Genomic DNA, 72089 nt, shown 5'->3' with positions numbered 1-72089 from the left:
CGGACACACCAGGAACCGCGGTGTTGGCCGTCGAATGGCGCTAGCTGCGCAACATTTGTGCACCACCGCCGTCAGTGTCAGCCAGTTTGCCATGGCATACGGAGCTCCATCGCAGTCTTTAACACTGGTAGCATGCCGCGACAGCGTGGACGTGAACCGTATGTGCAGTTGACGGACTTTGAGCGAGGGCGTATAGTGGGCATGCGGGAGGCCGGGTGGACGTACCGCCGAATTGCTCAACGCGTGGGGCGTGAGGTCTCCACAGTACATCGATGTTGTCGCCAGTGGTCGGCGGAAGGTGCACGTGCCCATCGACCTGGGACCGGACCTCAGCGACGCACGGATGCACGCCAAGACCGTAGGATCCTACGCAGTGCCGTAGGAGACCGCACCGCCACTTCCCAGCAAATTAGGGACACTGTTGCTCCTGGGGTATCGGCGAGGACCATTCGCAACCGTCTCCATGAAGCTGGGCTACGGTCCCGCACACCGTTAGGCCGTCTTCCGCTCACGCCCCAACATCGTGCAGCCCGCCTCCAGTGGTGTCGCGACAGGCGTGAATGGAGGGACGAATGGAGACGTGTCGTCTTCAGCGATGAGAGTCGCTTCTGCCTTGGTGCCAATGATGGTCGTATGCGTGTTTGGCGCCGTGCAGATGAGCACCACAATCAGGACTGCATACGACTGAGGCACACAGGGCCAACACCCGGCATCATGGTGTGGGGAGCAATCTCCTACACTGGCCGTACACCACTGGTGATCGTCGAGGGGACACTGAATAGTGCACGGTACATCCAAACCGTCATCGAACCCATCGTTCTACCATTCCTGGACCGGCAAGGGAACTTGCTGTTCCAACAGGACAATGCACGTCCGCATGTATCCCGTGCCACCCAACGTGCTCTAGAAGGTGTAAGTCAACTACCCTGGCCAGCAAGATCTCCGGATCTGTCCCCCATTGAGCATGTTTGGGACTGGATGAAGCGTCGTCTCACGCGGTCTGCACGTCCAGCACGAACGCTGGTCCAACTGAGGCGCCAGGTGGAAATGGCATGGCAAGCCATTCCACAGGACTACATCCAGCATCTCTACGATCGTCTCCGTGGGAGAATAGCAGCCTGCATTGCTGCGAAAGGTGGATATACACTGTACTAGTGCCGACATTGTGCATGATCTGTTGCCTGTGTCTATGTGCCTGTGGTTCTGTCAGTGTGATCATGTGATGTATCTGACCCCAGGAATGTGTCAATAAAGTTTCCCCTTCCTGGGACAATGAATTCACGGTGTTCTTATTTCAATTTCCAGGAGTGTAGATGTACTCGTATTAAGATTTCTTCATCTCAAAAACCAACTACATTCTGCCCTGGTCTACAGTATTCGACTCCAATCAGTATAATGCCTGGCTTGTTGCTGGAGGGTATATGGTACTGACAGGCACTTTAATGACTTTATATTCTGGGCCCATTGTGGGAAAAATGTGTAGATTGTATGAATCAATCTATCATTGAAATATGAATTATATGCAATATTACACTTTACACAAATTGTGCTAACTATTAGTGTATCCACCAGTTGTACCAATTTGTAAAATTTATCAGAATTGTTCTCCAAAACATGAGTCCTTGGGAAACCTAATAGTGCCCCTCTCGAATTTTCAAATTGAAAGTCTATTTTCTTTATAATTCAAATCTTTCTACAAATGGTTTTATAAATGTGTTTAAATTGTCAGTATTGTATGAGCCAGGGGGTATTTCCACATCTTTAGCATTTCCTAGCTGTAGTTCACTGTCCACATTATTGATATTAGGTATGCTTCCAGTCCAATGAATGTAATGCACGTAACAATGCAGTACTTCACGTGGGCTCCAAATGAGTCAAAGTAGTAGATATCCTGCATACACACCACAAAATCTGGGTATGTCTAATTTTTTGACGAATTTAAGCAGACCTGTATTTGATAGTGGTCTGCCAAGTAGTATAGTTAGTCTGTCCAGAATTACTGTAGGACTGACACTTCAGCAGGAGCACATGGAGACACTGAACAGAGTTGCCATGTCCCACATGAAACACATATGTAACCTTACATTTCATTCAACTTGCTCAGACAGATAGACAGACTGTTTACTTTATAAATAGAATATTGCATCAATGTGATCTGTACGAGTTACACTACATTTTGATTTGTTTTATGTAGGCAATAATTATTAAGACAATATATGAGCAGTATATAATAATGCATTTTCTCATGATGTTACCAAATTTTTGGCTCGAGGAAAACTTTTTTGTTACTGAAGTCAGGGGAATACGTGGCCGGCCCAGTTAGCTGTGTGGTCTAATGCACTGCTTTCCGGGCAGGGAGGTATGCCAGTCCCCGGCATGAATCCGCCTGGCAGATTAGTGTCAAGGTCCAGTGTGCCGGCTAATCTATGGATGGTTTTTAAGGCAGTTTTCCATCTGCCTCGGCAAATGCGGGCTGCTTCTCCTTATTCCACCTCAGTTACACTATGTTGGCTATTACTGCACACACACTTTCTCCACTTATGTACACCATAATTAATATGCCATGCAAACATTGGGGTTACACTCATCTAGTGTGAGATGTTCCCAGGAGGGGGGGGGGGGGGGTCAACTGGGGGCCGAACCGCAATATAACCCTGGGTTCGGTGTGGGGCGGTGGTGGGGTGTGTGGACTGCTGTAGCCTGTTTTGGGGTTATGAACCACTGAGGGCTATGGTTGGGACAAAGCCTCTCCATCATTTCTGGGTCCTCAATACAATACAATACAATACAATACAATACGATAAGGGAATACATTATGTGAATGAAATCTTGAGAGTGAATTTTATTTTCATATGTTCAAAAGCAGAACTCTGTCATAGAACTCTAATGTTAGACAGTTTGAGTTAAATATGTTGCACAGTGACCTGCTTGCAAGTGAACTACTGATCAGGTTCCTGCAGAGTTTTGACATGAGAAACGGACAACTATAGGTTTGTAACAACACTGTTAATAATTTTTGTGGTCAGCCTGCTTAATTCTAACACAACAAAACCAAGGTTAAGCATGTTTATGATGAAGGATAAATGTATCATAAACATGCCAACCTTCGTTGTTTGGAAAAAAGAAAAGTGATATAAATAACAGGGTCTTTACATTACAGTAGTTGTATTTTAAAAACAGTAATAATTATTTTGTATGATACAGACTGAATCCCTGAGATGAACTTCCTTTGACTTTAGTTTCCACTGAGACCTTATTAAAATTTGAAAACTTAAGAGGATATAATTTTGTTATATAGGTACTTACATCTGTAAGCTGATTAACCCAACATGTAGCTGAATCCACCTGCTCTCCATTTCTATGGGGATAATGGAGAAACTCCACTGATATCACTCTAATTGCTATGACATATTCTTGAAGTTTCACTGTCACTGTTGTTATTTAATGAAATTATAATCTCCTCCACAGAATTTTCCAAGAGTTTCATTCTGCCATGCTCTTTCCATATATTTGATGGCTTTCTTACAATCTTCAAAGCTAATGTTGCTGGCAGCTTCTCTTATGAGGGCTTCAACTGCAGAGAGGAAATTTATTTTCATTCCTGTCAATGTAACCTTAAATTTGGGCCCAGATTAACTCTATTGAGTTTAAATGGCAGTGATAAGGTGGTAGCCTAACAGTTGTATGACTAGGTTTTTTTGCTACTTCATCAATTTCATATAGGGAGAACTATGGCTAATAGAGAGATATTGTATCCATATGCTCCACCTTTTCAAGATCATTACCTAGTGACGTTTGATGCTGAAGCCAGTCAATCCTTTCCTCCTCCTGGTTTGCCATCGTAGGTGCCTTGTCAACAATAACTTTATCTAGAACAATTGTTGATGATTTTTCAAGGTTAGCCATCAGTGAATCCTTGAACTACTATGTAAATGTAATGTTTTTCATTTATTCATGACAGACTCCTGTTTTCTTTGATTCAAAACCAGGAGGCTGTTTGGTAGGAACTCTTGTGTGGTGCCTGTGTGAAGAAGAATAAGTTTGCCCCCTCTTGTCAGAAGGCACTGCCATTGTTCCTTCAGCTGTGTTGTCTGTCCAGCCCTGCTTGACAACATGATCAGAACTGACCAAACCACACCACTTCATAAAGATTTATGGTATTGATGTCCCCTAAAAATTGACATTGGCATACAGCTATATCCTCCCTTTCCATCAAGAGCTTAAGCCCACAGGAACATCCATAGTGAAAGCCTAGGTTGTGTAAAACTGTGAACAAGCATGTGCAACTGCCTTAAAGTCCTGATTTTTTAAATGTAACCAGTATCTTCCGGAGTGTCAGATGTTCCTTCCTGCAATAATAATCATATACATGATGATGAACTGCTGCAAATGAATCGATATTGATAATCTACTTACCGATACGATTTTTTTTTCCAGGGATGTTAAGTTACATTGGTTCTTTGTTGAACATATCCTTCACAATCCTCACAACAGTATATATATATAACATTCCACATGGGAAAAATATATCTAAAAACACAGATGATGTGACTTACCGAACGAAAGTGCTGGCAGGTCGATAGACACTCAAACAAACACAAACATACACACGAAATTCAAGCTTTCGCAACAAACTGTTGCCTCATTAGGAAAGAGGGAAGGAGAGGGAAAGACGAAAAGCGGTGTGAAAAAAGGCGAAAAGGTGTTGGTGGGCTATGTTGATCCTGTGGTGAACTAGGGTTGGTAGACAACGATGTGCACAAAGGTTATGTGGTTGTGTTGCCGCCAAAACACGTTAAAGGGTGGAGCAATTCGGGAAAATTTCGAAAAAACTGCGTGTAAATGTATTAAAAGGAGTGGTTTTGTGGTGGTAGATGGTGAAAATGAGGCTAACAATTGTCTGACGGAGAAATAATGACGTTAAAACCTGTGGGAAGCCGCTAAAAAAGATCAGTGATGTGGGAAAAACGGAAATGGAAAAAAGCGAAAGTTACTGGAACTAGCCGAAATGGCTGTTTAATAGCTGAAAGGAACGGTTTGTGAACTGGAAACGGTGGATTTTGTAGCAGCAGTATTCTTGAAAGCGGAAAAAATTTTTGGTTACGGTTTGGAAGTGGGTTACGTATTATTGGGTATAGGAAGGATAAAATTGTATGGTAGATTCGGTAAAGAGGAGAAGGTAAATACAAAGTGAAACTACTTGCAAAAACAGAAAGAGAAAATAAGATGACAGGAAAGATTTCGAGATGCAACAGTGACAATAACAAACGTAATTGTTGGGTTCAAATTAATGATATGAATATAATAGAGGGAAACATTCCACGTGGGAAAAATATATCTAAAAACACAGATGATGTGACTTACCGAACGAAAGTGCTGGCAGGTCGATAGACACACAAACAAACACAAACATACACACAAAATTCTAGCTTTCGCAACCAACGGTTGCCTCGTCAGGAAAGAGGGAAGGAGAGGGAAAGACGAAAGGATTTGGGTTTTAAGGGAGAGGGTAAGGAGTCATTCCAATCCTGGGAGTGGAAAGACTTACCTTAGGGGAAAAAAAAGGACGGGTATACACTCGCGCGCGCGCGCGCACACACACACACACACACACACACACACACACACACACACACACACACATATACAGACACAAGCAGACATATACAGAGGCAAAGAGTTTGCCTCATGAGGTGTACACGATCAGATTCACCTGGTCCTACTCCAAATCCCATGCCACTTTCCTTGACGTTGACCTCCACCTGTCCAATGGCCAGCTTCACACGTCCGTCCACATCAAACCCACCAACAAGCAACAGTACCTCCATTATGACAGCTGCCACCCATTCCACATCAAACAGTCCCTTCCCTACAGCCTAAGTCTTCATGGCAAACGAATCTACTCCAGTCCGGAATCCCTGAACCATTACACCAACAACCTGACAACAGGTTTCACATCTCGCAACTACCCTCCCGACATGGTACAGAAGCGAATAACCAGAGCCACTTCCTCAAACCCAGAACCCCCCACAGAAGAACCACAAAAGTGCCCCACTTGTGACAGGATACTTTCCGGGACTGGACCAGACTCTGAATGTGGCTCTCCAGCAGGGATACGACTTCCTCAAATCCTGCCCTGAAATGAGATCCATCCTTCATGAAATCCTCCCCACTCCACCAAGAGTGTCTTTCCGCTGTCCACCTAACCTTCGTAACCTGTTAGTTCATCCCTATGAAATCCCCAAACCACCTTCCCTACCTTCTGGCTCCTACCCTTGTAACCGCCCCCAGTGTAAAACCTGTCCCATGCACCCTCCCACCACCACCTACTCCAGTCCTGTAACCCGGAAGGTGTACACAATCAAAGGCAGAGCCACATGTGAAAGCACCCACGTGATTTACCAACTGACCTGCCTACACTGTGATGCATTCTATGTAGGAATGACCAGCAACAAACTGTCCATTCGCATGAATGGACACAGGCAGACAGTGTTTGTTGGTAATGAGGATCACCCTGTGGCTAAACATGCCTTGGTGCACGGCCAGCACATCTTGGCACAGTGTTACACCGTTTGGGTTATCTGGATACTTCCCACCAACACCAACCTATCCGAACTCCGGAGATGGGAACTTGCTCTTCAATATATCCTCTCTTCCCGTTATCCACCAGGCCTCAATCTCCACTAATTTCAAGTTGCCGCCACTCATACCTCACCTGTCATTCAACATCATCTTTGCCTCTTCACTTCTGCCTCGACTGACATCTCTGCCCAAACTCTTTGTCTTTAAATATGGTCTGCTTGTGTCTGTATATGTGTGGATGGATATGTGTGTGTGTGCGAGTGTTTACCCGTCCTTTTTTTTCCCCCTAAGGTAAGTCTTTCCGCTCCCGGGATTGGAATGACTCCTTACCCTCTCCCTTAAAACCCACATCCTTTCGTCTTTCCCTCTCCTTCCCTCTTTCCTGATGAGGCAACAGTTTGTTGCGAAAGCTTGAATTTTGTGTGTATGTTTGTGTTTGTTTGTGTGTCTGTCGACCTGCCAGCACTTTCATTTGGTAAGTCACATCATCTTTGTTTTTGGATATATATATATATATATATATATATATATATATATATATATATATATATATAACCATTTCTCTCAACTATCCTCATATGGAAATCTCCTGGCCAAGGCAATGACATCACTTTTCGATGTATAAATTTCAACAAATCCCTGCTGACATTGAGAGCCACACAGTGAAAAATAGTTACAATGAATAACAATAACAAAGACCAATAACAACAATGAATACCAGAAACAGTGCACCTGCATGAAAATATTTTGTATGTAGGTTTTGGAGTTCCTGAACCACTATCTCCATAGTATTATTCAGTTACTGTCTTTCTTGAAGCTCTAAAATCACTGATAATATTTCATTCATCTGAGCTGTATTTGCTGTGGTAGCTAACGCCATGAGCAGTTGTACCCTTTCTATTATTTCATTGAGTTTGCTGTAATATATATGGTATATTAGAGAGCTGCATTGTTTATTCCTTTGTGATGAAGGTCAATACCTTTTTCAGCACTATGCCTATCAGCTAACCCAGGTTTAATATTATTTCTGCGTTTGCTACTGTTTGAGATTTTTATTCATTCATTTGGCAATTTTTTTTCCTTGCTTTGTAAATTAGCAATACTTATCATTTCACAATATGTTTGTATTTCATTTGGAAAATACTTGTCAAGTTTTGAAGTTTTTAAGAATAATAGATCCAGTGGAGAGAGAGTGTGTGTGTGTGTGTGTGTGTGTGTGTGTGTGTGTGTGTGTGTGTGTGTGTGTGTGTGTGTGAGCATTTTTGAATTTCCAAATCTTTTTCATTTATGTGAGCCATGATGACTATATTATTACTGTTTTCTTGAACATTTACAGCCTCAAGTCTGTCCATGATCAATGTAACCAACCTAGAATAGTAGTGCATTGTTTATTTCAATTCCCATATTATGATGTTTAAGAATTTCATCCAGAGTTTCAGTACTGCCACTCAGCAAAGCAATTCTCACAGAATGGGGTTTCAGAAATTTGTTCATGGTTTGCATTTCCATGGCAATGATGTTTAAGAATTTCATTGATTTCATTGATAGGTTCAGTTTTTCCATCAATGTATAAATGGATGTTTGTCCCATGCATTATCATCCCCTCAGAATGGATGCATCACATACATGCAAATTTCTGCATAGTATGCATTATAATACACAGTTACATATTGTTACACTATCTATTAGAAAGGAACTCTTGGAAGTTTTGTCAATATCACCCATCATTCAGTTTTCTTCTTCTATCATAGCCCAAAATGCTTACAGTATGAGTCCAGCAGTCTCCACATATGATTATAAGTTCATTGAATGTGAGGTCAGTTCCTACATGTGCTTCAAAGGTATAATACACTTTGAATCATGCATTACCAACTACTGTGGAACCCTGATATGTTTGGATCAAATAAGATATCAGTCCCCCATATGATGACTGAAACCAAAATATTTCTGCACTTGATCCTGGTTTTCCATGGCTACATCGCAAAATAAGAGTGTTTTCGGTTTGATGCAATATCACTGTCTTTGCTAAATGTCATGTATGTTACACCATCTCCTACAATAGCTAGTATTTGGGCTGAATTAATGTTTTTGAAAATGCTTACACATACTGAATGTGAATCTCATCAGGATGTGTTATCAATAGCAAAATAACATTAATCTGCCGCAATCTGATGGGCCAACAGTTATCACTCACATCAACTGCAAGACCAGTCAGTTACTTTGATGTCATTGTGACAAGAGTGTTTTGCCCCCTTAGCCATGGTAATGACTGTATACTTACATTAGCTTACAAATGATTTTACAGGGGAAAAAACACATACATGTGGCTCTCAACTTCTTTTGTTTATTAACATCTACATATAGTTAGCTATATGTACATGCTTAAATAAGAAAGTAGTTCAGCAGCTATATAAGGTATGGCTTGTTCATTTATATTTCTACATATTGATGCACAGCATGTCATAAATTTGAGCAGTGATTTCTTCCAACGGATGCAGAATATGGAGTGCCAACTCCTTCAGATTGGATTATATTTTCTAGTGGAATCTGCACACATATGGCTGAAAGGTTACTCACTTGTCAGAAGCTATTCTGAGTCACAAAACCAGCATACATAAAATTTCTTAACTTCCGCATTTGCAGACGAGTGCTCTCTCTTTCATTAAAAAGTTTAACCATTTGCGGGAAGTCACTTGCAGTGACTGTATGATCACAGAGTATCACTCAGAATTTGAGCCCTGTTGCTGAACTTAATAGAAAGTTGTATTGAATCCACTTATCCAAGGATAAAATGACATTTGCATAGTTATATTTAGAATTTTCAAAAGCCACCACTGGAAAGAACTCACAATCTGACATCATTGCCACAGTAACGTGTTTGCTATCGCGGCTGTTTAAACTGCATGTTGAATTAAACTGGATTATTTTCATGCGAGGTGATTCTGATGGGTTTACCTCACCTGCACAAAAAGAAAGAAAGAATAAGAAAATGTTGATAATGAGTTACACACGTAATATAACTACATTCTACCACCACTATCACTCCTGGTACTTGACTGGTGCATTGAATAAGGGAGCTACATTGTTGCCACACATTTCAACATGTTCACCCTAAAAGTTCTTAAGTGACTGGAAAACTACTTTTTTAGCAGCTCTTAATATACAATATTCCCAGAAGTGTCTGCAATTTAAAACACAAAAATGTGTACATATGCTTTCAGATATAAAAAAAACACACAGTGGGCTCTATAGCTAGTTAAAAGCTATTGCTCTTGGTGACAACATAAACACTGTTGAAACAATAAAGTTACAATATTCAACAGTAAATGTGGTACATGCTAAGTGATAGTATTAAGTATTAATTTAAGTGACGTTAACAATTTCAACATGTTCACCCTAAGAGTTCTTAAGTGACTGGAAAACTACTTTTTTAGCAGCTTTTAATATACAATATTCCCAGAAGTGTCTGCAATTTAAAACACAAAAATGTGTACATATGCTTTCAGATATAAAAAACACACACAGTGGGCTCTATAGCTAGTTAAAAGCTATTGCTCTTGGTGACAACATAAACACTGTTGAAACACTAAAGTTACAATATTCAACAGTAAATGTGGTACATGCTAAGTGATAGTATTAAGTATTAATTTAAGTGACATTAACAATTTCAACATGTTCACCCTAAGAGTTCTTAAGTGACTGGAAAACTACTTTTTTAGCAGCTCTTAATATACAATATTCCCAGAAGTGTCTGCAATTTAAAACACAAAAATGTGTACATATGCTTTCAGATATAAAAAACACACACAGTGGGCTCTATAGCTAGTTAAAAGCTATTGCTCTTGGTGACAACATAAACACTGTTGAAACAATAAAGTTACAATATTCAACAGTAAATGTGGTACATGCTAAGTGATAGTATTAAGTATTAATTTAAGTGACATTAACAATTGTGTACTAAAAGTTATGCACACTAAAGCATCTTTCACTGCTCTGAACGCATCCATTAAATCATTGCTAAAAGAAAATGATTGCAGGATGTTGGTGTTTTCCACAAATGTACTACACCCAGTCATCCTATATATTCTGGTAAAAATTATTCTTAAATATGTTATGATGCCACGGCAAGAGGACTATAACTCCAATGAAAATGAGGAGGAGTGTGTTAATGCTTAAATCATCTTTGAGTGGCTTAAATCTAAAAACGTGTGACAGCTGTCCCTTGAAATTTGTAAAAGAACTTACAGAAGAGTGCCATAACTTTAATGCAACTGACAATTATTTGTTTCCTAAACAACTCATGCCCTTTATATGTAATATTTCACACAGATTTCGTTATTTACCTCAAGTGTTTCAGAGTGATGCATTTACTTCTAAGTATGATTATTGTGATAATCATTTTAATGTGGCTGAAGACTGTCCAACTCATGAACCTCCTCCTATTAAACATCACAGTGATGGTTGTAAAGGGAACAAATAAAATATTTCCAGCTTATCCAGTTGGGGGATGATACAATGGGACTACACCATTTTTAGTGCTATTACCTTAACGAGGAGCAACAATGACTGCACATCAATCATGGATGGTCTACATAGGTTGATGTTTTTTCTTCCAACTACTCATTACTGAACATGTATATCATTCTACTTGCAGTCTGGGTTTTGGTGAAATGAAATAGAGTTTAGAGAATAAACATTTATTAAATTTCATTTTTTGGAATTTCAGCTAACATTGTAGAATATACAAGTACATACTAACAAACACATAATTCTCTAGCAGTGGTAGGTAGTGAATATGCAAATTCATATTGTGTATGTGCTACAATTGATGCCAGCTCCCTCTGTATGAATATCCCCTATGTCCATGGTCTTTATGCTGTTGAATATTTTCTCTGTCAGATCCCACTTAATTCCAAATGTACAACATCCTTCCTGCTTACCTTAATCAAATTTATACTTACCAACAACTACTTCACCTTTGAGGGGCAGATATACAAGCAGATCTGGGGTACGGCCATGGAAACTGGGCTGGCCCCTTCCTATGCCAATCTTTTCATGGGTCACTTGGAGGGGGATTTCCTGGAATCCATAAGCCTTCAGCCTCTGGTTTGGTTTAGACACATTGACAATGTCTTTGCCATATGGCCTCATTGTGAGAATGAGCTGTTGAAGTTCCTGGAACCTCTAAAGACCTTCTCCCAATTAAATTTCACGTGGTCCTATTCAAAATCCCATGGCACTTTCCTTGATGTTGATCACATCTCCACCAAAGAACACCTACACACTTCCGCCCACATTAAACCTACTAACAAACAACAGTACTTACATGAAACTTCCTGGCAGATTAAAACTGTGCCAGACCGAGACTCAAATTCGGGACCTTTGCCTTTCGTGGGCAAGTGCTCTGCCAACTGAGCTACCCAAACACGACTCACACCCCATCCTCACAGCTTTACATCTGCCCGTGCTTGGGTAGCTCAGTTGGTAGCACACTTGCCTGTGGAAGGCAAAGGTCCCGAGTCTCGGTCTGGTACACAGTTTTAATCTGCCTGGAAGTTTCATGTCAGTGCACACTCCACTGCAGAGTGAAAATCTCATTCTGGAAACAGTATTTATATTTTGACAGTTGCCATCCTTTCTGTCAGACTTTCCTCCCATGCAGCCTTGGAGTTCGAGGCAAATGTATTTGTTCTGATGCACTCTCTTCTTCCTTGATGTTTACAGCAATACACCATCATTCTTATCTCCACCTTCACTGGACATGATTACTCCACCAGCCTAGCTTGAAAGCAGATTTCCCGGGTCATCACATCCAATTCTGGTACTGCTGATCCCTCCAAAAAACAACTTCGGAGTACACCACTTGTCATTCAGAGTTATCCTGGTCTTGAATGTATTAATCAGCTACTTTGATAAGACCATGACTTCCTGAAATCAAGCCCTGAAAAGAGATCCATTCTGACTGAGATTTTGCCCACCACACCTAGAATACCTTTTTGTTGCCCTCTCAATCTTTGCAGTATCTTTGTAAGACCCTATGCTGCTCCTGCACATATCTCCCTACCCTATGGCTTCTATGACTGTGACCACCCCCACTGCAAGACTTGCCCTATGCTCCTCCTATCACCACATATACCAGTCCTGTAACTGGCAAAACATACCCTGTCAAAGGGAGAGCCAACACGTCAAGAGAACCACACATCCTATACCAGCTGTTATGTAAACACTGTTCAGCCTTATACATCGGCATGACTGCCACCAAGTTGTCAGTGATGAGTGGGCATTGGCAGGTGATGTATTCCACCGACACACAATATCTTGTTGCAGAGCATGCTCTACAACATGAGTCGTGACCTTGGTGCCTGTTTCACCATAGGCACCATGTGGATTCTTCCCCCAGACAACAGTTTCACAGAACCCCACAGGTGGGAACTAGGACCATGACTTGTCTTTGGTTCTCCTACCCACTGGCCTTAATTTATATTAATTTGTTCTGTCTCGGCATTTTTTTCACAGTAAGTACTTCTTTCTTCACTCCATTTTAGTTTCCTACATCTTTCATTTTCTGACCTATCTGTGTTTTGCCATCCCCTCCCACCTGTGTTATATACAATGCACTTATTGTTTCACTCTTATTAACTCATGCTTGATGTTTAAGCACAAATATCTGTTTGCATATTACCCTGTCTTCTACCTTTAAGCTCTCAGATTTTCAAATCTCTTCCAGTGCAGTCCCCAGCAATCAGTTTTTTTTCTTCTCATCACTTCCTGTAAGTCTCCCCTGAGCCAGTGTTCTGGGAGACTTTCCCAAACTCTACCAATTTCATTAAATTCTTTAGTCCTTTTCATCACCCCTCTTCCTTCCCCTCCAACCCTTCTGCTGGAGGAAGGAGCCACTGGCTCTGAAACCTTGCATAAGTAAAACCATATTTTTGTGTGTGTTCCCATGCTGCCACTTGGTGAGTAGATTTTTTGTTTATCCAATTACATTACATCCTCAACAATTGATTATTTCCATAGTTATGTTGTATATATGGATTGAAATTAGTAGGAAAGACTTCCTCTGAAGTGTTCTGATGGATAAGCTTTGTTAAGCACATGCCATACATTTGCTAAAATACCATGTATATACTCCCACCCGAAAGACACTCATACACTGCCCAGTGGATGACTGAGCTAGCACACGTCAAGATTCTGAATGCAGATTTCTCAAAGTGAGCTGCATGGTTTTCTCATTGTTGCACATTTTAACTGTTCATGGGGCAGTCCAGTAACACTACAGGCATGTGAGTGTCGAACATAGCAGTTATTTGTGCTGAATTTTTACATAATTCATATGATTCATTGTGTGAAAGCATTACTTTCATGCCACTAAACTGATGATTTTCAAATATTACCATTAAGATTAACTCATGATCGAAGTATATGCCATCAACCAGACATTTACTATCACTAACGTTCAGCTTCTGTGTTACAGAGGACATCATCAGTTTCATAGGCAAAACATATCATGTTAGTGGGTCAGCAAGCAGTGCTGACATTGGTGGTAGTGGAAACTCAAAATCTGTGAACAGTTGTTGTATGTCCAACTGCTATGATATATTAGGTAGGCTGTCAGTGTGCTGCTGTGGTTTTAAAGTATTGCAGAGCTAAAAACTTGAATGCCTGCATGTCCTGCTCTGATAAATTGGATAACCAGCTCCTGAGCTGCTCAAGCAATGGTTGCATAGACAAAGAAAACTCAGATTGATTCTGTTTGTCCTGCACATATATATTCACAATGGATAATAGTGAACAATGAAAGGGTAAATAATACTTACATTCAAATATGTGAGTCAAATTTTTCTTTGGTGGCTTATCTCTGTGGTACTTGACGACGACGACGACGACGACGATCGACTTGTACAAAGGACAGATGCCAAATTCATTTCATGATGGCTAACATACCTGGATGAATGGTAAGGGTAGACAATTGCAGAATCAAGGACATTGTAGCAACTATTTTTTTTTGAACTTGTGGTGGGAGCAAAATCTTGGGTAGCCGTATTGGATCATAAATTATAAGCATTAAGATAAGGATATCTTCAAAAAGCATGTAGGAGCCATTTTGAGAGTAATAAACTATGGTAAGGTATAGGAAGAGCATAGTAATAAAGGTAAGGGTGGTAGAAATATACAGAGGCAGCCAAGTTTTGATTGCTGGGGTCCTTTTGGGCTGCAAACAATAGTAATTAATAGAAGGTAGGTTATAAATGGTAGCCATTAAGATAACTGGTACTCATGCAGGCTGTTCTACTATGCCTCAGTTAATAGGATAAAATTTCCCACCATTTATACATCACCCTATTGGCCTGGAGGAATAGGGGAGGGTGATCTTCAAAAGTGAATGGGGGATGGTTAAAGGGGAAAATTGATCTTGGAAGTGACAGGTGGTGTTTGTTTACAAAAGGGTCATAAATCATTGCACCTGAATGCATTTTGTGCTTCTGCTAGACATTACAACTGATTTATATAATTCCTCCCTTCAACAAGTGCTATTATACTCATCAATTTGTTTTTCAAACACTCTTAGTAATTTGTATAGTTGATCTTTCCAACATAAGGATGGCTTGGAATGTTTTTGCCAACCAATAAAAGAATCTTGGATATACAGAATAATTTTGAACAGTTGGAAGCTGTTTGTGGTACTGATTTGCACAAAGACAGATGGTTGGTCATGGTAGAGGGAAGGCTTTCTTGGGAGTATCACATTAAAGATGTTGTGCGAAAACTGAATGCTGCTACCTTCACTACAAGAACTATCTCCACTGTCTCTGACAAATATAAAGGCTTGTTTGCTTACTTTCACTATGTTATCTCATATGGTGTTATGTTTTGGGCAACTCTATGAACTCACCAAGAATACTCTTAGCACAGAAAAGACAGTCAGACTCATATGTGGTCTCTGTTCATGTTGTTGACAATACTGACTTATTCAGAAGAATCTGTAACATTAATGCTGTGAGCAGTAGATGGAAAAATATATACATGGATTACACTTCCTAAGCATTATGCAGGAAGTTCCATGCCATTAGATAGGTTTTATTTTCAGTAGACCTCCAGCAGAACTGAAAAGCTGACTGATAAACCGCAAGTAATCAAATCCAAGTTAAAAGGTTTCCCCACAGCACACTGCTGTTCTGAATGGAAGCTACTCAAAGTACTTGAAAACTTTTCTCTATAGTGTGTTTATTTATTCAGTTCTGTTTCTTCATGTTTTATTAATTCTTTGTTTATAAGTTCCTTAATCAGCTTCTGTAAACTATTTACTGATTTGTTCCCAGACCAATTAGCTTTGGCTCAAATGGTCCCACAGACCATATACAGATACAAAAAGGATACACCGTGTTCTCAGGGGACCAACAGGCACTGCTCTGGCTACAACAGCTATTGGTAGAGGTATTCTGATTTTTGTAATTGCCTGTGTCTACAGATGGAAGCTTGTTCTTCCACAATGCATCAGTTTGACATGATCAGATTTTAAAGTAATTAACATTATACAGTACACATGATTAAACTGTTATTCACTTAAATTATAACATTTTGCTGTTGTTAATAAGTTTCATTTAGCACCTACTTTCAGAGCAATGTTTCTCAGCTAATTCCCTAATTATTACAATAACATCACTATATGTGATTGCAGTCTTTCTTGGCATATTCCACTGATGAATTCTTCTTGGGTTATTAGCCAAGTGGTGGTGTCATCTTGTCGCAATGTTTCAATGTTTCATACCCATCATCTTCTGGCAAAGTGTCGGAATGCTGTTCTGCATATCTGTATAGCTGCTTGGCCATCGTCCGCTACTGTAGGCCGGCCAATGTGGGATGAAATTTCAGGCAGACACAACGATGTATCAAGTGCTGTACTGAACCCATCAGGAACGTACAACTAGGACAGACAAAAAACTCTGCGGTAGCATAACATAGCATTATCAAGGAACACACCTTCGAATTAGGAAAAAACAAAGAAGCTGTGCAGCGCCAACAGTTTCTGGGACTCAACCTTCAAAGAGGCAGTGGAGATATGTCTGCACAACAATTTAGTAAACAGGGATAGCGGTTTTTAGCTCAGTGCTGCGTGGAATCCCAATACATCAGGAACGCTCCAATCTGAAGGTAGTGGCGTCTGCAGACAGATAGCCATCGGGTCTTGCCAAGTGTATAGATATGCAGAACACAGCATCCCAACACTTCGCCAGAAGACGATTGGTACGAATCTCATTGAAACGTTGGGACAAGACAATGCCACCACTTGGCTGATAACCCGAGAATAATTCTTCAGTAACATCACTTACAGTACCAGTTACACACACCTGCAGAGTACCTTTACTAATGAATAAAGTATTTGTTTCCCATTGCTAACTTCTTAGTTATATTAATCTACATATGTTAACATTAACAATCATTACTGCATCATGTATAAACTATTTAAAATTTAATAATAATAATAATAATAATAATAATAATACCCGTGGAGGCCCGGGAAAAGAATAGGCCTCCGGTATGTTCTGCCAGTCGTAAAAGGCGACGAAAAGAACAAACCACTAATAGGGCTAACCCCCCTTTAGTGTGATTAGTTGGTTCAGGACAGAACTAAAGAAGCCTCGGACAAGCGCCGTCATGGTCGGGGACGACGCTTGAACCCTATGCCCGCCCACAATGGTAACGACACTGCTAGCCAACTGGAAAATGATTTAAATCCAAATAGAGGTGTTTTGCAGGATATGCTTCCTGCAACCACCCTAGAAGGAAAACAAAGACAGAGGATGAGATGGTCAGATGAAGTTAATCGACACCTCATGTTCTGTTATTACCAAGCAACTAACCTAGGAACCAACACAACTGGATACAGATCACAAGTATACACAACATTTATTACCAGATACCCAGAATTAAAATTTTTAACAGAACAACGACTAGCTGATCAGATCCGTGTAATAATCAAAAATAACAGGATACCCCAGTCAGAATTAGAAAACATCAAACAACAAGTACAACAAATACTGGAACAAAATGATGTGCAATCAGAAGAAGAAGAAAATACAGTAATGGACTCAAACATCCCAGAACAAACAAACAAAGAACAACACGCACCAATTAAACAATCAGAGGAAAACGAAATCTTAAGACAGCCACCAGAACAAGCACAAATAGAACACGAAGTGACACAGATGCTAGATATAGAAGAAAAATTTCAGCTAACATATATAGAATACAAAGACACAAATACAGACATAAGACCATTCTTGCATAGACCACCAAATAACCCACAAGTCGAAACAACAATAAAAACTATCAACACAATCATACACAACAAAATAAATGAAAACACAACTATGGAAGAGTTACAACTACTGGTTTATATAGGAGCACTCACTACACTAAATATACACACTAGACAGAGATCAGAACCAACCAACACACAGAAGAAACCCACAAAACCAGCATGGCAACACAGGCTACAGATCAGAATAGAAAAACTGAGAAAAGACATCGGACAGCTAACACAATTTATAAGAAATGAAATCTCGAAAAAAAAAAACGTAAAAGGTTAGGTAAAATCTCACAACAAGAAGCGACAGAGCAATTAGACGAAAAGAAGCAGAAATTACAAGCATTAGCCAAACGTCTCAGAAGATACAAAAAAAGTGAAAATAGAAGGAAACAAAACCAAACATTCAACACAAACCAAAAGAAATTTTACCAGACAATAGATAACACACACATTAAAATAAACAATCCACCAAACATAACAGACATGGAACACTTCTGGAGCAACATATGGTCAAACCCGGTACAACATAACAGGCATGCACGGTGGATACAAGCAGAAACAGACACATACAAGATGATACCACAAATGCCTGAAGTGATAATTTTGCAACATGAAGTCACCCAAGCAATTAATTCAACTCACAATTTGAAAGCCCCTGGAAATGATAAAATAGCAAATTTCTGGTTAAAGAAGTTCACCTCAACACATTCACATCTAACTAAATTATTTAACAGTTACATTGCAGACCCATACACATTCCCCGATACACTTACACATGGAATAACTTATCTGAAACCTAAAGATCAAGCAGACACAGCGAACCCAGCTAAATATCGCCCCATAACATGCCTACCAACAATATACAAAATATTAACTTCAATCATTAAACAGAAATTAATGACACATACAACACAGAACAAAATTATAAATGAAGAACAAAAAGGCTGTTGCAAAGGAGCACGAGGATGTAAAGAGCAACTGATAATAGATGCAGAGGTGACATATCAAGCTAAAACTAAACAAAGGTCGCTACACTACGCATACATTGATTACCAAAAAGCTTTTGATAGTGTACCCCACTCATGGTTACTACAAATATTGGAAATATACAAAGTAGATCCTAAATTGATACAGTTCCTAAACATAGTAATGAAAAATTGGAAAACTACACTTAATATCCAAACAAATTCAAATAATATCACATCACAGCCAATACAGATTAAGCGTGGAATATACCAAGGAGACTCATTAAGTCCTTTCTGGTTCTGCCTTGCTCTGAACCCACTATCCAACATGCTAAATAATACAAATTATGGATACAATATTACTGGAACATACCCACACAAAATCACACATTTGCTATACATGGATGATCTAAAACTACTGGCAGCAACAAATCAACAACTCAACCAATTACTAAAGATAACAGAAGTATTCAGCAATGATATAAGTATGGCTTTTGGAACAGATAAATGTAAGAAAAATAGCATAGTCAAGGGAAAACACACTAAACAAGATGATTACATATTGGATAACCACAGCGACTGCATAGAAGCGATGGAAAAAACGGATGCCTATAAATATCTAGGATACAGACAAAAAATAGGAATAGATAATACAAATATTAAAGAAGAACTAAAAGAAAAATATAGACAAAGACTAACAAAAATACTGAAAACAGAATTGACAGCAAGAAACAAGACCAAAGCTATAAATACTTATGCCATACCAATATTGACCTACTCATTTGGAGTAGTGAAATGGAGTAACACAGACCTAGAAGCACTCAATACACTTACACGATCACAATGCCACAAATATAGAATACATCACATACATTCAGCAACAGAAAGATTCACATTAAGCAGAAAGGAAGGAGGAAGGGGATTTATCGATATAAAAAACCTACATTATGGACAGGTAGACAATTTAAGAAAATTCTTTATAGAACGAGCAGAAACTAGCAAAATACACAAAGCAATCACTCATATAAATACATTGGCTACACCACTACAATTTCATAACCACCTCTACAACCCTTTAGACCACATAACATCAACAGATACGAAGAAAGTAAATTGGAAAAAGAAAACACTTCATGGCAAGCACCCGTATCATCTAACACAGCCACACATCGATCAAGACGCATCCAACACATGGCTAAGAAAAGGCAATATATACAGTGAGACAGAAGGATTCATGATTGCAATACAGGATCAAACAATAAACACCAGGTATTACAGCAAGCATATTATTAAAGATCCCAATACCACAACAGATAAATGCAGACTTTGTAAACAACAAATAGAAACAGTAGATCACATCACAAGCGGATGTACAATACTAGCAAATACAGAATACCCCAGAAGACATGACAATGTCGCAAAAATAATACATCAACAGCTTGCCTTACAACATAAACTCTTAAAACAACAAGTCCCTACATACAAGTATGCACCACAAAATGTACTGGAGAATGATGAATACAAATTATACTGGAACAGAACCATTATAACAGATAAAACAACGCCACATAACAAACCTGACATCATACTCACCAATAAAAAGAAGAAATTGACACAACTAATCGAAATATCCATACCCAATACAACAAATATACAAAAGAAAACAGGAGAAAAAATTGAAAAATACATCCAACTGGCTGAGGAAGTCAAAGACATGTGGCATCAGGATAAAGTTGACATCATACCAATTATAGTATCAACTACAGGAGTCATACCACACAATATCCACCAGTACATCAATGCAATACAGCTACATCCAAACACATATATACAACTACAGAAATCCGTAATTATTGATACATGTTCAATTACCCGAAAGTTCCTAAATGCAATATAACACATACCGTACAGTTAATAGGAAGTGACGCTTGATCAAGGTCCGCGTCACATTCCATTCTCAACCAGACTTAACGTCTGAGAAAGTAAAGAAATAATAATAATATTTATTCAACATCAAATAATCAAATACAATCCCTAGAAATAATACAGTTTCACGACATCATACAGATTATTCTTCGGAATATGTCAGTTTATAATTTACAAACTAAAGATTTGTTTGTATTAATAAATTTTACATTTTGATGCATTTTACATGTGGTAGAATACAATCACAATATTGTTATCAACATTATATTAGTTGTAGGTCACTTAAAACTATGAGCTTGACATAATGACGAAGCACTTTTCATATAGATATAGTACTCATCAAGGGAATAAAAAGGGTTTTCAATTAGAATTCTTTTTAGCTGATCTTTTAATTTGTTAGAAGGAAGGGCTGTGAGACTTTTTGGTAGGGCATTGGCTAGCTGATCCCAGCATAAAGTGCATTTTTTCATATAAAGCTGTTCTGTGGCTATTTACATGGTATCTTAACTTTTGTCTTGTATCATACTGGTGCAGGTCACAGTTTAAATTTGGATGTATTGTTTTCACGAGCAATATAACTTTCAATATGTATACACCTATAATGGTAAGCACACCCAATTTTGGGAACAGATTCTGACATGATTCTCTAGGTTTGGCACCACAAATAATTCTGATAACTTTTCTTCTGTAGTATTAATAATGTGCTTAGGTTGGCTTGAGTTGTTGCACTCCATATTTCTATGGCATAGTTTAAATCTGATGAGAATAGGGCATGATAATCAGTTTATAGTACACCCATATCCTTACAATATTTGCCAATCGTATTTATAGAAAACACATTCTTCAACAGCTTACAGGCTAAGGAATCGATATTCATGTCCCATTTGAGGCTTTAATTTGAGGATTGTAATTTCCAAGAACTTAGTCCATTTTTTCCTTTTTCTGCAATGTCACATCCTATGGATAATTTCATGCCAAATTCTGTTTGATTCCGTGTGTTAAATTCCATCATTGCAGTCTTTGAAGCACTTACATTTAAATGGCTTTCATTAAAATACTTGACTATTTCATTAGTTACACTGTTGCACAGCACCTTCAGACTGTCATAGTCTTTGTGTTTACACACAATTGATGTATCATCTGCATACAATATTTTTTTACAGTTAGGAGAACAATACTGTATATCATTAACACAAATCAAGAAAAGAAGGGGTCCCAAGACAGTACCTTGAGGCACTCCATATTTGATATCAGTAATTTTATCCACATGGGATTAGCCGAGCGGTCTGAGGAGCTGCAGTCTTGGATTGTGCAGCAGGTCCCGGCGGAGGTTCGAGTCCTCCGTCGGGCATGGGTGTGTGTGTTTGTCCTTAGGATAATTTAGGTTAAGTAGTGTGTAAGCTTAGGGACTTATGAACTTAGCAGTTGAGTCCCATAAGATTTAACACACTTTTGAACAACAGTAATTTTAGATTTGAAAGACCCACTGTTTGTTTTAAGCAAGACAAATTGTTTTCTGTTGTTCATATACAATTTTACTAGCTCATACCAAGTTTCTCTAATACCCAGATTCCATAGCTTGTCAAGTAATATGGTGATGTCAACACAATCAAAAGCTTTTTCTAGATTGAGGAATACCCCAGTTACATACTCCATGTTCTCTATGGCAGTTATTATTTTGTCTATTAATTGTGCTGTGGCTACTAAAGTTGACTTGTTTTTCATAAAGCCATTCTTATTTTCAAATATTAAATTGTGTTGACTCAGGAATGTCATTAGTATGGTATAAATAATTTTCTCAACTACCTTAGAAAATGCAGGTAAGATTGAGGTGGGGCAGTAGTTTTCAATTTACATTTATCACCTTTCTTGTAAATCGGAGTTACTTGCCCTATCTTTAGACTATCTGGGAAACAACCTGATGCAATTACATCATTTACTGCTGTGGCCTTGGCATCAGGTATGTTGTCTATGCATCTCTTCAGTGTACTGATAGACAATCCATCATAGCCTGCTGATTTTGTATTTTTTAATGACCTTACTATGTTTTTGGTTTCCTTGCTATTGGTTGGGGCCAAGTATATGCTTTGTTTGATTGGAATGCCCTCATGTCTATACTGAAGATTCTTAAAATGGTCATTGACAGATTTTCCAACAGAAGAAAAGTACTCCTTAAAAACATTTTCAATCTGACACTGACATTTCATGATATGCCCTTTATAGTTTATAGTAAAATCACTAGTTGATCTGTCCTTACAATCTCTAAAGCTATTTATTACTTTCCAAACAGCTAAACCAGTGTTAGTCGAATTTCTTAACATTGTGGCTGCATAATTACTTTTAGTTTCTAGCAGCAGAGCTTTATAATGATCATGATAGGTCTTAAATTCTACCTTTAGTCTATTATTATTGTTGTTATTATTTACCATTGCATAATGGAAAAGTCTAAGTTTATCTCTCTCGCTATTTTTACTTCATGATTTATAAAGTTATTTTTGTATCTTTTTGCAGTCATTTACTGTAAAGATCATTTCTGGGCCTGAGACACTGAAGCAATAATAAAAATCTGATGAAAAATTCACTGAAAGTAATGCTGTTTTTTTTCACTTGATTGTAAGCTTTTCAGCAAACTGTTGAGATCTTTAACATTGTCATCATTGGTGATTCTTTTGTCACATATTGTTTCTCTTTTCTATTGACATGAAGATTTTCAGCTTCTATCAATACCTGTATTGCATGGTGGTCAGAAATGGCAAGCTCCAGAACTGATGCACTGCATGTAAAATGGGACATGTTAGTTATAATGTTGTCAATGCATGATTTTATACTATGGACCTCTCTAGTGGACTCATTTATCACAAATGTTAAATTAAATTGAGCTAATATTAGCATTAATTTTTTAGATATAGAGTCATTTGACAGCAAGTCAATGTTCATATCTCCAGTTAGTATTATGTTAACCCAGCCATTTTTATTGCAGTGATTACTGTCAATGTTAATAAGCAGGTCATTAAGAACATCAAAGAAAATATCTAGGGTACCAGATGGAGGTCTGTATAGGCCTATAATAATAAAGTTCTCTATCCCCCACTTATAATTAATTGCTGCTAGTTCTATTGCACCCTCAATTCTGAAAGCACTTACATCTATTACACTATAATTACTACCACTGGCTGCAAAGATAGCTCCCCCACCACCATGTTTCTCTTTTCTACTGAAGGCAGAGCAAAAGATCATGGTGAGTGGCTTACATACACTAATTAGCTGATCTGTGTACCAGTGTTCACTTGTAACTAAAACATCAGGGTTATCAATTGCTGCAATGGTATCCAACTCATTGTGCTTATTGCTAAGATTTTGAAAGTTCTGCTGAATTAATTTGAACGTGAGTTTGGATTGTTGAACACTTGATGGACATGTCACCCTACCAGACTGATTGTTTTTAAGATTACTAGGGTTCTGCTGTATGATCTTAGGGCTGAGTTTCTCCTGCTGGACCATACAGGGAGATTTAGAGCTACCAGGCTGTCCAGCAGGGTTTACAAGTTTCCCTGGCTTGTCAGCAGTAGCCGTTTGTGTGGCAGGTCCTGTTTGGGTGGGTTGTGCCATTCCATAGCAATGCACTTATTTACATTGCTTTGTGTAATGTTTTGTCTGATTTCATCAATAATTAATTTACTTACAATCTTTTTACCTCTCTTATTCATGCGCATACCATGAGTTGCGTGCAGGTCTCTATCTAGGTTACTGACATTTACCAAAGGCACATTGCAAAATCTATTACATATTGTTTTAAGCCTATCATTTGTTTCATGCACTTCAAAGTTCACAATAGATTGGTCCATTAGATCATGTCTGTGTGGCATGTTAATAACAATTACTTTAATGCCAGTCAACTTACTGAGTGTTACTTTCATGTGCCTGATAGCATCATTTGCTTGATTTTTAGTCACATCATTTGTACCACCGATGATAATCACATAATCAGTTTATAACTTCACTGTACTTCAAAATAGATATTGCCAGATTTTGCAGCCTCTGGCACTAGTAGAGTGCTCCAGCAATCCAGAGAACCTTGACCAATCTAAAGAGTTCAAATCTGGTAATTTCTACATTTCCTTAGAAGTTTCCATTGATCTGCAATGATATTACCTTCCTTCATATACTCACAGCCCCACCATCGGTGCCATACATCCTCAGACTCTGAAGTCACTTCTGTGACCTCAGGAAGGACAAACATTGTGCCACAGCATGCCTCCAAATTTGTTGTGTGCTTTGGTCATTTTACTGCAAGAAATCAATATCTACTGATACTGGAAATTTTCTAGTGTGAAACTGATTCTAAAGTACACAACTACAAATACACATTATACTTTGTAAGATTATTGTCTTATAACAAACTATGGTGATAAAATAAGGCTTCAACTTAGTACATAGGCATGCATCAAAATTTTAAGAATGAATCTGTAGCTCCATAGAGCTTAGCATTTTATTTTTATATAGCTTTTTGTTGGTCTTTCTATGTTTAATGATGATGTTTTGTTGAGGATGACCAAGACTTAAAAATTATGTGTATATAACTCAGGAGGTTTATAATGGCCACTAAAGAAGTACAAAGCTACTAAAAATCTGGTGGTGACATTCTATAATTTATAGGAATGAATGGGCAGCATTATCAAATGGAAAGACATTTTACTTCCAAAACAGTAAAGATGTGTTCGCATTAAACAGACTCTGTTGCTTTTAGGATGTTCACAAAGAGACTGGAATCAGTGATCATGATGCAGCTGTAGCAAGAATGGACAATGTAGACAGATTTAAAAAAAAAATAAGCCAAAAAGTCCCCATGTATAGCAAACTGGGAAACAAGACAATTTCATTTCTCATACTGGAGCTGACAATGAAAATTGAAGGATTTTGTGGCTCAAGTTCACAATAGTCAACCAAGCTCTACACCAAAATGTAATAATTAAAATGGTAGTGTTCCCTCTTGGTAGATAAATGGTATAACAAAAGCTTCTTATGGAACAACACCTGCTCCACAATTGATACAAAACAAGGCATAACAGTTCAGTGTGTCTCAAGAGCATGGTGCAAGTCCTTTAATTGGTTGCCACTTTGGTGACTTGTGTGTCACTAACTTGCCCCAAAAATGCTGCTGGATAAAGGGGACCTACAGTTTTACTTGGAATCTGACCCAAATGCAACTCACAAATGAGTGAAAGCTAGCTTGAAGGCAGACTGAAAATTTTGTCATCCAACTGAGATCAAGCCTGTGACCTGGTTTCCAGGTAAGAAATTTATCATTAAATCATCGGCCCAAGGAAAAGCATAAACAAACCATAAATCCAAAGATCAGATGATATTAAGTGAAACACATTTTGTTGTCAGAAGGACAACGCCAACCTTTAATAATTACCATAGCAAAACATTATTGCAGGACCTGTTTTAGAACCTTAGGAAGTTTTGTGTCTGTGGCACAAGTATCAATAAACAGTGAAACAAATCAGATATATTGAACTTTCCTTCAAATGTTCCTTCACAAAAGAAAAACCAAGGAATGTTGTCATCATTAAATAGCCATACTGCAGCTGAGTGACACTGTGTTGAAAAGGTGCTAAAATCACTGAAATTCAATGTCCCAAGGGACCCAGGGTATCATGGAGTTACTTTTTAGGTCTATACAGAATACATGAGATACACTTAGCAGAGATATGTTACCTCATGATTATAAATGATCTCTGGCCACACTTATTTACAAAAACAGAAATGGAACTGATCCACAGATCTACCATCCTCACCTCAAACATTGCAACCTATTTTGAACAAAATGACTGACTCTCTCCCAGGAAATCAGCATGAGTTCTGAAAATCTGGTAAACCTCAACTAACACTGTGCCCAAGGTATATTCAGTGATAAGGACAGAGGAAACCACATTGATCTGATGTTAGACTTTTGAACAGCTTTTTATTCAGTATCACATTGAAATTGCTACTGACTATCTTAACTTGGTTCACAAATGAGTCTAAAATTTCTAGAAAGGGAGGCCACAGCACATTACCCTACATGGAAAGTCATCTACAGGAACAGAAATATGTGTTACATCCTAGTGAATATTCATGCTATACATTAATGGCTTAGTGGATAGCATAAGTTCCAGTCTAGGGCTTCTTGCAGACAAAGCAATTATCTGTGAGGAAATTCTATATAGTGGAAATTGGAGTGTTATCCTATTAGAGCTTGGTAAAATATCAGTCTGGTATAAAAACAGCCAAATTGCTCTTACTGTAGAGGAGTAAAAAGTTGTGCAAGTCACTAAACATAAAAACATATTTTCTTTTGGCAAAACTGGAGTCAACCACATTATACAAATATTTTGGAGTAACAATGTGTAGAGGTATGAAGTCAGTAAGGCCCGACTGTGGGTAAACCAAATGGAAGGTTGAGTTTTTTTAGTAGGATACTGAGAAATTGCAATTTTGTTTTGAAAAGAGATTGCATACCAAACTTTTCTAAATCCAATATTTAGATACTGTTCAAGTGTGAGATACATATCAGGTTGGTTGTACACCACACCAAGCATGGTTGTGCAGTGGTATGGCACAAAACTTTCATTTGGGAGGAATGTGGTTGAAATCCCTCCTGGCTGTCTATGTTTCTGTATTCTGAGTTTCCCTAAATTAAGGTAAATGCTGGAATGGTTCCTCTAAAATAAACATGGCTCATTTCTTCCCCTCACCCTTCCTCAGTTTGAGCTTAAACTCCATCTCTAATGACCTTGTAGGGGACACCTTATGAAGGAACTCAGACACACTTTCTTCAGTGAAATTTTCTGTGTGCACTTGTAAAAGCATCTATGGAGTTCATGTAGCTGAGAGTTGTGAAGCTGAAATATTTTTTTAAACTGATTCAGCTTCTTTACCACCTGTTCAGTAGCAGTTCACAACAATGGTAAATTCTGAAACAGTGTGTTGGAAGTTCTTTGTATCCCATGTCTGATAACTGTTGGAGTGCTCAGGTTATGTCTGCAATACCAATTGAAGGTCACCTGTATAAGATTGCCATTACTATGAGACTTTAACTTTTCCTGGTGAATTGAATGTTCACAAAACTTACGGGTTTGTTGCCGGGTGACATCGTCGACAACCACCGATATTTTGACAGGAGCAGACCCTGCCATTCTCAAGGCACAACTGCAAGGAGGAAGCAATGCGCAAGGGTATGTAATACCTCAGTTCACAGAGGAGAAACAAGGAAGATACCATACACAGAACAAATAACCGCAGAGTCAACACGCAACCAAAGATAACCAACATCAGAAATATCGATAGTGACTATTAATCAACAGGTAAGGTAGCACTAATTCTGTCCCCCTGTTTTTTGATGAGAGACAGAGCCAGATTCCAAGCAGCATTTAAACAAAATCCACCATCTCTGTTTATGAGGTTGTTTGATAACACTATCCCAATAGCTGGACGTGCAATCCAGAATCTCCATGAGACTTTAACTTTTTCTGGCTGATTGAATGTCTTACATTGTTTACCTCTATGGGGAGGAAATGTATTGTTGCTTGCAGAGGATGGATAAACTTAGCAGCAGTAGAGTAAGGTTGGAATGTGCATTATCATTTTTATTGAAGTGTTGAAATCATAGTGTGGTTCCAATGCTTGCTAAGGTTGTGCATCATATTAATTCTCCTGCCACCAATTGCATTAAGCAACATGCTGGTTTAGCTCTTGTTCATGAAAGGATCCACTATACATTCCATCAATTAGATGGAGTGTTTACTCTCAGATTTGGTGTATCGCAGAATCAGTGCTGACTCTTCTAAGAGTGTTGAGAGACTATCAAGAGTCTTAATTCTTACTGCGCTGTATCACCTAGATTATATGGCCTCCCTAGTGTCCATAAAGATGCTGTCCTATTGAGGCCTATTGTTTCTAATATTGGTGCTCCAACATATCATGTAGCTAAACATCTTGCTAATTTGTTGAGCCCACTAGTGGGTAGGTCTGGACACCACATTAAGAACTCTGCAGATTTCTTACAGCAATTGCAGGGATTGCATTTGAATGACTCTGATATTTTAGTAAGTTTTAATGTGGTTTCTCTTTTCACTCGTGTTCCTCTCTCTGATTCATTGCAGATAATTGAAGTTAAGTTTGGTGTTGAATTAACAAATTTGTTTCGACATGTGCTGACTTCCACTTACTTTTTATTCAATGGTCAGTACTATGAACAGACTGATGGAGTTGCAATGGGAAGCCCATTATCACCTACTGTGGACAATTTGTTTATGGAGGATTTTGAGGAACGTGCATTGGAGTCAGTGACCTTGAAACCTGCATGTTTTTTCAGGTATGTAGACAATACTTTTGTTGTTTGGCCTCATGGTAGTGAGAATTTAAACTGGTTTTTGGAACACCTGAATTCAATCCACCCGAATATTCAGTTCACTATGGAGGTAGAAGAGAATGGATGCCTTCCCTTCCTTGATGTGTTGGTCAGAAGGAAGACTGATGGTACATTGGGACATTCAGTTTATAGGAATCCCACCCACACTGACTTGTATCTGCGAGCTGATAGTTGTCACCATCCAGCTCAGTGTGAAGGAGTACTTCGCACCTTGGTTCACAGGGCCCACGTTATCTCAGACCCTGAAAGTTTGGCAGCTGAGCTATCACATCTCGAAGTCACCTTTTGTCAGAATGGTTATAGTGAGAGACAGATCAAACGTGCATTGCGCTATCAACCTTCTGTGCAATGGGTGAGTGACGATAGCAATGAAGTGGCACCTAAGTGTACGGCCTTTTTGCCTTACACAGGAAGCATTTCCAACAGGATTGGCTGTATTTTGCGGAAATATGATGTGTGTCATATATTGGTCAGACAATCAGGACTGTGGAAGACCGGCGTATTGAACATAAGTGTCACACATGCTTACAACAGCCGAGCAAATCTGCTATTGCAGAACATTGCCTTGACACCAGTCATCCTATGGAATACAACAACATGGAGATTCTGGCTTGCATGTCCAACTATTGGGATAGTGTTATTAAGGAAGCTGTTGAAATCAAACTATTGAGCAACCTTATAAACAGAGATGGTGGATTTTGTTTAAATGCTGCTTGGAATCTGGCTCTGTCTCTCATCAAAAAACAGGGGGACAGAATTAGTGCTACCTTACCTGTTGATTAATAGTCACTATCGATATTTCTGATGTTGGTTATCTTTCGTTGTGTATTGACTCTGCGGTTACTTGTTCTGTGTGTGGTATCTTCCTTGTTTCTCCTCTGTGAACCAAGGTATTAAATTTCCTTGCACATTGCTTCCTCCTTGCAGTTGTTCCTTGAGAATGAAAGGTAGATTTCACTGATAAATAGTTGTTATGAAAGTTAATTAGCATTGAAGTTAGCCAACAGGCCGTTGCACGCGCTAATGGCAGGGTGTGCTCCTGTTGAAATATTGGCAGTGCTCGATGACATCACCCGGCAGCAAACCCGTAAGTTTTTTGAACTTTGCCATTACTGTTGAGACTTACAGTAAGTTAAATTTGTCAGCTGAAACACATTCTGTGGCAAGGGGTGTTTTGCATTATGTGGGATTATTCAAGTGTTAAATAATGGCATCAATTTAGCTAAAGCAGTTACCACCAATTGACTACAGAAGTAAATTACTACATGCCCTAAATACTATCACTGATGTTGAGGTAAGACACACCACAGGTTAAATGAATTAGAATATCGCCACAAAAACTGGGATAAATTCTCCCTGGCCTAAAGTTGATGCCAATACAATCACTATCTATCCTGAATTTCCAGAGATGCATACTAAGAGATGAAAATCATTTCATCTACATCTACATGATTACTCTGCAATTCACATTTAAGTGCTTGGCAGAGGGTTCATCGAACCACAATCATACTATCTCTCTACCATTCCACTCCCAAACAGCACGCGGGAAAAACGAACACCTAAACCTTTCTGTTCGAGCTCTGATTTCTCTTATTTTATTTTGATGATCATTCCTACCTATGTAGGTTAGGCTCAACAAAATATTTTTGCATTCGGAAGAGAAAGTTGGTGGTTGAAATAAATAGATCTCACCGCGACAAAAAAAGTCTTTGCTTTAATGACTTCCATCCCAACTCGCGTACCATATCTGCCACACTCTCTCCCCTATTACGTGATAATACAAAATGCGCTGCCCATTTTTGCACCCTTTCGATGTCCTCCGTCAATCCCACCTGGTAAGGATCCCAAACCGCGCAGCAATATTCTAACAGAGGATGAATGGGTGTAGTGTAAGCTGTCTCTTTAGTGGACTTGTTGCATCTTCTAAGTGTCCTGCCAATGAAATGCAACCCTTGGCTCACCGTCCCCACAATATTATCTGTGTGGTCTTTCCAGCTGAAGTTGATCATAATTTTAACACCCAGGTACTTAGTTGAATTGACAGCCTTGAGAATTGTACTATTTATCGAGTAATCGAATTCCAACGGATTTCTTTTGGGACTCCTGTGGATCGCCTCACACTTGTCGTTATTTAGGGTCAACTGCCATCTGCCACCTGCCACACCGTACGGCAATCTTTTCTAAATCGCTTTGCAACTGATACTGGTCTTCGGATGACCTTATTAGATGGCAAATTACAGCATCATCTGCAAACAACCTAAGAGAACTGCTCAGATTATCACCCAAGTCATTTTATATAGATCAGGAACAGCAGAGCTCCCAGGACGCTTCCCTGGGGAACACCCGATATCACTTCAGCTTTACTCGATGATTTGCCATCTATTACTACGAACTGCGACATTCCTGACAGGAAATCACGAATCCAGTCGCACAACTGAGACGATACCCCATAGGCCCACAGCTTGATTAGAAGTCGCTTGTGAGGAATGGTGTCAAAAGCTTTCCGGAAATCTAGAAATACGGAATCAACTTGAGATCCCCTGTCGATAGCGGCCATTACTTCGTGCGAATAAAGAGCTAGCTGCGTTGCACAAGAACGATGTTTTCTGAAACCATGCTGATTACGTATCAATAGATTGTTCCCTTTGAGGTGATTCATAATGTTTGAATACAGTATATGCTCCAAAACCCTACTGCAAACAGACATCAATGATATAGGTCTGTAGTTCGATGGATTACTCCTACTACCCTTCTTAATCTCATGAAGCCAGGAATGGAGTGTACATTCAGAAGAGTCATTAGAGATAAATGTATTTTATGTTATTATTGGCAGTCTAATGTAACTTAAAAACACAATATGAAACACACAGTTTTCGATAAAACATTTGGGTTTTATGGAAATACTCAGACACATGATGATTAGGTCACTGAAAGTGCCATTGCAGAATTGGAATCAAGTACCTTATTATATGCTAGCTGTTGCACAACTCATTGTACTTTACATGTGAATATGACATCTTCTACTCCATGAAAGCATCATGATGCTAGTATTCTTTGTCAGTATATTTAACCTCTGCATGCTCATTCAGGAGTCATCTGACTTGATAGTTCTTTCAAACCCCCAGTGGGAAACTGAAGACTTAGTTGATGACTTTTCTTTTCTTATCCTTTTTTAAGAATTTTTATTGTAACAGTATTATACAGGGTGTATCACAATAACTATTACTGTAGTTGGAGTCATGAATGATGGAGGTCAAACATAGGCCTGTTCTGCACATCTACATCATGCATTATCTGACAACCAATGATATTCAGTAGTGTTCTTAGTGCTCTGCTGCCAAGTATGTAGCCAATGTGACCATTAAACATGATGGTAGCAAGTTATTCAGTGAATAAAGTTGTGAATTGTCATGGCTGATGGTGGTGGTAAGCAGCAAATTCTGCACAGGCAAGCGAGAGTCATAATTTGAAGCGTACACTCTTTCTTCAAGCACACAGCAGGGGTATGTACTTACTGCAACGGTCACTTGGAACCGGCAACAATGCTACCCCCATCCATGTCTGCATGAACTGCCATTATTCAGGGATCGAACTATAGTTTACTGAAATAACAGACAGATTGAAATTAAACTTTTTTTCAATTAAGCAATGTCGAATTGTTTGTCATTTGGAACTTGCACTGGGCTGAAAAAAGTTGTATAGTTTAATGGAAGTGTTGGGTGGATCTAAGGGCAAAGCAAGTGTGAAATTTAGAACATGATCTTAGCAAGGGCATATCACACAGATGTGCTACTGTTTTATTTCTGCAAAATTATTATAATTAAATGAAAAATGCAAGTATATCTATAAATGTTACTTACATTTGTAGTTACCACAACCTACACTAATTCTGATTGAAAATGTGTGTGAAAAGCAGAAATGTGAATGCAGAAAATGATCTCAAAAGAAAGTTATTTACTGCAGACAGCAAATTTAACTTTGTGTTCGTTCTGTAATTAGGCATCCATTCTTTCCATGCTTTCATAGAAAAATGTTACATATTTTAATACTCACAACTAAGTAAACAAATTTCACAGAAGATATTCTGTGACTTACAATAACAAACTAACTTCAATATTTTGTTCCTTCCATGGTAAGAATAACAACTGAAACAAAAAACCTAAATGATCAGCTGTGGCTTTTGTATAGAAAATAAAGCATTTTCAAACACTGTATTTGAGGGGCAAATTATTTAGTGTCACCTGATTATTTCGGTAGTTAGGTTTCTAAGTATCTGCGTATTACTAGACACAGTTTGTGCATTTTCATTAAGGTTCTACAGTACATTTCCACAGTGCGAGTTGATAGTCATTTGTTTGCTTGTTTTGAAAACTAGTGTGACCACTTGTTGATGTTAGTCAGCCAGTCAGGCAGCAGTAGCCGACCATGACAGACACAGCAACAGATAAGTAACCGCATTTGTCATTTATGAGTTCCTAACCAGGAGTGAATTTTATTGTATCTTCTGTGTGCTTTAATAGGTTAGTTTCTTGAGTTTCTGCGTGTAAATTTAACATCTAATAGCCTCAGTTCTCACGTTTTCATTTGCGTCAGAAAGTAAACCGATTTTGTGACATATTACATAGTTCCAAATCTGGGTCAAATTATTTAGTTTCATCTGAGTGCTTCGGTATTTAGGTTTTTGAATATCTGCATATTACTAGACACAGTTCGTGCATTTTCATCAGGTTCTACAGTAGAGTTGTGCAGCATGTTCTGATAGTCCGTTTATCTGCGTAGTTTAGTTTTCCACGGTCTTTGGTATGGACAGGGACTGCGATTGTTGTGTGCGGATGCGAGCCGAGTTGGTGACACTTCACTCTCAGCTTCAGGCTATGATGACTTTGGTTACACAGCTTGAGGCTGCAGTGGATGGGCACCACTGTTGTAGGCTGGCTGTGGGGATCCAACGGATGTCCAGCACATCAGAGTCCTCTGATCGGTCCTCACTGGTGGCCAACCCAGTTACTGCTCGCACTGAGGCTGACTCCTCACCTGTGGTTGAGTGGGAGGTCACCACAGGGTGAAGCAGGTGGCAAAAGACTTCCCAGGTGCTGTCTGTGGCTGATACTGTCGCTGAGCCAGATGCTGTCACCTGTCCTGTTTCAGAGGAAACAACTCACCCTGCAAGATCCAGGCAATCGCAGAGGGTGGGATTATTGGTAGTTGGGAGCTCCAACATTAGGCACGTTATGGGGCCCCATAGGGACTTGGCTGACCAGAAGGGTAAGAAATCCAATGTGCACTCCGTGTGCATACTGGGTGGAGTCATTCCACATGTGGAAACGGTCCTCCTGGATGCCATGAAGAGCAAAGGGTGCATCCGACTGCAGGTGGTGGCTCACATTGGTACCAGTGATGTGTCACTTTGGATCAGAAGAGATTCTCTCAGGTTTTGAGCGGCTAACAGACATGGTAAAGGCTGCCAGTCTTGCTTGTAAGATGAAAGCAGAGCTGACCATTTGCAGCATAGTTTACAGGACCGATTGCGGACCTCTGGTACAGAGCCGAGCGGAGGGTCTGAATCAGAGGCTCAGACTGTTCTGTGACCATGTAGGCTGCAGATTCCTTGACTTGCACCAAATGGGAGTTGGGTTTTGGGTTCCGCTGAATAGGTCAGGTGTACACTATACACAGGAGGTGACTACTTGGGTAGCAGGGGCTGTGTGGCGTGGACTGTGTGGTTTTTTAGGTTACAGGGTCTTGGGAAAACACAAGAAGGGCTTCAGTCACAAAGGGTGCAGGCTGAACACAGGAGGAACGTAGGTACAGGAACCATTGGTATAACAGTTGCAAATTGTCATAGCTGTGTTGGAAAAGTACCAGAGCTGCAAGCGCTAATAGAAAGCACTGATGCTCAAATCGTTATAGGCACTGAAAGCTGGCTAAAGCCAGATATAATCACAGCCAAAATTTTTGTGAAGAACCTAATGGGGTTCCGAAAGGATAGGCTAAACACGGTTCGTGGAGGCATGTTTGTTGCTGTCAGAAGTATTTAATTTGTCGCAAAATTGAAGTAGATACTTCCTGTGAGTTAGTATGGGCAGAGGTCATTGTTGCCAACCGGAATAAAATAATAATTGGATCCTTTTACTGACCTCCCAATTCAGATGATACAGTTGCTGAAAGGTTCAAAGAAAACTTGAGTTTGACTTCAAACACGTACCCGAATCATACGATAATAGTTGGTGGTGATTTTAATTTACCCTCAATATTTTGGCAAAAATACATGTTTAATTCAGGAGGTACACATAGAATATCATCCAAAATTGTGCTTAAACACATTCTCTGAAAATTATCTCACGCAATCAGCTCATGAGCCCACGCGAATAATAAACAGTTTTAAAAACACACAAGCAACAAATAATCCTGAGTTAATAACGAGCATCAAAACTGATTCAGGGATTAGTGAACACAGGGACAGCGTAGCAAGATTGAATATTGTAATCCCCAAATCCTCAAAAAATAAGCGAAAAATATACCTATTCAAAAGACAGATAAAAATTCACTTGACGCTTTCCTGAGAGACAATCTCCACTCATTCCAGATTAATAATATAAGTGTAGACCAGATGTAGCTGAAATTCAAAGCAATTGAAAAGTTTATACCAAATAAACTAACAAATGATGGAGATAATCCTCCTTGGTACACAAAACGGGTTTGAACACTGTTGCAGAAACACCGAAACAAACATGCCACATTTAAACAGATGCAAAATCCCCAAGATTGGCGATCCTTTACAGAAGCTCAAAATTTAGCACAGACTTCAATGTGAGATGCTTATAACAGTTTCCAAAGCGAAACTTTGTCTCAAAACCTGGCAGAAAATCCAAAGCTATTCTGGTCGTATGTGAAGTATGTTAGTGGCAAGAAACAATCAATGCCTTCTCTGCACGATAGCATTGGAGATACTATCGAAGACAGTGCTGCCAAAGCAGAGTTGCTAAATGCAGCCTTCCGAAATGCCGTTACAAAAGAAGATGAAGTAAATATTCCAGAATTTGAATCGAGAACAGCTGCCAACATGAGTAACGTAGAAGTAAATATCCTCAGAGTAGTGAAGCAACTTAAATCACTTAATAAAAGCAAGTCTTCTGGTCCAGACTGTATACCAAATAGGTTCCTTTTGGAGTATGCTGATACATTAGCTCCATACTTAACAATCATACACAACTGTTCGCTCGATGGAAGATCCGTACCCAAAGACAGGAAAGTTGCACAGGTCACACCAATATTCAAGAAAGGTGGTAGGAGTAATCCACTAAATTACAGGCCCATATAATTAATGTCGATATGCAGAAGTATTTAATTACCTTGAAGAAAATGGTCTATTGACAAACAGTCAACATGGGTTTAGAAAACATTGTTCTTGTGAAACACAACTAGCTCTTTATTCACATGAAGTGCTGAGTGCTATTGACAAGGGATTTCAGATCAATTCCATATTTCTGGATTTCTGGAAGGCTTTTGACACTGTACCACACAAGTGGCTCGTAGTGAAATTGCGTGCTTATGGAATATCGTCTGTTATGTGACTGGATCTGTGATTTCCTGTCAGAGGGGTCACAATTCATAGTAATTGATGGAAAGTCATGGAGTAAAACAGAAGTGATTTCAGTCATTCCCCAAGGTAGTGTTATAGGCCCTTTGTTGTTCCTTATCTATATAAATGATTTGGGAGACAATCTGAGCAGCCGTCTTTGGTTGTTTGCAGATGACGCTGTCATTTGTCAACTAATAGTCATCAGATCAAAACAAACTGCAAAACAATTTAGAAGAAATATCGAAATGGTGCATAAAGTGGCAGATGACCTTAAATAAGAAAAGTGTGAGGTCATCTACATGAGTGCTAAAAAGAACGCGTTAAACTTCGGTTACACAATAAATCAGTCTAATCTAAAAACCATAAAGTCAACTAAATATCTTGGAATTACAATTACAAACAATTTAAATTGGAAGGAACACATAGAAAATATTATGGGGAAGGCTAAACAAAGACCGCGTTCCATTGGCAGGACACTTAGAAAATGTAACAGACCTACTAAGGAGACTGCCTACATTACGCTTGTCCGTCCTCTTTAAAATACTGTTGTGCGGTGTGGGATCCTTACTGGGTGGGACTGACTGAGTGCATCAAAAAAGTTCAAAGAAAGGCAGCACATTTTGTATTATCACGAAATATTGGAGGATTTGGGATAGACGTCATTCTTCTTCTTCTTCTGCTTTTACGGCCTCATTGGACCACTTCAGTCAATCATTTCTGGTCCTCTTCTTTGGTATTTTCCCCTTCCGAGTGGCCCAGTATCTCTTCATTCGTTCCGATGCTTTTCGTCGTTCCTCATCTGTAAATACCCTTTTCATTGTATGTCGTTTGTCAATTTTTGGTTTAAATCTTATTTCTGTGTCCCTCAACTTCTTTAAATTTGGCGTTTTGTTCTGCAAATCATCCAGGGTTATTTCCAGTTCTTCCATATCCTCTCTTATTTCCTTAAGCCATCCTCCTTGTTGTTTCAACTTCCAGAGTTTCTCAATAATTTTCCTTGATAATCTGGTTTCTGGTGTCCTCAGAATGTGACCACAAAAAGAGATCCTTTTCTTTCGTATAGTATCAGTGATGGGCTCCAGTTCTCTGTATACCACTTCATTTGGAACTATCCGCCATTGCCCAGCTTTTTGATATTTCTTATTTATGCATGTTCTAGCAATTCTTCTCTCTACTTTTAAAATTTTGTCAATTCTGTTTTTCTGGGTGACTTTAAAAAGAGTTTCACTTCCGTATGTAACCTCTGGTTGAACCACCGTCTTGTAATGTTTTAATTTTGTTTTAATCGATAGACATTTTTTATTGTACGTAGACCACGTTAGTTTTTGAGCTTTTATCATTTTATTAGTTCTTGCTCGCCATGCAGGTTTCTCGTCCAATTTATGTGTTATAATTTCACCCAGGTATTTAAATTGTTTCACTATTTTAATTTCCCTATTATTCACTGTGATGTGATCTATTACAAGTGGATCCGTTACCATTATTTCAGTCTTTTCAAATGATATTTGGAGTCCTAATTTTTGTGCTATATTTTGTAAGCTTGTTATTTGTTTCGTGGCTTCCTGAATATTATTAGCTAGTAATGCTAGGTCATCAGCAAATCCCAAGCAATTTAGGTTTATTTTATCTTTCTTAGTCCCAATTTTAATATTCATAGGATTTTCCTTGTACCATTCTCTCATTACATATTCAAGAGCACAATTGAATAGCAATGGTGATAAACAATCTCCCTGTCTCAACCCTGTTTTAATCGTAAATGGTTCAGATATTTCTCCTCTAAATTTTACTTTGGATTTGGTGTTTGTTAAGGTTAACTGTATCATTTTTATTAATTTAGGATGAAGTCCAAAATTCCTTAATATTTTCATCATTGAAGATCTATGGATGCAATCATACGCCTTTTTGAAATCTACAAAGGTTATGACTAGTTGTTTTTGCCTTCTTTTGTAGACATCCATAACTAACTTTAGGGTGATTATCTGTTCTGGGCAGCTTCTCCAGGATCTAAATCCTCCTTGATATTCTCCCAGTTCCAGTTCTAGTTGATCTTTACAGCGGTTGTATAGTATTCTTGACATGATCTTATACGTGCAGTCCAAAAGGGAAATTCCTCTATAGTTGTCTGGATTTGATTTTTCTCCTTTCTTATGTAATGGATGTATTATAGCAGTAGTCCAATTTTCTGGTAATTTCTCTTCATTCCAGATTTTTACTATGCATTTGTGTAATGCTATCTTTACTGGTTCTGCTGCATATTTCCAAAGTTCAGCAAACGTTTGATCTTCTCCACTTGCTTTGTAGTTTTTGAGTTCTTTCAAAGCTCTGTAGACCTCATTAATTGTAGGTGGATTTATATTTTCTGCTGGTGTTTTAATTGGGGTTTCTGAGTTTATCTGAAGAAGTTCTGGGGGATCTTCACAATTTAGTAACTTGTTAAATGTTTCTGCTAGAATTTCTGTATTTTTACTATTGCTATGGGCTAGGCTATTATCTTTATCTTTTAACATTAATGTTGGAGGATCATATCTTTGTAATTGTCTGCCAAATATTTTGTAATAGTCTCTTGAGTTTGTTTTTTCACTATTTGTTTCTATCATTAGAAATATATCTTTTTGGTACTGACGTTTAACTCTCCTTATTATTTTTTGTGTTGTCTTCCTTTGTTTTGTGAGTTCCAAATATGATTTTTCTGTTTTTTCATTTTGATGCCTTAACCAGGCTTGGTGTCGATCCAACACTGCTTCATCACATTCATCGTTCCACCACTGGTGTTTTTTCCTTGGATTTATAGGGGCAACTTGTTCAGCTATTTGTTTCAATTTGGGAATTATTTCTTCCAGATCATCTGTTATTTTTATATCCCTGGTTTGTGCTTCATAATCCTCATTTTGTATCAGTTTATGAGGGTCATAGGTTCTCTTCTTCTTCTGGTGGGATTTTTTCTTTGCTAATGGGGTTAATTTAATTTTAATTTTTATCATGTAATGATCTGATCCGGTATCTGTCCCTCTCAGTACTTTCACATTGTAAATTTCCTTGTGGTAATTCTTATCCATGCAGACATGGTCCAGTTGCCATTCTCCTTTTTTCCAGTCTGGATGTTTCCAAGTTTTAAGTTTACTTGGTCTTCTCTTAAAATACGTCGACTTTGAGATCATGTCATGGTTTCTGCAAAATTCCACTAGTCTTATGCCATTTTTGTTTGTTCTTCTTTGTGCTGTCCATTTCCCTATTATGTCTCTATATCTCTTTTCCCTTCCTAACTGGGCATTGAAGTCTCCAATTAAAATTTTGATGTGATTTTTATTAATGTTATTCGTCGTTTGATCTAAGAGCTCCCAAAATTTTTCTACCTCTTCTCTGTGTTCTTTTTTATTATTTTTATCATTTGTCAGGGCATGGGCATTTATTATTGTGTACATTTTATTTGCAGCTTTTAGAGTTAATGTTGAGAGCCTGGGAGATTGTGCTTTAAATTCTATTATGGACTCTATTATTTTCAGACTCACCACGAATCCTGTTCCAAATTGTGGACACTGTTTCATGACTCTTTTTCCTGGTATTCCCTTATAAATCCTATATCCTTGTGATTCTATCGGCTCCTGATCAGTATTTCTCATTTCTTGAAGTCCGGTTATGAGAATCCCCTTGCGATCCATTTCATCCGTCAGAATTTTGAGTTTGCCTGGTTGTATGAGGGAATTTATATTGTGTGTCGCAATGTAGTTTATTTGTCTTGTCTTGAGTTTTGGTCGTCTGTCCGTTTTGGGTATTTTCAGATGCTCCGACTCATCCAAGTTATCTTTCAGGTGACTGCCCACCGTATCCGAGTGCAGTCTTCCTTGGTTATTGCCAAGCGGTGGATTATTCCTTGAAAGATTTCCTTCCATGTTTGACTTTCAAAGGTAGTCAACCTTGTATGGAGCAAGCTCCGAGTTACAACTGCGGTTGTTAGCCGTAGAGGTTGTTTAGTGTTTGGTCCGCGAGAGCTATTTTATTTCGCTCAAGTCCGCCGGTAAACCGGTGAGGACCCCCCTATCCGCCACCTGGGACGCGCCACGTCGGAGTATCACCTCTCCGCCTGCTATGACACCGTAGTAGGTTCGTGGATAGACGTCATTAAAAGAAAGACTTTTTCGTTGTGACGGAATCTTCTCACGAAATTCCAGTCACCGACTTTCTCCTCCAAATGCGAAAATATTTTGTTGAGACCGACTTACATAGGGAGGAATGATCACAAAGATAAAACAAGGGAAATCAGAGATCTTACAGAAAGATATAGGTGTTCATTCTTCCCACATGCTATACAAGATTGGAATAATAGAAAATTGTGAAGGTGGTTCGATGAACCCTCTGCCAGGCACTTAAATGTGATTTGCAGAGTATCCATGTAGATGTAGATGTAGAAGTACTGGTAAGTACCAGTAATGTTTGCATTATTCAACTCTGACATAAAATTAGGAACTGTTGCTCTGATACACTTACACACAAACTTTCTGCTCTGTGTCATAGCACCTTGTGCTATTTCTTCAGAGGCATCACTGTGGAACTTCCTCAAATGTTCACATGTTCTGTAATACAGGATAACACTGCAGCTAACATGCAACTGAAGTTAGTACTGTTAATAATGGCACAATAATACACATGTGTATACTACTGCATGCTTTACAGCACAAGGAACAACCAACTTAATTCACTATAATTCTGCCAGCAATATCTTGTGCAAGATTTAGTACCACAGTAGAAACCAATGGAAAAGTGCTCATCTCAAAGCAAAAAAAAGGGAAATTTTGTTTCTCTTGGAAAGATGGACAGGAAAATGGGAATCAGCTGCCTCAATCCTCATTCTGCCTTCCTCACCAAAAATTCTGGCATGCAAACGTATTTGTGGTCTTTAAATAAAGAAGATTGTACATTCGTTCATCCAGCCTCTCTTTGTACTGAAGTCCTCATACTCACTATCCCTCTCTCACTATTACTTTCTTTTTTTCCCCCTCCCTCTCCCCTCCCTCTCCCCCCTCTCTCCCCCCTCTCTCCCCCCTCTCTCCCCCCTCTCCCCCCCTCTCTACCCCTCTCTCCCCCCTCTCCCCCCTCTCTCCCCCTCTCTCCCCCTCTCTCCCCCTCTCTCCCCCTCTCTCCCCCTCTCTCCCCCTCTCTCCCCCCTCTCTCCCCCTCTCCCCCCTCTCTCTCCCCTCCCTCTCTCTCTCCCCCCTCCCTCTCTCTCTCCCCCCTCTCTATCTCTCTCCCCCCTCTCTATCTCTCTCCCCCCTCTCTCTATCTCTCTATCTCTCACTCTATCTCTCACTCTATCTCTCACTCTATCTCTCACTCTATCTCTCACTCTATCTATCTCTCTATCTATCTCTCTATCTATCTCTCTATCTATCTCTCTATCTATCTCTCTATCTATCTCTCTATCTATCTCTCTATCTGTCTCTCTATCTCTCTCTCTATCTATCTCTCTATCTCTCTATCTATCTCTCTATCTATCTCTCTATCTATCTCTCTATCTATCTCTCTCTATCTCTCTCTATCTCTCTCTATCTCTCTCTCTATCTCTCTTCCACTGTCCCTGTCCCTGTGCTATTCTTTATCAGCACAAAAAAGCTTGAATATGTTTATGTGACAAAATGTTTGCTTAGGAAGACAGAATGAGGATCATGATAGCTGGTTCCCCACCCTTCTGTCAGAATATTTCAAGTGGAACATATTCATTTTTTTGTGCTGTAAAAGGTCTTTTTTCCACCGGTCCTCTTCTTTTCCCTGCTACAGCAGCATATGCAGATTATATGATACAATTCACATAGGTCAGCAGAGTTTTTAAAGTTTATTTGTATACTTCAGTACATTTATATGTCTTGACACATATATATAAGAAGTCGTCGTCGTCGTCATCATCATCAACTTACTGTTCCTCAAGAATTTCCTCTCTTCCTTTCATAACCCAGGTTTCGGATGCATATGTCAAGATCGTGACATAATGTGACTGGTATATGACGTTTTTTCTGATTTGAGGTACGTACTTGCTCCATATCAGGCTTGTGACACTCTTCTGAAATGCTTCTGCTTTTCTCCCCCACTTGTTTATTTCGCTGTAGTTTTTTCCACCTTCCTACATCATGCTTCCTAGGTGCTTGAAACCCTCCACTCCCCTCAATCGTTCCCCACCAATTATTATTCCAGTTGTTCCTCTCTCCTACGTTCTTGTTGTGATAATCATCTCACTCTTACTCATACTAAATATCATCCCATATCCTTGTACTGTTCGTTCCCATACATCCAACTGCTCTTGTACTACCTCCTTATTCCCCCAAATCATCAGATCACCTGCAAACACCATAGCTTTCATCTTCCTTTTGCCAGTTAGGTGTGCTACTGTACTCATTATATCTTCCATCACTACAATGAAGGGCAATGGTGAAAGTGCACTTCCCTGCCTCAAGCAAATCTCCTGTTCAGTCGAAGCTGATCTCTCTCTGCTCCCACTTTCACACAGCACACACTTCCATGGTACATTTCCCTTATCCTTCAAATAATCTGTTTTGCTACTCCTGTGTTCTCCAGGGCTCTCCACACTTTGCTTCTATGAACACTATCATATGCTTTTTCAGCATCCAGGAGGGTCATTCATAGATCTATTCCATATTAATAATGTTGTTCCTGCAGTTGTCTTACAGCAAAAATTAGATTCATTGTGAACCCTGCTGCTCTGAAGCAATGTTGCTCTTCTCTTATCCCTCCTCCTGATTTTGCTTGAATTCATGCTTTCAAAATTGTCTCAAAAATCTTTGCACAATGACCCATCAATGTTATCCCCTGATAGTTTTTGCACTCTTTGCTATTTCCCTTCTTACAGATCGGAAAAATTATTCCCTTCTTCCAGTCTTCTGGAATCATCTTCTGTCTCCACACAACTTTCATTACTTGATATAGCCATTGTATTCCCACCTCTCCTCCTGGTCTCACCATCTCTACACTTAGCTCATCCAGATCTGGTGACTTCCCTCCCTTCATCTTGCCCAATGCCTCTTTCACTCCTCCCCATGTAAGGTCTTTTTCTATTTTCTGTTCCTCCTCTTTTTTCTCCTCAGCTTGTTTCTCCTCATCCAGGTCTCCATTCGGGTTCAGGAGTTCTTCAAATATTACTTACACATATTCTTGAGTTCCTCCTTGTTCTCTACATCTTGGCCACTTTTATTCACGATTCAGGCATAATCTGTTGTACTGTTCTTCCTCTTACTTTTAATCATCTCTTATAACACCTTTTTTGAATCTTTGCTATCCTCCTCCATTATTCTGGTCCACTGTTCCATCCACTTTCTTCTCTCCTCCACCACCACTCTTCCCCCAGGTCCCACCCCTCATCCAAGTTGTGGGAGATGGGCAATGGCATGAAGTAGGGGATTGCCTGTAGGAGTGAGGAACAGTGGGGACACTGTGTGCCCCAGGACCACTACGATAGCTGTGAAAGTGACACAGGAACCCTGAGAAGTGATGACTAATGTGGCTCTGGTGAAGCTACGACAGGCCCAGAAAGCCAGTAGTGGATTATGATTTCCACTTTCAAAACTAGAATGGGCCTCGGAAAGGACAGATTTAATCGACAATGAACTGTCTATAAACAAAGTTTAAGGAACATTAAATATGGGAACATTAAATATACCAACACTGACTGGAAAGGTGGAGGAGATGGTAGACATGATCGAAAGAAGGAAGTTAGACCTACTGGGGTTAGCTGAAACGAGATGGATAGGAGAAGGAAGGAGAGAAATGAGGAAAGGTTACCAACTGTACTGGAGTGGAAATGAGGAGAGGAGGAGAAATGGAGTGAGAATAGTAGTAATAATGGATTGAAAGGGAAAGTGAAGAGAATAAGTGATAGGATGATGATCAAAATCACTCAAGGGGACAACCATAGAGGCAATACATGTGTATGCACCTCAGGTGGGCTGCACTTCTGAAGAGAAGCAAGAGTTTAAAGAGCAAATGCAGAGGCAGATGGGAAGGAAGAATGTGATAGTAATGGGGGATTTAAATGCACACTTTGGAAGAGAGAGACAAGGCTGTGAAATTGTGCTTGGACCAGAGGTTTGGGGCTGCTGACATGAGGAAAGTGAAAGACTATTGGAGTTCTGTCAAAGGAATGGCTTGGTGGTTGAGAGATATTGGTTCAGGAAAACAGAGAGCCACAAGAGTACCTCGTACAGTCAAGACTTAAAGAAAAAGTCAATAGTTGACTACTTCCTGTACAATAGGGAGATGAACAGGAATATCATTGACATTAAGGCAATACTATCAGTGGCCTTGGATAGTGATCACCATTTGCTGGTTATGAACCTAAGGATAATAAAGGGATAGAAAACCAGGAAAGATGTATAATGGTATGGAAGCCGAAAGAGGAAGAAAGCAGGCTACAGCACAACAAGCATCCCATAACAAAAACTTGAAACTCACCAACCCAAAGACAGATACAACACATGTGACTGAACTAATCACCCAAAATTACCAAGAGAACAATTTTCAAATTAGAAGATTGATTTGTGTAAATGAAAAGATTGACTTTAATGAGGGACACAACGAAGAAGAATGCAGTGAAGACAAGTATGCTTAATTAGTGGCCACCAAACAAAAGGAAGCTGGGAGCCTAGATGAAGAACAGACAGATCAATTAGGTAAATGATTAATGGAAAATCTCATATAAAGATGTGAAACAAATACTAACAAAGAGATAGAGGGGCTGGCCAGTACTTACCTCAGCTCAGTACAGCCGATAGATACACATAAATCAGAACTGAAAATTTAAGTTCCTAGCTTTCGGAACAAATGTTCCTTCATCGGGGAGGAGAGAGGGGAAAGAAAGGGAAGAAGGGAAAGGAGATTCAGTTACTCACAACCCAGGTTATGAAGCAACAGGGAAAGGAAAATAGGGAGGGTAGCAAGGATGGAGGCATGGTTGTCAGAGGGAAGCCAAAGATATTCTACTGTAAGTACTGTGCCAGCTTCAAACCAAAGAGGATGCATACAGAAGTAAAGAGATATATAGTATAGATAAACACAACTATGTAGGATGAAAAGATGTGTGAATGGCTAAAGAGGAAAGGGAAAGAGGAGAAGACTGAAGAGTGAATGGGAGTGAGGTTGTTTAACGTAGGTTCAGTCCAGGGGGATGGCGGGATGAAAGGATGTGTTGGAGTGCAAGTTCCCATCTCCACAGTTCAGAGGGACTGGTGTTGGGTGGGAGAAGCCAAATGGCACATACGGTGTAGCAGGTTCCTAGGTCCCTAGAATTATGCTGTGGGGCATACTCCGCTACTGGGTATTGGGCATCTCCTAGGCGGACAGTTCGTCTGTGTCCGTTCATGCGCTCAGCCAGTTTAGTTGTTGTCATGCCGATGTAAAAGGCTGTGCAATGCAGGCATGTCAGTTGATAAATGACATGTGTAGTTTCACACGTAGCCCTGCCTTGAATTGTGTATGTTTTGCCAGTAGCGGGGCTGGAGTAGGTGGCTGTGGGGGGATGCATGGGGCAGGTTTTGCAGCAGGGTCGGTTACAGGGGTAGGAACCACTGGGTAGAGAAGGTAGTCTGGGAATATTGTAGGGTTTAACAAGGATGTTACGGAGGTTAGGGGGGCGACGAAAGGCAACTCTGGGTGGTGTGGGGAGAATTTTGTCAAGGGATGATCTCATTTCAGGGGTTGACCTGAGAAAGTCATATCCCTGGCGGAGTAATTTGTTGATGTTTTCGAGGCCAGGATAATATTGGGTGACAAGGGGGATGCTTCTGTGTGGTCTGGGGGTAGGAACATTGTTGTTGGACGGGGAGGAATGTATTGCTCGGGAAATCTGTTTGTGGACAAGGTCTGCAGGATAGTTGCGGGAGAGGAAAGCACTGTTCAGGTTATTGGTGTAATTGTTGAGGGATTCGTCACTGGAGCAGATATGTTTGCCATGAATACCTAGGCTGTAGAGAATGGAGCGTTTGATGTGGAAAGGATGGCAGCTATCAAAGTGAAGGTACTGTTGTTTGTTTGTGGGTTTGATATGGACAGAGGTGTGGATGTGAGCTTCAACAAGATGAAGGTCAACATCCAAGAAGGTGGCTTGGGTTTTGGAGAAGGACCAGGTGAAATTCAGATTCGAAAAGGAGTTGAGGTTATGGAGGAAATTAAGGAGTGTTTCTTCACCATGAGTCCAGACCACAAAGATGTCATCTATAAACCTATACCAGGCCAGGGGAAGCAGCTGTTGGGTCTTCAGGATAGCCTCCTCCATGCGGCCCATGAAGAGGTTGGCATAGGACGGAGCCATCCTGGTTCCCATGGCCGTTCCCCTGATTTGTTTGTGGGTCTGGCCCTCAAAAGTGAAGTAATTATGGGTGAGGATGAAGTTGGTAAGTGTGATAAGGAACGAGGTTTTTGGAAGATCTTTGGGTGGGCGTTGGGAGAGGTAGTGCTCAAGGGCAGAGAGAACATGGGTAGATGCTACATCACTTTACACAAACATCCCACATACCCATGGTCTCTCTGCCCTTGAGCACTACCTCTCCCAACGCCCACCCAAAGATCTCATGGTGAAGAAACACTCCTTAATTTCCTCCATAACCTCAACTCCTTTTCGAATCTGAATTTCACCTGGTCATTCTCCAAAATCCAAGCCACCTTCCTGGATGTTGACCTTCATCTTGTTGTAGCTCACATCCACACCTCTGTCCATATCAAACCCACAAACAAACAACAGTACCTTCACTTTGATAGCTGCCATCCTTTCCACATCAAACGCTCCCTTCCCTACAGCCTAGGTATTCGTGGCATACGTATCTGCTCCAGTGACGAATCCCTCAACAATTACACCAATAACCTGAACAGTGCTTTCCTCTCCCGCAACCATCCTGCAGACCTTGTCCACAAACAGATTTCCCAAGCAATACATTCCTCCCCGTCCAACAACAATGTTCCTACCCCCAGACCACACAGAAGCATCCCCCTTGTCACCCAATATTATCCTGGCCTCGAAAACATCAACAAATTACTCCGCCAGGGATATGACTTTCTCAGGTCAACCCCTGAAATGAGATCATCCCTTGACAAAATTCTCCCCACACCACCCAGAGTTGCCTTTCGTCACCCCCCTAACCTCTGTAACATCCTTGTTAAACCCTACAATATTCCCAGACTACCTTCTCTACCCAGCGGTTCCTACACCTGTAACCGACCCCGCTGCAAAACCTGCCTCATGCATCCCCCCACAACCACCTACTCCAGCCCCGCTACTGGCAAAACATACACAATTCAAGGCAGGGCTACGTGTGAAACTACACATGTCATTTATCAACTGACATGCCTGCACTGCACAGCCTTTTACATTGGCATGACAACAACTAAACCGGCTGAGCGCATGAACGGACACAGACGAACTGTCCGCCTAGGAGATGCCCAATACCCAGTAGCGGAGCATGCCCTACAGCATAATTCTAGGGACCTAGGAACCTGCTACACCGTATGTGCCATTTGGCTTCTCCCACCCAACACCAGTCCCTCTGAACTGTGGAGATGGGAACTTGCGCTCCAACACATCCTTTCATCCCGCCATCCCCCTGGACTGAACCTACGTTAAACAACCTCACTCCCATTCACTCTTCAGTCTTCTCCTCTTTCCCTTTCCTCTTTAGCCATTCACACATCTTTTCATCCTACATAGTTGTGTTTATCTTTATACTATATATCTCTTTACTTCTGTATGCATCCTCTTTGGTTTGAAGCTGGCACAGTACTTACAGTAGAATATCTTTGGCTTCCCTCTGACAACCATGCCTCCATCCTTGCTACCCTCCCTATTTTCCTTTCCCTGTTGCTTCATAACCTGGGTTGTGAGTAACTGAATCTCCTTTCCCTTCTTCCCTTTCTTTCCCCTCTCTCCTCCCCGATGAAGGAACATTTGTTCCGAAAGCTAGGAACTTAAATTTTCAGTTCTGTTTTATGTGTATCTATCGGCTGTACTGAACTGAGATCAATTAGATAGTCTGTTGTGGGGGTACAAAGATGCGTTTAGTGAGAAACCTGGAAAAGTGAAAAACTATGAATGTAGACTTAATCCAAACTGTCACGAACTATTTTTTATCAAACCATATGGAACACCCATCTCAAAAAGAAAAGCTGTGGAGAAAGAACTACAAATGATGGAAGAGTAGGAAGTAATTGAAAAGTGCAGCAGTGCATACAATAATCCGTTGGTGGTAGTTTCCAAATGTGACGGTGGAGTAAGACTTAAGCTCAATTAGAGACATTTAACCAAATACATTGAGAGGGTAACTGATCACCCTGAGAACAGAGATGAGTTATTACCTAAGTTTGAACATATGAAGTACAAGTCTAGTTTAGACTTAACAGCAGGCTATTGTGTTGTACCACTTGGTCTTAATGTATAAGTAGCAGAATTTATCCGAGCATTAGATTTTGTTCTATTGGGTGAAGTGTGTTATAATTGAGACAGGGAGGTATGTCACTAAAACTAGAGAAGTACAAATTCGGGATTAAACGACTGAAATTTTTAGGCCGTACCATCTCAGAAGAAGGAATCTTGCCTGATGAAGAAAAACTTGAAGCCATTGCAAAATTTCCTGCACCCAAGACTAAGAAACAACTTAAATCGTTCTATGGAATTTGTGGCTACTATGGAAGTTTGTCAGCACTTAAGCTTTAAATGCAATATGTTTGAACAACTTGTTGAAGAAGAACACCATTAGGGTATGTGTCAAGGATTGTCAGGAGGCATTTGACAACATCAAGGAACAGATGTGCAATAGTAAAATGTTATACACAACTGATCTTACAGAGCCATTTTGCATTATGACCAACATCAGTGACTATGGACTAGGAGCTCATTTGTTCCAAGAAAAGATTGTAGATGGTATGATATAGCATGGATCAATAGCTTTTGCCAGTAAAACTTTACAAAAACATGACATGTCATACACTGTCACTGAAAAAGAATTGGTAGCAGTCTATTATGCTTTCACCAAATTCAAGAATTACTTGTTAGGAGGTCAAGTAGTAGTATACGCAGACCATAAGGCTTTAATCTATATACAAGAGTGTACTTTGCATCACAGCAGGATAACCAGGTGGGCACTCTTCCTCCAGTAGTTCAACTATACAGTAAAGTATATAAAAGTTGAAGAAAATCTAATTGCTGATGCTCTCTCAAGATTGCCAATGGGAGGATAAGGTGAAAATAACAGTGATGAGTGTGAAAGGGAATTTCGGATTATGAATCTAAAGGAGGTGAAAGATGAGAATGAACTCAGGAAAATTTTGTAATGACATCTGTAGATATAAGAACCTTGATTCCAACTGGAAGTTAGTTAAAAGTTATCTGGCTAAGAGAAAGTAGAGCAGTATTATAAAGTGCACAAGGGTATACTATTCAGAAGATACAGTGCAGACATTGATGCTTCGAGATTGTGTTGGTCAGAGCAGTATATTGAAGTATTGATAAAAGTATGTACATGAGAGTTTTGGACATTGTGGGACACAGAAATGTAACCAAAAGATCCAAGAGAATGTATACCTTTACAACATTGCCAGGAGCGTGAGGAAGCAATTATCTACATGGGACAGGTGCCAGAGGGTAAAAGTTAGTAATCAAACCTGCAAAGGATATATTCAAAACATCTTGCCAAAAGAACAACAACAACTAGTAGCAGTCAAATTTTATGGATCATTGCCTAAGGCCAAAGGAGGATTTTGTTACATATTTGTCATGGTCGATGTTATTTCAAAATTCATTAAACTATGTCCATTAAAGAAAGCTACAAGTAAGAAAATCATTTTGAAAATTAGAAGAGACAATTTCACAAAGGTAGGAAAACTGAAGAGCATACTTTCTGACAATGGAGCAGAATTTACTTCTAAACTTTGGAAAACATTTGTTGAGGATGAGAACATGAACCACATTCTGATATCTGCTTACCACCCATCGAGCAATCTGGCTGAACATTACATGAGAGAAATAGGGAGATTATTTAGAACTTATTGCAACCAAAATCATGTAAGTTGGATAGAGTATGCAGACAGCTATGGAGATATACTGAACAGCTTACAGCACTCGTCTACCGGGTTTTGCCCATATGAAATAATGTATCGCAAGAGACCACCGAATCAGATCAATGAATTAATTGAATTCCCAGCATGTAAGGCTATGAGTATATAATAATTATTGTAACTATTGTAAGTGTTGTTAAGAAACTACTTTCTGGCCATCACACTCTGTGGACAATCTGTATTAGTAAGTAATGTCTACTTTTTTTGTGCATGTGATGATGTTTAGGAGGTAATTGGTGGGACAATGTATAGTTCTGGGAGTAAAAGACAATTTTCTAGATCCATATATATGTGTGTGTGTACTGTACAGGGTGTAATACTTATAGATAAGTTAGTGTTAGCATTTTCATGACAGAATAGACTCTGTGAGTATATAAAATAATAGAGATTATAGTAGTTATATTCTTGAGCATGTATTCTATGAGAATTACAGGGATGGACATGATTTTATGAATTTGCTAATGAGATGTACAAATGGACAATGTTAAAGATGTACACATGTTATTAAATGGACAAGTTGCAATGTGACAAGACATTTTGTGAAAAGTATGTGATTACAAGATTGTGTGATGAGGAACAGTCTATGAGTTTGTTTGATATTATAAAGAGTTAAATGAGATCTGGGGGGTCAAATATACTGAAATACTAATCAAAAAGAAAGGATACTTATATAATTTATTTTTGTTCATTGACTTTAATCTGGATATAGTTAAAACTTTTATAGTTTAGATATGCTTATCTTTGTGTGAATTGTTTGTAAATATGCTAATAGTATAGGATACTACGTGAATGATTTTGATACATTTATACCTGATGTGACCTTAATTGTAACCTACACGAGTACTTTGAGTAATGAGTTCATCCCTGTTCCTACCTAGAAAATTGTATCCATGATCCTTACCTGACCTGTAAGTAAAAACTAAAAACTGTGACACTAATAGTGAACTGTGCTGTTGCAGTGTAAAGACTGCCAGAAAAAGAGAGGTTGCAGACACAAGATGGACAGCATGAAAGGACTGATGATGACTGTGAGCTGCCAATTCCTTAAGATGTGAGATGTGGACAAGTGACCAGAATGACAGCTAAGTACAATAAAATTTGACTTCTTCTATTAAAACTTATACTATGAAAATTTAAATGTATTGAAAGTACGTGATTTGAAAGTACCTTATTGTCTACATGTATTTAGCAGCCATTCATACAAGTAATACTTGTAAGAGTGGCCGGGGGGGGGGGGGTGTATAATGCAACAGCCTCCCCCAAGATCATTATGTACTGTCCGATACCACCTTTTGTTATATGCATCCGTGTATTTATTGTAAGATTCAGTGCCTCCTAGGGCCTTTTCTATGTATTTTTATTGGTATCGTTCAGTTCAGTTTGCCCAAAGAGCCTATTCTTCTTTGTAAATACATCTAGAATATTCTGGAATGACTTACATTCTTGTGATTGTTAATAGATTGTTATCATTAACAAAAATATGTACATATGCCAAATTAAATATCAGATAATGAAATTGAAGTAATAAATGTAATTAATGTTTAGCAACAAATATTAAGAGGCTGTGGAAATGTTAGCATAAATAACTAACACCTCTAATTACCTTAATTGCAATATGTAAATTCGCTAACACAAAAACCTCATTATGATTTAAATGAAAATAACAATCATTATCCAGTGATGTAATTTCATTCATTATTCATTTTTGTGTAATTCATTGTAATTAATGATGCTTGTAAATTATGCAGATATTTACCTCTTGTTAGTTACACCACCCAAATTTACGAAATTCTGGTATTTGAGTAAACAAGAATGTATTTAATCTATGTGATGTGTCAAAGCATGATGTGTATACTTCGAACAAATGTTAGCAATAAAATCCATACAATCACTAATTATAAAATTAAAGGAAAATCAAAATAATTGTTGAAATCAGATTGTGAATTAATTTTCACACATAAAACAAAGATGATGATGAAAATATTATGTTATTTGACATTATATTTTATAACCTGTACAAATTTAACAGCAGTTACTTTAGATAAAATTGTTTTTAATTGTAAGTTACATTTTGTAATAAATTAACAATGGTAGTGATTATTAAAATTGTATTTAAAGCGACACAGTGAGGCTCTGCAGGCAGTCAGTCAAGTTTTGTTTACTTCAAGAGTCAGTGCAGTTCAGTTCAGTTTTGTCAGTTGTTTTGCACTTATATCAGTTCTGTTGATCAGCTGATATCAATAAATAATTTGTCAAGCTTGAAATATTTGGGATGTTCTCATTATTCACAGTATCCACAACATTGATGAACCACAGGCAAACGCAAGTTAAGTAGTAATGTTTCAAGCTCATTACAAGCTCTCCATCCAATCCAGATAATAACAGCTTTAGGTAACACATAAATATCAATGTAAGATTGAAAGAAATGCCTCCCACAGGTGAGAAGATTAAAATCCTAATGATTAACTGCCAAAGCTTTCACAACAATGTGCCAAAGTTCGAAGTGCTCTGGAAAAGCAATGAAGTTCATATAATACTACGTACAGGAAGCTGGTTGAAACCTGAAATTAGTAGCAGTGGGATTTTGGTGGAAAATTTGTCTATCAGAAGGATAGGCAAATAGGAAATGAATGTGTATTTGTCACAGCAGGCAAAAAAACTGAAATCCACCATGGTAGAAATTGAAGCTGCATGTGAGATTCTTTGGGCAAGACTCAGTATCATTTGTGGGCATAAAATGATAATTAGATCCTTCTGTCACCCACCAGACTAATCTCCCAGTGTAACCCAAAACTTGTGAAAAAAACCTTAGAACATTTGTACATAAGTTCCCCGGTCTTACTGTAATCATTGGTGGAGACTTTACTCATCCAACAATTAATTGGGAAAATTACTGTTTTGTCAGTGCTGAGCATAAGACATCCTGTGAAGCCTTACCAAATGCCTTCTCTGTAAAATACCTCGAACAGATAGTTAGAAATCCCACTCACAACAGAAATATATTGCATCTAATGGCAACAAATAGACCTGGCTTCCCTGATATGTTCAGAAAATTAGATAAAAAATCACTAGTGTCGTATCTCAGTGAGGAACTTGAAACTTTCAGCACAGGGCAGGAGCATATACAGGAACTCTGGCGCAAGATTAAAACAATAGTTGACCATTCACTGGATAGATATTTACCCAGTAGAACAGTTCATAATGGGAGGGAACCTCCACAGTATATAGTGACTGTAAAGAAATTTCCAAAGAAACTGAGATTATTGCATAATAGGTGTAAAAAAAAAACAAAAACAAAAAAAATGTAAGGCTATAGATAGTCATATGTAAAGGCTAATACTGGTACAAAAGTTAGTGTCCAGCCCTTGCGAATGGGACAAGATCTGAAACTGAGGGTAGCAAAGCAAAAGCTGCAATGCTTAACTAAGTTTTCAAATATTCCTTTACAAAGGAAACCCCAGGAGAATTGACCCACTTTCATTCACGTACCACTGAAAAGGTGAATGAAATAAATATTAGTGTCAGTGGTGTTGAGAAACAGCTGAAAATTTAAAATTTAACGAAGCTCCAGGGCCCAATGGAAATCCTGACAGATTCTATACTGAATTTGCAGATAAGTTAGCTCCTCTTCTAACCATGGACAGAATAGGAGACAGCTAAAAACAGGCATGTGGAAAAAGGGCTAAAAAAACATCATGTAGAAATGGAGGTCCAAAACTAAAAATTAAATGGCCTTGATCATATGAAATGCAACTCACATTTTTCTCACATGACATGCTGATAGCTCTGCATCAAGGTAATCAGGTAGATGCAGTATTTCTTGATTTCTGAAAGGCATTTGACTTAGTACCACACCTAAGCTTATTGTAAAAAGTACAATTGTATGAGATATCAAGTGAAATTTGTGACTGGATTGCCGACTTTTTGCTAGGAAGAACAAATCATGATATCTTGGAAGGAGAGTCATCATCAGATGTAAAAGTAATGTCAGGTGTGCCCCAGGGAACTGTGTTGGCACCCTTGCTATTCATGTTGTATATTAATGACCTGGCACATAATATTAATAATAACCTCAAACTTTTTGTGCATGACTCAGTTATCTATAATGAAGTAGTATCTGAAGGATCAGGATAAATACACAGTCATATCTTGATAAGATTTCAAAGTGGTGCAAAGACTGGCAACTTGCTTTAAATGTTCACAAGTGTAAAATTATGCAGCTCACAAAATATGCACTACTCTGTGACTAATATCAATGAGTAACTGCTGGATCTGGTCAACTCATACAAATACCTGGGTCTAATGCTTTTTAGGGGTATGAAATGGAATGAGCACATAGGTTCAGTCATGTGTAAAGTGGGTGCCAGACTTTGGTTGATGGTAGAATACCGGGGAAATGCAATCAGTCTACAAAGGAGATTACTTACAAATCACTCATGCAACCCACCCTACAATATTGCTCAAGTGTGTGGTACCTGTACCAAATATGACTAACAGGGGTTTTGAACGTATACAGGAAAGGGCAGCACAAATGGTCACAGGTTTGTTTAATCCATGAGAAAGTGTCACAGACACACTGAAGGAACTGAACTGGCAGACTCCTGAAGATAGTTTGTCTATCCCAAGAAGGTCTAGTAACAAAGTTTCAAGAACCTGCTTTAAACAATGATGCTAGGAATATACAACCCCCCCCCCCCCCCCCGCCAAAATATTGCTCACATAGGGATCATGAGGATAAGATCAGAATAATTAGCATACACATACAGAGGCCTTCAGACAATCATTCTTTCCATGCTCCTTATTTGAATGAAATGGCAGGAAACCCTAATAAATGGCCCAAGGAGACGTACCGTCTGCCATACACCTCATAGTGGTTTGCAGATTATAGTTGTAGACATACATGTAGAAATAAACACAACAGATACACGTAACAGGCTTTAATCAACAATAGTATACACTCATGTTCAGAAAAAACATCTTGAACAACTAGAGATAGGACGTTCATATCCACGGACATGTACATTAGTATGTTTTGCACATATTTAGCATTTCAGTCACCTCAGTTCAACATGTGGCCTGTTCGCCAGCAAGCACAGGGTGCATCATGGGCCCTGATAACTTGTTCCATGCATGATGGCATCAGTGAGTATAGGTGCAAATGGTGTCCTGTAATATAGACATTCACACTGCATTTACCTGGTTCCAAAGGTCATCGCTGGTGCTTGGCACTGGGACACAGCACTGCATCCATAGTCTCACCATAGCCCACACATTTTTGACTGGTGACAAGTCTGATCTGGTGGGCAAGAGCAATAAGCTGACATTCTGCGACACAAAGAAGCAGATGTTTATGCAGCAACATGTGGTCATGCATTGTCTTGCTGAAAAATGTCGTCTGGGGTATTATACAGGAAGGATATGGCTGTGGGTCGCAGGATGTCATTCACACAGGTCACAGTGTCCTGGCATTCACCAGCTGTGATTTGTGGTTGCACCTAACAGCACTCCATACCATAGGACCATGAGTTGGGTGCTGTATGTCTTGTGTCAATGCCACTCCCCATCTGCAGCAAACCAAAATATGGCCATCATTTTCAAACAAACAGAACCTGGGTTCATTCAAAAACACTATTTGATGTCATTTCTGTCCACAGTGATGATGATCCATACACCATTGCCATCTAGCATGTTTCTACACATCCATCAAAGGTAGGCGGAGAAGTGGACAACATGCACATAACCCACACTGTAATAAACAGTGACACTGTCATCCCTGATAGTGTACAAAGTGTTACACTGTTTCACTGTTGCACCAGAGCCAAGAAGGTCGCAGACCTCTCCTGCAACACCATTTGATGAAGTGTCAATTTTCTTGGAGGCGGTCTGGGTTGTGCGAACTAACCCACCTCATCGTGTTGTGTTATCTTCCATGAACTATCCTGCACAAACCCATTCCACTGCCAAAATGCTTTATCCCATACAAGGAGCAGTTTGCCAGATGGGTGCACCACATTTCTCATGCCAATAGTGCACCCTCTTTCAAACTGACTTCTTGGGTGACTTGATGAATCGTGAAGTGTTGCCGGATACGTCGTTCATATGTTTCCCATTCTTCAAGTTCATTGTTGAATGCTTGGAACGGCAGTGGTATCGCGGGGCCATGGAGGCTTCAGATTTCAGTGATCAATGGTGTCTGAGTTTCCAAAAACTGGTGCAGAAGTCCTTGAAAGAATTGTCACCATTCTGTAGATGCTGCTGTCGTAACCATGATGTTTGTCGGTTCGTTCCACTATACTCGTCACCACTTTTGAATAATCAGTATTGTAGAACACGCAGTATAATGTCGTTTATTGAAACTAAACTACACTTCTTAAACAATCACTATATACACACAAAAACAAATAACTTGTACATGACCATTCATCAAGAGCATCAGTGAGGTCCGTCAGAGCTGGTCCTAGCTCAGCGAGGAACTGGCTGTACTGCTGCTGTGCTGGCGTTATAAAGCTGGCGGAGGCCGGCGGAGTACTCCGACTTTCCCTGTATCTGTGAGGCGACCTCTGCAGAAAAGGTTCGCATTAGCCTCTAGCAAGTTCTGTTTGTTTGGAAGAATTGTTTTCCTCTTGGTTGCACCTGCAAGTGCTTGTGTATGTTACGTGGTACACAGGGGTGTCTTGAGTGTAGTCTGCCTGGCAGGGGCTGTCTGTGGCAAACGTAACAGTCTGCTCAAGTCATACTGCTCCATTACCTTTGGTTTACAGTGGCGATGAGAGTCACAGGCACATATTACCAGTATGTGGTGTTGTGCCATGATATCGATGTTGACCTTGAACCCACAGCCGACGTGGGTCAAATGCTAATATCTCTGCAGGTTGTACTAAAGTGCATGTCCTGTGAGTATGAATGTTCCATCTCTCATTGTTAGAGATGTTCTATTTTTATTCTGAACATGACTGTATATTCATTCACTATTTACAACAGTCTGCCAATTCTGGGGTAACTTTTTGATTCTGTCACTTAGAAACTGTACAGCCTTGTGGTGAAGAACTCATCAAACCATGTCTGGAACACATTTTCATCAGGAAAGAAGTTCCTTGAAGGTTGTTCAATAGAGAACAGAAAAGGTGAAAATCTGATGGCACAAGATTAGGTGAATAAAATGGGTGCAGAATGGCTTCCTAACCCAACTCCTGTAGAGAGATTTTTGTCTATCAGAATGTGGGCAGGCTTCACTGTGGAGTAGCATGACTTCCATGTAGTCTTCCTGGTGGTGGTTCTTGGACTAGGTCTGCAAGACATTGTAGTTGTTGACAGTAAATGTCAGCAGTAATGGCTGCACCTCGGGGAAGCTATTCATAGAACACCACTCCATCACTGTTCCACCAGATGCATAACATAATCTTCTGTGAATGAAATGATCTTATGGCACTGATGGCCAGGTATCATTAGCAGGGGGAGTTCGACCACCAAATTGCAAGTCTCTTCAGTTGACACCACACTGGTTGACCTGGGTGACGATGATGACAGGATAAGGATATCACATGACCCAGTTCCGGAGCAGAGAAAATCTCCAACCTGGCCAGAAATCAGAACCAGGCCAGCTGCATGGCAGTCAAGACATGGATGTTTTCTGTGGATGTGCACAGTTCTGTTGGTAGTTGCTGCTTTGTTTGGGCTCAGCCATTCTTTTCTTTTCATTGTGGTAGCATGCAGCCACAGCTTTTCATCAGCTAGGAATGACACAGGTTAGGAATGGTCAATGTTGTTCACAAGTCAACTGATAATGAGCAAGCAGAGATGCACATATGGCCACCCACTGATTATTGTAATTTTGGCTTAGAGCATGCGTTACCCATACACGTGATTTTTGAACCTTTTTCCATTGCATGCAAATGTTGCACAATGATGAAATGATCACAATATATCTCATGTGCCAGTTCTCAAACACTGATATGGATCATTGTGGATTAATACATTAAAATGATCTTCATCAAACCCCAAAGGTATTCTTGAACATGGAGAACCACTAGTATGAAAAGAATCTCCTTAAAAAGAGAGAACAGTTTCTTGCTGTGCTCTGTCCAGTGGCATTATACCTATGCATGGCACAAGTGCTTTTGGCTGCCTCCACTGCTGTCACCCCTCTATTGAACTCTAACAAAAGAACAAGTCAGAAATGTTTGGATTTCTCTGCATGGCACTTCATTTGTTGCTTCCACAGCTCCACCACTATCTACAAATGACAACATGACAAATATGTAAACTCAAATAGCAACAGTGAACTACAAATAAAAAGACATTTCATAAATAAATCATTGCAATCAGAATACCAACATGCAATACAGAAATAGTATGAACTTATGCACCAACCAATTATATAAAAACTGATGTAAGTAGGTTCAATAATACACACTCACATAAAAATACAATTTTATTATTACATATCAGAAATTCTTCTATGTAGCTGAAAACTTTTGGCTTCCAGCAGACAGATTTTAGAAGAGGAAAACTAATAACAGACCACTACTAGAAGATACCTCAAAATAGATGTGGACAAGGAAGAGACATACTGCCTTACTGTTGATTTTAAAAAGCCCTGTAATAGATAACATTAAAGGATAAGCAATATGAGAAGAGGTGGTGTATGCTAAACTATGAGAGGAATTTATCTTGCTGATGAAATGTGCATAGGGAAATCAAACTGCAGAATGTAATCAGATGGTGAAATGTCAGATATATTTTAATTATGGCAGTATTGTCTTTTCCTCTACTATTTCATTTGATCATAGAAAGAGTGTTAAGGAAAGTGTTAAACTTGGACACTGGAGTTTGACCAAGCCAAAAGATAAATATTCTAGTCTATGATAAAGACAGAACACTTACAGTTCAGAATGAAGAAGAGCTCATGCAGCTGATAATATTTATGAAGTAGGCCAAAAAGCTCAGCCTGGAGATCAACTGGGATAAACCCAAATACCTCAAGGTTAGCTGAAGCAATAAGGATAACAGCAAATTAGATACTGATAGAAGAGCCTTTAAGAAAGTAGAAAACATCAAAGACTTTACAAAACAGTTGTACAATAGAAAACTAATGGATCATAAGATACTGGACAGGATTCATACAAGTAACAGGCCATGTTCTGGACTTGGCAAGCTATTCAGTTGTAATCTTGTTTCAAGGACAACTGAGATCAAACTGTAGAGAGCAATAAAGTATTCAGTACAAAGAAGCATGAAACATTTCATTTACACTGATACCTGTAGCATACCATGACCCCAAACTTTCTTCTAAAAGCAGGAAATATCATATCTAAAGATATGATGTGCCAACAAGAACACCAAATAATCGACAAAGAAGAGAAAAATCTAAGTAGAAAAAAGCCTACAAATTTTGAGACTCGTTCTTTCATATTATGAAATATGTTAAGAATTATTGACATGGACCACATCACTGTTGCAGTGATGTTTGCAAAACATAACTACCATTATTAAATTATCAAACAATGGGAACTCCAGACTGGAATATCAACAATGTAGGAAAAGATAGCTTGCTACTTATCATAAAGGTGATATGTTAAGTTGCAGACAGGCACAATTAAAAGACACTTACAGCCACAGCCTTTCCAGAAAAAGAAAGAGAAACGCACATCATTCATTAACACAAGCACACACACCTCACACATATGACTGCCAACTCTGGCAGCTTGGACCAGTATCCAACAGTCACATGGGATGGAAGCAGCACTCTAGAGGTGGCAGGAAAGGCTAAGGGATAGCAATGTTATCTCATATACCAGATCTGCTGCAATCATTGCACAGCTTTTTATATTCATATGACTACCTACCTGCTGTCCACAAGGATGAATTGGCACTGCCAGTCTGTGATCAAGATCAAAGTAGGCCACACTGTGTCACAACATGCAGCAGAACATGACATGGTTGATTTCAGTGGCTGCTTCACTACCTGATCCATCTGTATCCTCCTCTCCACCACTAGCTTACCTGAACTGCGCAGACTGGAGTTACCATTATGATGCATTCTCTGCTCCCACAATCCAGTAGACTACTGTCCCCACACCCTCCACCAAACAGTTTTCACCCCCTCTGCCCTATCACCTCCTCCCCATTCTTGTCTCTCACTCTTTGTGTGTGCCACCCTCTGCCAATGCACCCACCCGTCTTCCACATTACTCCATCTTTACTCTGTTTTCCCCTCATCTCTGCCCTCAACCTCCCAATGCTGTCCCTCTTGGCACTCTAGTCCCCAAGTACTCCACCAGACATTGCTCTTCTTCCCCCACTCACACTGCTATCCCTTCCCATTCTCTGTGTGCTTGCTCAGGTGACTGAATGGTGTGTGGTTCTGCTTCTGATAAAGGCTGTGACCAAAAGCTTATGTATAAGTGTCTTTTCATTGTGCATGTCAGCAACTTAAGGTGTCATCTTTGTGGTAAATAGCAATCTATCTTTTCCTAAACTGTTATTATTAAATTATATCATTCTTATGCTTACAAAAGAGAGAATATTACAAGAGATTCATTTCATTACATGATGAGAGGTAGTCGAAACCCTCCCGTTCTCTGAAGACTGTTAATGAACACTGATGATGACAGAAAAATTGTTATGAAGTATAATTAATGCAATACAAGTCATCCAATCTTAGCATTTTAAGAAAAGTAAATTGTGTGGTTGCCTTAGTCTTAAATCAGTATTTATGTCTCCAAGAATATATATCCTATTCTTAGACCGTTTTGCACAAAATAAGTCAGTTTTCTCCAAGGACTGTACAAATGCTTCATTATTAGTGTCTGGCATACAGTACAAAAATATAGTTATGATTTTTAATGTGGACTGTATCAATCCAGCTGTTTCCATTGCATTTTCTGTGCTTGTATCACCCACACTAAGGACACTGTGCTGCACAAGTACTGTAAGCCCACCAACCTGATTTATGTAGTTTCTTCTATGATGCCTCTTCAGTAGCACAAGAGTCTGAAGTCATAAAGTGGAAAATCTTAATGAGTTCAGGATGGTGTTTGCTTAAAAGTATACACACAACAACAATTTTGGTTTTGCTTTTTCATATGTTGTCTTCAAAGTCCTATTGTTGGATGATAACCAATTTCTTAACTTCATACAAAAACATTACTACTCAGGATAGACTATAATTATTAATAATAATTTGGTTTGTAAAAAGTGTAGTGATTTAGGACTTTGGAAAAGTATATGGAATCATTTTATGCATCTGCTTAGGCATTAATCCATTTGTGGGTACAATCACAATACTGAACATCACTGTAGATTATGCAAAATTCGTAACTAATGCCTTAATCAGTTAATGAAGTAAGCCACCTTGTGCATAAAAAATGGAGTAATGGAAGCACAGCAGTCAAAGATGAAATTTAATAAGCAGAAGGTCCAAATCTGCAACTTAAAATGTCTACTTTTGAACTTTAATGGTAATTATCTTGTAAGTTAATTTTTTCTACCAAATTTTAACTATGTTAATGAAAAGTTGGAATGCTCGTCTTTACAATGAGTGGTATCGTCCTTACCAAACCTATTTATTAGCTCAAAATATTTTCACTGCTGTTTACTGTAGCAAAATTTTTAATCAGACATAACTTTTAATTAGCATGGTTTTGAACAAAACTAACTGTATTTTTGCTGTCAGATACTGAGACTACAACTGTAACAATGAAATCTGATCTAAATAACAAATGGGCAGATTTATACCTATATCACAAACAAATATTACTGAAAGTCGGAACCAAATGACACCCTGAGACAGAGAACTGAGAAAAAAATTATTGTTGGTAGTTGGGGTGTAGTTAGAGCAGATGGAGGATGCCAGCTCAATCTGCGACAGTATGCAAAGACTGCCATATATCAGAGGTCCATCCCCCATGATTTGTGCAGTTGTAGCTTATCTTCTCTGAGCCAGTGATTATTAACACAGAATGTAGTCTTCTTGCTTACACCTAACAGAATACTAAGATAACCAATTTTATTTTTTAATGACCTGACATTTATAAGTAAGAATAATCATGAGTCATCACCACAAAGGGGTAAAAGTGGATTCTTAAACAGCAGCACATCACTGTCCTCACTTTGTATAGTCTTTTATTATAAGGAGATTGCGTACATACAACAGCAGCTAGCTCCTTCATTGCATTGAATCCAGATGCTCCCAGCAAAGTGATTTGCTCAGAACCAGCCATAAAAAAATCACTGTTCCATTCTTATTCTGGCAGACTCATACAATGGCTTCTTTGTTTTCATTCAAATTCTGTGTATTTGTTTTTTCAATTCCTTACTAATATAATTGAACATTTGTGATACTGTCCTTTTTCATGGATTTGTCTATGTGTTTATAGCAGTAACAGTAAATAGAAACGATGACCAAGTAATGTTGTATTTAAATTTCAGTCATTGCGTGGAATGCAAACAAAAGTAATATACTGAAATCATGTAATAATACCAGTTAGATCTTCTCAACTATTTATCATGAAATAAACTAGAATTGCTTACTGTATGTGGTTAAAATACAGTATGCCATTCCCCCACTGCATTTTTTTGTAGTTTACGTACAATATATGTCATGCACACCACTGTCCTCACTTTGTATAGTCTTTTATTATAAGGAGATTGCGTACATACAACAGCAGCTAGCTCCAAAGAAAGCAGGTGTTGACAGATGTGAAAATTACCGAACTATCAGTTTAATAAGTCACAGCTGCAAAATACTAACGCGAATTCTTTACAGACGAATGGAAAAACTGGTAGAAGCGGAACTCGGGGAAGATCAGTTTGGATTCCGTAGAAATGTTGGAACACGTGAGGCAATACTAACATTACGACTTACCTTAGAAGAAAGATTAAGAAAAGGCAAACCTACGTTTCTAGCATTTGTAGACTTAGAGAAAGCTTTTGACAACGTTAACTGGAATACTCTCTTTCAAATTCTGAAGGTGGCAGGGGTAAAATACAAGGAGCGAAAGGCTATTTACAATTTGTACAGAAACCAGATGGCAGTTACAAGAGTCGAGGGGCATGAAAGGGAAGCAGTGGTTGGGAAAGGAGTGAGACAGGGTTGTAGCCTCTCCCCGATGTTATTCAATCTGTATATTGAGCAAGCAGTAAAGGAAACAAAAGAAAAATTTGGAGTAGGTATTAAAATTCATGGAGAAGAAGTAAAAACTTTGAGGTTCGCCGATGACATTGTAATTCTGTCAGAGACAGCAAAGGACTTGGAAGAGCAGTTGAACGGAATGGACAGTGACTTGAAAGGAGGATATAAGATGAACATCAACAAAAGCAAAATGAGGATAATGGAATGTAGTCAAATTAAATCGGGTGATGCTGAGGGGATTAGATTAGGCAATGAGACACTTAAAGTAGTAAAGGAGTTTTGCTATTTAGGGAGTAAAATAACTGATGATGGTCGAAGTAGAGAGGATATAAAATGTAGGCTGGCAATGGCAAGGAAATCGTTTCTGAAGAAGAGAAATTTGTTAACATCGAGTATAGATTTAAGTGTCAGGAAGTCGTTTCTGAAAGCATTTGTATGGAAGTGAAACATGGATGATAACCAGTTTGGACAAGAAGAGAATAGAAGCTTTCGAAATGTGGTGCTACAGAAGAATGCTGAAGATAAGGTGGGTAGATCACGTAACTAATGAGGAGGTATTGAATAGGATTGGGGAGAAGAGAAGTTTGTGGCACAACTTGACTAGAAGAAGGGATCGGTTGGTAGGTCATGTTTTGAGGCATCAAGGGATCACAAATTTAGCATTGGAGGGCAGTGTGGAGGGTAAAAATCGTAGAGGGAGACCAAGAGATCAATACACTAAGCAGATTCAGAAGGATGTAGGTTGCAGTAATTACTGGGAGATGAAGAAGCTTGCACAGGATAGAGTAGCATGGAGAGCTGCATCAAACCAGTCTCAGGACTGAAGACCACAACAACAACATATGTCATGCACTCATGAGGTACTTGTTTATTTTCCTGTATGTGCTTTCTGAATTTATCTTGCAGTTCGTTTTTATAGCAAAAAGTAGCCCAAATATGGCATGAACATAGACATCCTGCTACTCTACAAATCAATATGTTACATCTAGCTCCAAATAGCTTGGTACCCACTAAGAATCAGTCTTGTTCTCAGCCCCAGGTGTGTGTACATTTTTGTTGCGAAGGAGTGACCATCTTAGACTGCAGTAATCTGCTGAGCAGTGTGCTTAGTCCACTATCAGCAGTTGCATGAATTGTTAATGGGGTGTTTTTCTTATTAGACACTCCAGTCAATTATATTATTAGTCATACTGGGATGAGCTTCTAATGTTCTCTGGACAACATCAGGAGACTGTGTGGTGCTGGGGTGCAAGACTTGCTCATCCCTCAATTCAGTTAACTCGCCCATTTTGTGTAGCCGGTCCTCTTCTCTGGTTAATCCACTATGTCGATCTCCTGAAAGCTGCTTTTCCAAAGATATGGTGCAGGTTAAAGGAACTTAATAACTACTTTTCTATTCTTGAAATAATTTGTGTACTCTTACAATACTATTCAGTTCAATCACAATACATTTTTAACATTTACAAACAATAACTTTACAATCTAACTCGTTCTTCGAACATTAGACTCATTTACACATATTCAAATAGCATGCATGTGACTTATTTTGTTCATAGTCAAGACATGAAGTAATTTAAATGTCTCTAGTCTCAAGCGAGTCCAATACATGAATGTGCATAGCAGTCTATTTTCAAATGTTCATTAGTCTTTTTTACAATCACCACAGACACTAACACATCAAAGAATACAACATAAATATTCCTGGAGTTCTCCTACCGTCTTCTGTGGTGCTGGCAGAAAACGCTTGTCATCGTCGGTAACTTGACCCTCTTACAGTCTTCTAATAACAAACTTCTGACCTGCACATAGAAACAGGTGGATCGGTAGAAACGTTCTCACTCTCCCGCACTCATACCTAAAATATTTGGTGTTCAAGACAGTTGAAGGCTGAATGTTTCTAGAATTTACACTAAAATTCTTGAGGCACTACAAGCTGTCTGTATGATCTTTTGCAGACTTGCTAACTGTAGCTTAGAAGTTCTGACTTTGAGTAAGCTTCATCTGTTGAACTGCATTCCCCCTACCCGGTAGTGCTCGCACACAATGAAACCCCCACCACTTCCACTGTACCCACTCATACAATACTATCTGCACAGGTATGGGACAATTTTCTTTACTCTTAACACTCTGCTTCCAAATTCCACTTGGCCACAAGCAACCAAACTGTCACCTAGTGACCCTAACCTAGTCCTCACAACAAAATGCCTGTTCAATCTTGTTATATCAGTGTTCATTTAGTGAGATAAAGTAGGTCTTTACACAACCTGAAGATTAATTTGTGTAAAAAAATAGCATCTGAAATGTAGTGTCACAAAAGAATCTTGAAGGTCATGTGGGTATACCAGATAACTAAATAGGTGGTACTGAATAAATTTGGTAAGAAGAAAAAGTAATGGCACAACTTGACCAAAAGATGGCACTGCCTGTTAGGACACAGTTCAAGGCATCAAGGAATCAAGTCAATTTCATACTGGAGGGAAATGGGTGGGTAAAAACTACAAATGTGCACCTAGGTTTGACTACTGTAAGCAGATTCAAATGGATGGAAGTTGTGCCTTATAACAAAATGTAATGGAAACTGCGTCTTATAACAAAATGTATCAAAGTTTCCTGAGCAAATTAATTACAGTTACAGCAAATGCTTTTAACAGTGTGATATCCTCACGGATTTGTGCATCAATACAAATTGTCAGGGATGCTTCTGAAGGGTAACAAATTTACGCCTGTCTCTTTATTATTTTCAATGATCTATTCTCTGTTCTAATATATACTGTCAATGAACATTTGATATAATAGTCAGTGGATGTAGAACCATTTATATCATGATTCCAGCATGTTGTAGAAAATCTATTTAAAAAAAAAAAGAAAAAAAAAAAAAACAAACAAACCACCCGAACAGCCCTTGAAGGCCCAACTGTACAGAGGGGCATGTGATCAACACACCACCCTCCCCAGCCTTTGTCAGCTTTTATGACGAGTGTGACTACTTCTCAGTCAATCAACTCCTCAATAGGCCTCACAAGGGCTGAGTGCACCTCACTTACCAACAGCACTCATCAGACCCAGACGGTGACCCATCTAAGTACTAGCTGAGCCCAACAGCTCTTAACTTTGATGGTCTGACAGGAACTGGTGTTACCACTGTGGCAAAGCCATTGGCCAAGAAAATATTGGTTTTATTTTTATTGTGTTCTGAGCAAAGGAAGCTAGGATGCAACTGTCTTGTTCATGTTCCTTGGTTTATTACATAACTCACAGACTTCAGCATGTTTAAGCAAAAAACTTAAAATATAAAATAATTTTTAATTATTCTGGGCTCCAAATATTTAGGTTTTCTGTGTAAAATTATCACTCCTAGCAGATTTGTATGTTCACGATATTTTTTATTTCAGTGTTACAAAATCATTGATTAAAAAATTGGCTATTTAGAAATTGCTTTCCCACAAAGAAACAGTATTAGATACATATTTCAGCACAGGAAGCAAGCCATACAGGTTAATCCCTTGAGGCAAAATTCACACTCTTTGGCAGTACCTTGTTAATGGTGTTAGTAATGCAATATACCTTATGCTCTTGGTCCCTGCAAACCAAGTTGAACCTGGAATATTACACAATGAATGTCAGTGTAATAAAATCTCAATCAATACTGTAATGTTTAACACTATTGCAATTCCACATTTTGCTCATCTTTATTCTTCATGCATTTCCTTTGCCACAACTGAATAATAAATCTGTAAAAATGTAATTGTAAAGATCACAGTACCATGTGTATATATACTATCAAAACTTTACAAATTATAGTGAGTAATGTTATTAGCTAACAAAAATATACACTACATTAACCATTAGTATGTTTATTACTTTAATGTAAAATAGAATCAAATTCTTCAAGGAATGGGGCATAAATACAAAGAAAAATCTTCATATATGCATTAAAAGAAGAGTTTAAAACTGCATGAGAATAATGACCACAAAGGATAAAACTCAATAAATGTACCAAGAACTGTTTTTCACCTATTGATAGAAAAAATAAGACTACCTTAAATGTGTGCATCATAATATATTTATTTTACAACATTACTTACCATCCCATGATTGGAATGCCGTCATTTTTTGAGCATTACCATAGCATACCCTTCCTGACCATGTACCTTAAATAAGCCAAAAATCTGTAGTCATTCTTGATGCACTTAACATGTCTTCTGCTGTACTTTATGCACATTCCTCAAGCATGCAGCATCAGTATTTGGGCATTGTCAAACAGCATTGAGACAATACGCAGTAGTTGAAGTGGATGTGGTAACTTCTGTGAACCATGTTACTTTCCATGTTTATAAAATCAAAAGTTCTGTTGAATAATACAGGGCTATTAGAAATGATTGAAGCGATTTCATAAATTCACTGTAGCTCCATTCATTGACATATGGTCACGACACACTACAGATACGTAGAAAAACTCATAAAGTTTTGTTCGGCTGAAGCCGCACTTCAGGTTTCTGCCGCCAGAACGCTCGAGAGCGCAGTGAGACAAAATGGCGACAGGAGCCAAGAAAGCGTATGTCGTGCTTGAAATGCACTCACATCAGTCAGTCATAACAGTGCAACGATACTTCAGGACGAAGTCCAACAAAGATCCACCAACTGCTAACTCCATTTGGCGATGGTATGCTCAGTTTAAAGCTTCTGGATGCCTCTGTAAGGGGAAATCAATGGATCGGCCTGCAGTGAGTGAAGAAACGGTTGAACGCGTGCGGGCAAGTTTCACGCGTAGCCCGCGGAAGTCGACGAATAAAGCAAGCAGGGAGCTAAACATACCACAGCCGACAGTTTGGAAAATCTTACGGAAAAGGCTAAAGCAGAAGCCTTACCGTTTACAATTGCTACAAGCCCTGACACCCAATGACAAAGTTAAACGCTTTGAATTTTCGGCGCAGTTGCAACAGCTCATGGAAGAGGATGCGTTCAGTGCGAAACTTGTTTTCAGTGATGAAGCAACATTTTTTGTTAATGGTGAAGTGAACAGACACAGTGTGCCAGAACTGCGAGCTCGCATCAACGATGCTTTCGAACTCATTGATGGGGACATGCTGCGCCGAGTGTGGGAGGAACTTGATTATCAGCTTGATGTCTGCCGAATCACTAAAGGGGTACGTATCGAACATTTGTGAATGCCTAAAAAAACTTTTTGAGTTTTTGTATGTGTGTGCAAAGCATTGTGAAAATATCTCAAATAATAAAGTTATTGTAGAGCTGTGAAATCGCTTCAGTCATTTGTAATAACCCTGTAGTTAAAATAAGACTCCTCTTTAAATTACATATTTCTAGTTCATTAGTGAAGTTACTATTCTTGAACATGGATTCGACCTATTTACAATGAGAATCATCACACACATTGACATACTTCATTGGGAATCCTATATAATTTTGTCGCAAGAAGCATACGATCTGATGAGTTGGAAGCAGCCTATCCCCTACTGAAGGAGTTCTATCACCTACCGAGCAGCCCACCACCAGCAAACATAAGCATAGTCATGATTGATGCAGGTCAGTGCACAAATGGGTGTCATGAGAGCCTCCCAAATTAAAGATCACACTCAACAACATGGGAGACACAGACACCGCAGGTGGACATCCACAACGATCACCCTGAGATGAAAAGCAAAAAGGTGATGTTGGCCAACTGCACAACACAAATGATGGTGGCTACATAAGGGGATAGAGTCAGATCAACTCCAACAGCAAAGATTGACCAGACAGTGATAACTGATGAAGTAATCCACTACAAAGGGTGGCTGGCACAATAGGAAGAACTGAATCATAATATTAGCAACTATGAAGAAGATAAAAGACATCAAAGACTGAGTCATCTGTGAGACACTATGATAGACCATTTTGGGTACCATACTGGAAAAGAAAAGATTAGTCCCAGCTAAAGCTGGTCCCTGAGAAAAAACCACAAGGCATAACATTATTTACTTGCCATTTTCTTATATTTCCTTTAGCTATACATGTACCACATAAAAATTCTATGTTCTCATCTTTTCTTTAGCTTCATGTATTATGTATATGTATAATTCAAAACAGCAATCTAAAGAAATAACTTAAAATGACTGAACTAAAAATATTACCCACTTTTTTCAAGAAAAGGGATGCAAACACAATAAGAATAGAATTTGTTAAAACCTATGGCTGTAAAGGGTTGCTAGCAAACCCTCAAACAGCTTGACAGAGGAGACTGGGGGAGAAAATGATGATAATGTCCTTATTTTGAATTTTGGGGGGTTGGATAGCGATTTGCACCTGCTAATATTAAGAAAAATAAGTTACAGTGTTATGCAATGTTGTTAATGACATGCCATAGCCATGGTTCTAAATATGTGTTACTTAGGGAATATAGTTGATAATTACTTATCTGTTATTTCTTTGAGATAACATTGTTTAAGACGTAGAAAAAAGACCAGTTAAGAATATCAGGTAATCAATAGACAACCTGTAGCCTGCTGCCTTTCTTATACCCCAGGCAAATTAAGAAAAATGGGGGTAATAATTTATAAGCTTTTGAAACTTCAGGAAAATACTAGTATTGGATGTAATAGTGAGAAACAGAAAAGTTCCCTCACCTAATAGGTGAGTGTCTGCCTCCCCTGCCCCTTAATTCAATATTTTTAACTTTATTTTTCTGTTTTTATCAAAAACACCTCATCTTTCAAAGACATCTATTATTACAAAAATATTTTTGGTGAAATTCTGCTCAAAGAAGTTCATATGCATATTGTAACCAAGATAAGCACTTTAGGATTACGGGAGACCACTGTCCGAAAAGCAGAAGAATTGAGTTGTTGATAGTAGGCACAAACAAAAGAAAGGAAACTTGCTAGCTTTAACACTTATCCTTTGTCAAGGTAGACTTATAAAAAAAAAGAAAAAGAAACAAACACACTCACTCACTCCCCAGCTCCCACCCCTCGCCCCCATCCCTCCACCCCCTCCCCTATGCTCCTACGTGCTGCCAGTGTGGCTGACAGTGTCAGAACTATTTTGATTTTGTGGCAGGTGGGCTGATTGTGGTGGGACAGGGTAAAGTGTGGTGGGTGGAGGGAAGGGAGGTGGGAGACAGGGAGATGAGCTGGTAATGGGTAGCTAGCATCTAGGACAGAGAGGGCCAGTTTACCAGCTAGGAATGTGGGAGGGAGTGGTGGCAGGTATATGGGCTGTAGTAGCCAGCAGGAAGTGGCACATGCTGAAAGCGACTAAACTTGGAGAGGTGACAGGATGGAGGGAACAGAAATTATTGGGTTGAGGGTGTGGGGACAGCAAGTTACTGTAGGTTGAGGCCGGGATAATTTCAGAAACAGAGAATATGTTGTAAGGATAACTCACGTCTGTGTGGTTCAGAAAAGCTAGTGGTGGAGGGGAGGATCTATATAAACTGGGTTGTGAACTGGACATTGAATTCAAACATTCTGTGTTCAGCTGCATGTTGTGCCTCATGTACTGTCTACTTTGCTTTTGGGCACAGTTTTGGTGTGACCATTCATCCTGGTGGACAGCTGGTTAGTAGTCATACAACACAGAAAGCTGTGCAGTGATTGCACCAGAGCTGGTATATGAGGGCTCCTTTCACAGGTGGCCCAGCCTCTGATAGAGTAGGATAAGCCACTGACACAACTAGAGTGTAGGTGCTGGGTGGGTGGATTAGGCAGATCTTGTACTGGTTTGCCACATGTATATGATCTCTGTGACAAGCGGTTGAAAGTGAGAGTGACATAGAGATACACTAGGATGGTGTGTACGTTGGGTGAGCAATGAAACACCACTTTTGGAGGGGTGCAAAGGATCTTGAATAGGATGTCCTCTTTCAGGGCAGAAGACAGATAAGGCTCTGGTGAATGATATGGTTCACTTGTTCCAGTTCAGAGTGATATTGGGTGAAGAGGGGGCACTCCTTTTAGCTGATTCTTGGGGATGGTGGGAGGATAGGGTGTGTGTGAGGATATGGCATTGGAAATTTGTGTTAGGATAAGGTTGGGGGAATGTGCTGTCTGTGAAGGCCTTAGTAAGCCTTCGCATAC

This window comes from Schistocerca nitens, chromosome 1 (assembly GCF_023898315.1).
Source record: "Schistocerca nitens isolate TAMUIC-IGC-003100 chromosome 1, iqSchNite1.1, whole genome shotgun sequence".
Classification (NCBI taxonomy): domain Eukaryota; kingdom Metazoa; phylum Arthropoda; class Insecta; order Orthoptera; family Acrididae; genus Schistocerca; species Schistocerca nitens.
This window is presented reverse-complemented; position numbering follows the sequence as displayed.